The sequence below is a fragment of the Nicotiana tabacum genome, chromosome 20 (assembly GCF_000715075.1).
Source record: "Nicotiana tabacum cultivar K326 chromosome 20, ASM71507v2, whole genome shotgun sequence".
Lineage (NCBI taxonomy): Eukaryota > Viridiplantae > Streptophyta > Magnoliopsida > Solanales > Solanaceae > Nicotiana > Nicotiana tabacum.
Genome location: NC_134099.1, coordinates 143,087,183 through 143,159,271, shown reverse-complemented (window position 1 = coordinate 143,159,271; position 72,089 = coordinate 143,087,183). Strand labels below are relative to the sequence as shown.

Genomic DNA, 72,089 nt, shown 5'->3' with positions numbered 1-72,089 from the left:
AATGGCTATCTAAGTTAGGGCTGCTTATCGGGCGGATTGGGCAGTTATTTACTCTTAACGGTTTGGCTTATCGGTTATCGGCTTTTAAATGTATTAATCTGCTAGTCACCCGATAAGATATCGGGCGGATTGATATCGGTTTAGCTCTTATCGGGCGGTTTATCGGCCTAATTCAAACAAAATAAAATAAAATTTAGTCTCTGTATGTTTAATTAGGTGATCGACGTACTAAGATGGACGAAGCAGAGGAGACAGCGTGATGGGTAAATCATCTGTCTAAAATCTTATTTATGTTTATGCACATTGGCCTTAGTCCATGTGAAAGATTTCCAATTGACCGTTGTTAAAACAAATGTTCGTCATGCTTAGAATTCTATGATGCTTAAAACCCAAGCAAAGTTGATGAAGCAGTGATGTAACTGTTGTTGTTATCTTGTTTCAGAGAGCAAATTTTGTCTTTTGTTACAGTTAGATGACTCCTTTTATTTGGCTTTCTTTTATTCTAATTCACTCTGATAGACTGGAAGTGGAAGAATGATTTTTGATTATTTAATATATATATATATATATATATATATATATATATATATATATATATATCTTAAGATGTATATATAGTATATCTTAAGATGTATACTTCCCCCAAACCGATAAGTCGTTAATAAAAAAAATTAATCCATTCTCCGTCCGTTACATCGTTAACTCGATACCAATAAGCCATTAAGCTTCTGTTTCGGTTTGGTTTTTAACACCCCTAATCTGAGCACTTGCCCCACTATAATACAAATAACAGTTATAATTTAAAAAAAATTGAGATAAGTTATCTAAAAGGCATATATAAAAGAAAATCTAATTTTCTAATATATATATATATATATGCTACGATACAGTTTTATAGTTACAGATTTTTTATTGGTTAGCTTTTTATCCTGATTTTCTAACATTTTTATTCTTCGTCTCTCACATATTAATCCATAGTATTTCTTTTAACAATTACTAGTGTTAGTACCCGCGTGATGCGCGGACACAACCCATGTCGGATTGTGATTTCGATTATTTGAATTATGTATAAATAACTTTAAAATATAAACTTTCCGGATAAAATTTATAGATAATCATTAAATATTAATTAAGAAAAAAGACATGAAACCATTTTGCAAATCTCATAGTGGATAACCTGTTTTCTTTTTCTATGTTTATATAATCCAACCGGTTAATTTTAGTACTTGAATTCCGTTTCGTTATTAATATTTAAAAAAATACTAAATATGTCATGTGGTGATTTGTCTCGTTTCAACATATTAGATCATATTATTTTAATAAAATTCTTAGTATCATTTTATTTTTTATCTCAAGCTTAAATAAGTCTTATTCTTTTAAATCTTACACAATTTTTTTTGTTCTTTGCTTATAATTATTATATTATTTATTATTTAATATTATTATACTTTCATAAGATTTTTTGGCTTACTAATTGGCTTAATATCTTACTTATTATCCTTTTAATAATTAGCGATAAATATTATTTTTTTATTCTTAAAATTTAATAAATTTTACTCTTTTATCCTCTTACACGAAACTATTTTACTATTTAATCTATCAATAATATTTTTGAATATTATTCAACTATTTACTTTATTTTTTAAAATTAATTTAAAGTATAAATATCCTCACTCTATCTCTATTTTTTCTTTATACAGTCTTCCCTACTATGAAATTTTTAATTAATCTTTTATATTAATATTTTACCTGTAATCAAAATAATATCTTATTTTACTTTAAATTATAACTTTGATTAGTCTAAAATATTAATATATAAGTTCTTTGATTAGTATATTCCAAATCTATTGAGTTTTCTTATATTTATTTTTTGTATTACATGCAATAAATTTTCTTTCTCTTTAGTTTCAAGATACAAATTTGACGTTTAATTTTCGTTCATAAAATTACTTATATTAGATATTTATTTTATATTTTTTAAATTTTAATTCTATATCTAGTAAGACTTTAATTTTTGGTGGTCCTATCCATAGTTTGAGCATTCTCATCATAATTTTAAGAACTTTCTAACATTAGGTAAAATAGTTATAATGACCCGACCGATCGTTTTGAGCTCTAGCGCGTCGTTCGACAGTTTAAGTCCATGAACAGCTTCACTTAAGGTATTATGACTTGTACGCATGGTCGAAATTGAATTCCGGGAAGTTCAGAGTTTATTTGGAAAGAGAATTCTCATTTCGGAAGCTTTAAGTTGAAAGAACTGACTAAGACTGAATTTTTGAGTAAACGGCCTCGAAATCGGGATTTGGAGGTTCCAGCAGGTTCTTATGATGATTTCAAACTTGGGCATATGTCCGAATCGGGTTTTGAAAGTCCGGAAATGTTTCGGCACCTATTGTGGAGAGCACTTTAGGGAGAATTTCATAAGTTTAAGTTGAAGTGCATTTCCATGTTATCGATGTCCGTTTGGGATTTCGAGATTGTGAATAGCTCCGTATGGTGATTCTGGTATTGGGAGCGCGATCGGAAGTGAATTTGGAGGCCCGTAGGTCATTTTGGAGTCATTTGGCTAAAATAGAAATTTGAAGATTTTTGAGAAGTTTGACTAGAGGTGGACCTTTTGATATCGAGGTCGGATTCTAATTCCAGAAGTTGGAGTAGGTCTGTAATGTCGAATATGACTAGTGTGCAAAATTTGAGGTCAATCGGAGGTGATTTGATAGGTTCCGACATCAAATGCAGAAGTTTGAAGTTTTAAAGTTCATAAAGCTCTAATTGGGGTGTGATTCATGATTGCAGTGTTGTTTGATGTGATTTGAGGCCTCGAGCAGGTCCGCATTATGGTTTGGGACTAGTTGGTATGATTAGTCGGGGTCCCGGGGGCCTCGAGTGGATTCCCGGCGGTTAACGGATCAAATTGGAGTTGGGAGGAAGAGCTGAAGCCTGTTATCACCTAGTGTAACCGCACTCGCCGCAGGTGCGGAGCCGCAGAAGCGGCCTGGGTGCCGCAGAAGCGAGAGTGGCTGGGCTAGGCTGGGACCGCAGATGCGATCATCTTGCCGCAGAAGGGGACCGCACCTGTAGAAGGAAGGGCGCAGATGCAGAAGTCGGGGGCCTGGAGGAGAGTCGCAGAAGCAAATTGTGGGTCGCACCTGTGGAACCGCAGAAGCGGTCAAGTGACCGCACTTGCGGAAATGCTGTAGGCAGTGAGGTTCTTTTAAATCGGGGGTTGGGTTCATTTCAACCTCATTTCTTCTTTTGGAGCCGATTTTAGAGCAACTTTGAGGTGCCATTTTCACCACCAAGCATGAGGTAAGTAGTTTATGCTAGTTTTGAGTTAAATACATGATTGTATATGGATTTGAGTAGCAAAATTTTTGGAAAACTTGGGGTTTGAGGGAAAACCTAGAAAATTAGTATTCTTGGATTTTGACCACGATTTTGGGCATGAGATTAAGAGTAAATTACATATTTGAGTTCGTGAGGTTATAAGTAAACTTTATCTTTGAAAATTTTTGGAATCCGAGCACGTGGCCCCGAGGGCAATTTTGTCAACCTTTTGATCGGGGTTTGAAATTGTTATAAATTGGATTGTTATGAGTAATTGAACATGTATTAATGGGTTTATATAATTATTGGCTAGTTTTGTAATATTGTGCATCAATTTGAGTCTTCAGAAGGGCGTGGAATGTCGGTGATGGAACTTCGGAGCGAGGTGAGTCTCTTTTCTAACCTTGTAAAAGGGAATTGTCCCCATAGGTAAATTAATTGGATTTGTGCTTCTATTTGTAACGACCCAACCGGTCGTTTTGAGCTCTAGCGCGTCGTTCAGCAGTTTGAGGCCATGAGCAGCTTCACTTCAGGTATTATGACTTTTACGCGTAGTTGGAATTGAATTCCGGGAAGTTAGAGTTGATTTGGAAAGAGAATTCCCATTTCGAAAGCTTTAAGTTGGAAGAATTGACTAAGATTGAATTTTTGAGTAAACGACCTCGGAATCGAGATTTGAAGGTTCTAACATGTTTGTATGATGATTTTGGACTTGGCAGTATATCCGGATCGGGTTTTGGAAGACCCGGGAAAGTTTCGGCACCTATTGTGGAAGTTGGCATTTTTGAAAGAATTTCATAAGTTTGGGAGGAAGTGCATTTCTGTGTTATCGATGTCCGTTTAGGATTTCGAGTCTAGGAAAAGCTCCGTATGGTGATTCTGGTATTGGGAGCACTATCGGAAGTGAATTCGGAGGTCCGTGGGTCATTTTGGAGTCATTTGATTAAAGATAGAAATTTGAAGGTTTTTGAGGAGTTTGACCAGAAGTGGACTTTTTGATATCGGGGTCGGATTCTGATTTTGGAAGTTGGAGTAGGTCCGTAATGTCGAATATGACTTGTGTGCGAAATTTAAGGTCAATCGGACGTGATTTGATAGGTTTCATCATCGAATATATATGTTTGAAATTTTAAAGTTCATTAAACTTGGGTTGGAGTGTGATTCATGGTTTTAGCGTTGTTTGATGTGATTTGAGGCCTCGAGCATGTCCGTGTTATGTTATGGAAATTGTTGGTATGTTTGGACGGGGCCCTAGGGGCCTCGAGTGTGTTTCGGGGTAGTTTCGAATCATTTCGGGCTGTTTTTTAATGGCTGATGCTGGTGTCTGGTGTTGTTCTTCGCATCCGCGAGGGTCCTCTCGCATTCGCGAAGAAGAAGAATTTTTGTTGCGCAGGTCTTACTTCGTATGCTCATATCTCACAATCTACAAGGAATTTGGAGATGATTCAAAAACAAAAGTTGTATTTCTTTGTGTCTAATTTTCAGAAAGAAAAATTAATTAGTATTTGGATTTGTGTACGAAAAGTTATGGCTAATATACTATAGGCTGTCCGGGAAGATGAAGAAGAAATTTGTGTTGCACAGGGCTGACTTTGGCAGCTTATATCTCAATATCTATAAGAGACTGGGAGATAACCAAAACATAAAAGTTGTAGTTCTTGGTGTCTAGTTTTCAAAACATTAAACCATTTGTCATTTGGAGTTTTATAAGAAAAGTTATGGCCATTATACTAGAGGCTGTCTGAGAAGAGTTTGGAAAATGGTTTTTCGTCATATCCTTACTACCCAATTCCCTCCCCTTGGTCATAGCCTAAAGAGTTCTAGCAACCTTAAAAGATATCCTATGCGTGCACTACCCGTTCCTTCCTTGTGGCCCGGAGGTATTTAGGACCTCTAGTTTGGGTAGTTTTAGACCATCCTAAAGTATTTAAAGGAGAAAAATCTAGGCAACAATCAAAATAATTAAGATTGAACTAAAGGAGAACAATTAAAGGATCAAGTTTTACCTCCACAAACAGAGCAAGCAAGTGCACGTCTTAAACACAGTTTCAAATATTTAAGAGAGGCCCTAGAATAGGATATCTAGGTGAGCAGAGAATATGCAATACTGAATTTGGACCAAAGTGTCAAAGACCTATTCAGCTTGCCTACTGATTTTAGACCTGTTGAATATGAGCAGTCACAGATACAGAGCATAGTTTTATGGTTGCAGGATTTTTAATCACCCTGTAGGCTTGCCTGGGCGTATAATAGTGATGTCCTATGAGCATGGTATCTATTATTGATTAGGAATGTAGTAAAATAGTAAACAATTCTTAACGGGCAATTTGGATCCTATAGGCATGCTTTCTAGTAATATTAATTAACGCAATGTTGAGGGCTATTAAAGAAACGATCAGGTTAGTTAATCTGATTCAGAACTTATAGGCGTGAGTCAAAGTTAAACTGATTTTAGATCTAACTAAACTGATTTTAGATCCTATAGGCATGATTTCTATAAACTGATTTTAGACCTTATAGGCATGATTTCTACAATTAAGCTAATTTTAGACCATGTAGGCATGACTTCTAATCATGTAAAAAAAATAAAGTAATCAGAACTTATTTAAACCAAAGCAGATCTACAAGTATATTACCATGTAGGCATAATATAGACATGTTATCTACCCAATTTTACCCACAGTATACAACTACCCTCCCTTTTTACTAGTCACCCCAATATCTGTTTACAATTAATTATTACAGACCAATGATTAAATAAAAAATTACATAAATAGAACAAAAAATAAGCTATAGGAAGCCTAAAGTAGGCCAAAGTGATTTCCGAGCCTTCAGTAGTCTCAAATGCCCAAAGTTCCATAGCCAATTTCATGTCTAGGTGTGTCAGAGTTCCCTAAGGACCTCAAGGATCCCGGGCAGTGCTCACACCCAGACCTTTCTCAAATAATGACTGATTTATGTGCAGTGTTGAAGTGCCAACCCTGATATGCCAGAGTTCAAGGAGGCCTCAGGGATCTCCAAGCAGTACACATACTAGAGGGGTAGGACTTAATGAACTAAGAGTAAGTGAGAGTGCATAATTTTAACAGTGTAGAGAAGGGTCTTAGGGGGGAGAAGATTTTTGAAAACCAGTACTAATTTGAGTAAAACAATAGTTGGAAAAGCATGAAAAAGAACATCTTGAAATCAGAAAACCAGTGCCAGAACAGCTTCAGAAAACACTTTGGCAAACAAACTTCACACAAGGAGAAAATGGTAGGGGACACCTCAATGTTAGCAAACAAATACACAGATTCCTCAAGAAGTTGTGGAATTGACAAGTTAGTTACAAAAATATGTTGAGAGCACATAGGTCTTAGACATGACCAACACACACAACTAGATTACCTTTGAAAGGGCTAGATGTCTTAACAGGATCTCATTAGTAAAGTAGAGTAGGTAAGACTTAGATGAACAAATTAGACAAGCACTTCATGAAGCATTCAAAGTCTTTTAGAAATACTAATCACATATAGAACAAGGAGAATTTGGACATGCTGGGTGAGATAGTAAACAAACAATGCAGCTTGGACATACTAGTGAACAACTAGGATTCATGCAATTATCTAAAACAGGATTAGGCCTGCTAAACAGTAATTAGGCAGTGTAATCTAAGCATGTTGGTTACACATTGAGCATATGACAGTAGAATAGCAAGTAGAACTGGAAAACACAACGAATGAACTACAACAACAAAGAAAATACATAGTTTTGGAATGTGAATTGAATCAGGACATACCAGTTAAGGAGAGACTACAGAGTATAGAGCAGAGATGGTGCAAATAGCCAGCCTTGGCTTACAGCCGGCTGGATTAGTAAAAATTACAAGTAACAGAAGAGAATAGAGAGCTTTGAGAGTGAGAGTGTAGATGAACTAGTGTTCGTGCCTAGAGGTTAAAATAAATGGAGTTTATATAGCAACACAAGAGTAGAGAAAATATGGTAAAGCAATCAACAATCAGTAATTAAGGAATTTCAGAATCAAGTACACGAAGATTCAGCATAGTTTTCTCCCCTAATTAAGGAAAATCAACCAACGGTAATGACATGAACTAATTAAGGCAACAAGTTCAATCAGACCGAGTGAAGAAGTAAGAATCAGAGATCTTATTAAGAAAAGGAGTTCAAATTAAAACAAAGAACTTCAGAATAGAGAGTCAAGGGTTTAATTAAGGAAAGAATCATGCAAAGAGTCAGCAAGTATCGCAGACAATTTTCAAATAAGGCAAGAAGGGAATAGTCAGGAAACAGATTGATAAATCAAGAATTCAAATCAACACTGATTAAAGGGTGAAAATATAGGTCTACTATGAATAGGCAAAATAAATAAATATAGACACATAGAATCAGTAAAAAGTCGAACCAAGAACCTTAGTAGAGGCACATTAGGATAAAAATCACAAGACATCGAATCAGGCTGAAGAACAATCACAGGAACCCTAGCATACGACAAAGCCAGTACACAAGTAAACCGGACAAACTCATAATCCAAACAAAATGTCAAAAAATTTAGGGTTTTTAGCATAAACTAGTTGGGGTTAAAGAAAATCTTACAAAATTGGTTAAAACACATAAGAAATAGAAGATTAAACACTCAAAATTATTAAACATTTTGGAGAAAGAAATTTTCGGGAAACCCTAATTTAGAAAAATGGAAAACCATTCAAAAATCAGAAGGTTCTTGTAAAACTCATATGAAATAGGCTCGATCCATCTAAGATCTTGTACATATCTGAGAAGTTCAAACGGTAAAAGTTAGGGTTTCGAGAAGAACAACACAGAGGTGAAGAAGCAGGCTTAGAAATCCATAGACATAGGAAGATCTTACTCAAATCGAACCGGAACAACCTGAAACAGACGAGCAAAGACCAAAGGTGTAAGCAGACTAACCCTGGTCCCTTGAGGACCCTAGAGATGATGATACCAGCATAGGAGAGGCCATTAGAGGCTTGGGTGTGGTGAGCAACCACCATGAATGGCCATAGATGAGTGCCGGCGAGGGTGGATTAGGGTTTAGACTTGAGAACATTTGAGAGAAGAGGGGATTAGGTGACGGCGGGGGAGGGTGTTAGAATGATTAGGGTTTGGGGGGTATAGGTTGGTCTATTTTAGAAAGGGGAATCTGGACCGTTGATCAAAATGATCAACGGCTAGGATTTGACAAGAAGTGGGTCGGGTAGATGTTGGGTTCGGGCTAGGTATATTTGGGTTAAAATTGGGCTAGTTAATTGGGTTGGTTTCAAATGAAAAAGGGGCTATTTATTAAATACGTAATTAATTGCTAAAACAATTTTAAAAATGGTTAATAAATTATAAAAAATTACTTTCATGCATGGAAATATTTTAAAGTAATTACTTAATATTTTAAAAATATAAAAGGCTATTTGTTTATAAAAAATAATGTAATAATGCATGCATAGGCTATGATTGCAAAGTAATTGCAATTGCATCCTAAAAATACAAATGTGGCTATTTGTGCAACAATTGAAACTTAATACAAAATACAAAATGATAAAATTAAGCCATAAAAATTATTATAAAACTATTTTGTGATGCAATCAGTGACTGTTTTATAAAAACAAATGCTGGGATAAATTAATTAAAATATTTTAAAGATGCAGAAATTGTATGAAGAAATACTGGTTGATGCCAAAGCATAGTTTTGAAAATATTATAGGAAAAATTGGGTATCAACAACTAGTAAGTATCGAAGTCGACCTCTCGTCTCTACTTCTTCGAGATTAGACGGGATACTCACTAGGTACACGTTGTTTTCGTACTCATGCTACACTTGCTGTGCATTTTTGTTGCACAAGTACATATACGTCTAGTGGCCCCATTGGGCGCAGCGGCATGGTTGACACAGAGACTTAAGTGAGCTGCATCTCTCGAGACGATTTGCAGCCAGTAGAGTCTCTTTTAGAGTATAGTAGTTCTCTTCTGTCCAATTGAATTCCGGACAGTTATCATATTATACTTTATTTTCTAGAAATTGCTCATGCACTTATGACACTGGATTCTGGGATGATTATGGGGTATTTTATATTAACTTCTAAATATATTTTCTTTATTTATTTTGTAAAGATTACCTTTTTCTAGTAAAATTGAAGGAAAATCATAGCTTTCAAAATTATTAAATCGAGAATTTAATTAAGTATTTATGATTGGCTTGCCTGACAGTGGTGTCCGGCGCCATCATGATCCTTAGTGGATTTCGGATTGTGACACTAATTGTGGGTGCTACTTACGCACGAGGTCACTAGATTCCGTGCGTAACTACTGTTATGTTTAAGTCCGGGTAGTCTAGGACCCAAAAACATGTTATACCTGAAATATTTGTAATCTTATTGACAATTTAAATTGCTTAAATCTTATCAAATTAGTAAATGAATTTTCTAAAAGGTTTAACCTCATTTTCTTGACTGATAAAAGAGAAATTTCCATTTCCTTGGATAATTATTCTCTGATGACTTCTTGATTGATTGTCTGTATATGTTTAATTTTGGAACGGGCCGAACGCCTCGGCAGATTATATAGATGCATCTATGGTTCGCGCCATTCGACCCTCTGGCAGTGCACAGTTTAAATATTTGTTGTTTCTGGCCGTATGACCTCGGCATGATTTGCGCATGCTTGTAATGTCTGCTTGAGATTTATAAATTGATATTGCCTCCCTGGTCTGAGATAAATTGATAAATAATAGATTATGAATTTGGAGACTTCTAAATATAAGAAGGAATTCTTACCTGTTCGTGACTTATTTGAAATTACTGTCGGTCTTAATAAATCCATGATTATTCGCATTAATAATATATCATTATTGGACTACTAGTAAGTGTCGAAGTCGACCTCTCGTCTCTACTTCTTCGAGATTAGACGGGATACTTACTGAGTACACGTTGTTTTTGTACTCATGCTACACTTGCTGTGCATTTTTGTTGCACATGCACATGCATCTCTAGTGGTGTAGTGGGCGTAGAAGCATGGTTGATACAGAGACTTAGATGAGCTACACTTCTCGAGACGACCCACAGCCAACAGAGTCTCTTTCAGATTACTATATTTACTTTCTGTCCAATCTGTATTCCGAACGGTTATTGTATTACATTGTTTCCTAGAGATACTCATGCACTTGTGACACCGAGTTCTGGCATGATTATGGGATTATTCAATATTAAGTTTGTTAAAGACTTCATGTTTATTTCTGTGGATTTCATTATTTATTGTTTAATGTATAAAGAACATAATTTCAACAAATACAAAAATGGGAATTTAATAACTTCTTGGTGTTGGCTTGCCTGACAGTATGTCCGACGCCATCACGACCCTTAGTGGATTTTGGGTCGTGACAACATGGTATCAGAGCACTAGGTTCCCTTAGGTCTCACAAGTCATGAGCAAGTCTAGTAGAGTCTTGCGGATCGGTACAGAGACGTCTGTACTTATCTTCGAGAGGCTACATGGCTGTTAGGAGAACTTCCCTTCTTGATTCCTCATCATGCGATTTGATTCCTTTGAGGCTTATGCCCTTGTTTCCTTCCTACTCAATCTTATGCGATGCGAAGTGCTTATTATAAATCGAGAATTGAGGAATTGTGATGGTACTACAGATGTGGTGCAGGATGTTTCTCCCGACATAGTTGGTTGGGCTATTGTCATTGCCTTGCGGAAAGATATTCTGTCATTTCAGCTCGGTAGCTGCACTTCTAAGAGCTTTGAGGCTATGCGCAGGTTGCTATGATGCTCGTGAACAGTTATTGCACAGTATTGGCGTGATGGTAATGTGCTTGCCTATGTGTTGGGGCAGTGACTGACTTGAAAGGAGGTCTACTCAGTGCATGATTCTGAGATTCGGTATTTCATTTCCATCAGAGAAAAGCAATTGACCTATGAATGTCCTGATTTGGATAGATGGAGTAACGAGACTTGGTGTTTTCAAGTGTGGTGGAATTTTCATCTGCGACGCGATGTCGTCGTCCTCAATAGAATATGTTAAGTTTGTTGGTTTTATGATTTTCTTCAATTCGCCTTTGGGGAAGGGTATTGTGAAATGATATTAGAGAAGCGATTGTCAGAGATCGCGGTGTGCGGTGGTTCAGGATTGAATCGGTGTTTCTAATGTTGGCAGCTCGAGAAGGATGACCTTCGAAAAAGGTTTAAAGTTAGTGACGATCTATTGGTTCAAATGTACAGAGATAGATATTAATTTAAGGCAACAACTGGGCAACAAGGGATGATGAATGACATGTGGGAGGTGTCAGGCAGTGGTTAAAATTTCTAGAAGGCCAGGTGTAAGGAGCGAAGGTCGAGTAGTTGCTTAAAGGAGTAAGTTTGGCCAAAGTGGAAAAGTGGCAGAACATCACGTGGATTCGGTGGCAGGATAACTACACCCTTGAGGAACGTTTAAAGTGATTTGGGAATTTTAGTGGATAGTGATTGGGTCTACGAGCTTAATTTGAAATGTTAGCTAGCATACGGTGGGAGATTTGATATGACGGAAAGGAGCTGCTTGATATGAAGAAGGATACAACATAACCTTAAATTGGAGGATATTGTCACACATTTAGTTGATGTCCACAAAGAGTGAATGGACTTGTGCAGCTGGCGGATGAGCACGGGCTCAAGTGGATTATCTCCTGTGAGCAGGTCAGCGGTTGCGTGGTTGGCAAAGTTTCTGCGAAGGATTTTACTGGCCATCTGGTAAGAGGTCAAATATGTGAATATTGATAGAGATTCAGTGTGTTCATGAAATGCTAACAGAAGGATTTCGAGGAATCTAGCGGTTTGATTGCGCAAGGTCATGTCGATAAGAGATAAAGAATCTTGGTGGATTCCAGAGTTATGTAATAGTGGTTTCAAGCTAAGTGGGAGAGTCCCACCTCCTACGGTTGGATTGCGTGGTCGTCTATTTGTGAGATTTTTGGTTATTAGCATATTTATGGGTTATTTCAGCTAAGAGAAAGGGACGTAAGGGGTGATTTGAGTAAGGGAATTGTTAAAGGTGTGCCATAGTTGGCCTTACTGTCTCATGTTCAGACTTGGGGAATGATTCAGGATTTATGCCTTGTATAGAGGCGGGTTTCAAGGAAAGTGATTTGGCAGGGTACTTCGTTGAGAGGGTGTTCATGTGCTAGAAGATTCTTGGAGTTGATTATATTCGAGACCATGTCAGAGTGGGTGGCTCTCAATAACAATCCTAGTAGACTCAAAGGTTAAAGTGACCAGTCTAAGGATTTCGAGTCCATAAGTATGGTTAAGAATCGAGCTTTTGCAGCGGATTATGAAAGGAGGCTTGGATTGTTCTACGATATCTTCGGCTTGCAGTATAACATTTAGGGGAAAGAGAGAAAATGACTTCAGATTCGTAGGAGAGTTATCAGAATGGGCGTATCAGTTGAGGATGCGAATATGCGCGCAAGGAAGGTATGAAATGGTTCGTGGAATTAGAGATAGCATGGTCTCGTGTTGCAAGGCCACTCGCGATGAGTGCGGGTTGAGTGTGTTATGTGTTGAATGGAGTTATTATTATCTCTAAGGCAATTAAGGATAAATTGGAAGAGGTTGGATTGGTTAGCCATGGTTGAATTGGCATAAGTGGTCGCAATGATCAGCTCCTTCAGCGTGATTAAGTTATGCATGTGACTTGTGATGGTACGTGTGAGGCTTGACGACCGCCGTGATTGATTTTATTGGAAGTATTCAAGTATTATGACCTGTTATGGGTAGGCGGATCCCGGAAGGATTATGGTGGTTTAGACCACTACTTGAAGATTTGCATGTTCTACAGTTATGAGGATTCACTCACGTGTTGCTATAGTTCCCCTGAAATGAGTTAAGTGAAAAGTTTCTACATGGTAAAGTATTAACCTATTAGTGGTCCAGGAGTTAAGACGAAATTCTGGTGATATTGCATATTAGCATGTTAGGTGCAGTGAGTGGTATGGAATTTGAAAGTGAGGATCAAGGTTGTGGTTCGATGTTGGCAATGATGTCATGAGCTCGGATGAGCAAGAAAGGAGTTTGGATGTTTAAAGTAGGTTGGCATTATCCTCAGTGTCACCTGAGATTAGTGCCTCGTGCAAGAGGCTTCGTGTATTGGTTTGCGGATTCATGATTTGCTTTACAGCATTAGTGCGGCCGGTGGTATGGATGTGCAAACTTGTTATCAGGTGCGGAAGGTCGTAGTCACTTGATTGATTGGAAATTTAAACCAAGTATGAAGACTTTGGTAATATCACTAATTTGACAATTCCTGCCTAGAGGGCAACCAGTTTATTGGGTTGTGGACTGTGGAGGATTGCTCCGGCTATGATGGTTGTTCTTGTATGTTATGAGAAAAGGGGGTTATTATGGACCCAGGGAAGGTTATTAGCCTATTTCGGTACGATCATAATTGACTTGAGGTCTGTGGATGGATTTAAATATGAAGGTGGGCTCTACATCAGGCGGATGTGTTCATTTCAGCAATGCGCTCCTTATGGAGGAGTATTCGGATGTTGGGTGTTATTTCGTCGTCAGCTATTTCATGTAATGCCATATTGTTCTGTGTGAGTTGTGAAACGGCTAGATAAATTTCTTATGTGTTGAGGTTCTGCGTAGCGATGGTGTTATGTGAGTAGGATGGCTCTTGAGATTCAGATCATATATCGCACCTCAGTTGTGCTTGAGTTTTTATAGCTTATGGCGCTATCTGTCTCCCTAGGGATGGTATTGTGCACTTAGCGTGCTTGTGACCGAAATTCGGTATTTTGTAGTAATTAGCAATTTAGCTCGGTGTGTATCTCCATATGTGAATTTTATGTGTGGATCGAGTGGCACGCCGCCATGGGTATGTTGTTTGGATCGGGTTGCATGCTGCAACGATGTGATGTTGAATACAGTTTTATTATTTTATCTTTTGTGTGTTTTGTTTCCCCATTTTCTGAGGAAAGCTCATATTAGTTGCGTGAGTTGAGTAGTCCATTCCAAAGTTCGTTTTCTTCATGTATCACATTCGAGTTTGTAGCCTATTGGCACTTTGTGGCATCATATGGGACTTTTCATCATGTCCAGGGTGGCTTATTGCATGAGCAGTTCGTACTAGGTAAGACGAGGTTATTGGATCTAGGATCGGTGTAATCGGGTTATATGAAGTATATTAAAGAGCAAAGATCATTATTTGATTCAGATTGAGGTAATGATTCTTGTTAGGAGTATAGACTCAAGGATTTGTTGACTCGGTAGTTGGTTATGAAATTCTACACATCTCTTCCGTCGTGGCGGGCATGCAAAAGTCGGGACAAGAGGTATATAGGTCATGAGATGCATTGGGAGCATCACATTCGTGGAATTTTGGCTATTATAATTAGAGAATGTTATTGTGGTTCTGTCAATAGAGTGGTGCAAGGTGTGAACTCAACAAAGGTATGCAGTCATGTTCTGGTACCTCGTGTAGTGATTGATGTGGTGTTCATATATTGGAAACAAGCCTAGCAGAGAATTTTGGATGTTCGGAACTGGGTTCTAAGGCTCATTTGCCTAAATAAAAGAGGATATCTTCAGATTTGCTCAAGCCAATGTGCTCAGGTGAGTTTTGGTAGCACAAGTAGGTGCGCGAGGTGTTAAATAATGATTTCGGGCAACTCCAGTGCAGTTCTTAGCACGTTCGAGGACGAACGTATGTTTAAGTGGGAGAGAATGTAACAACCCGACCAGTCGTTTTGAACTCTAGCGCGTCATTCGGCAGTTTGAGGCCACGAGCAACTTCACTTCAGGTATTATGACTTGTACGCATGGTTGGAATTGAATTCTGGGAAGTTCGGAGTTGATTTGGAAAGAGAATTCTCATTTCGGAATCTTTAAGTTGAAAGAATTGACTACAACTGTATTTTTGAGTAAATGGCCTCAGAATCGGGATTTGGAGGTTCCAGTAGGTTCATATGATGATTTCGGACTTGGGCGTATGTCCAGATCGGATTTTGGAAGACCCCAGGAATGTTTCGGCACCTATTGTGGAGGTTAGCACTTTTTGGGAGAATTTCGTAAATTTGGGTTGAAGTGCATTTCAATGCTATCGATATCCGTTTGCGATTCCGAGACTGTGAATAGCTCCGTATGGTGATTCTAGTATTGGGAGCACGATCGGAAGTGAATTTGGAGGCCCGTAGGTCATTTTGGAGTCATTCGGCTAAAGTTAGAAATTTGAAGGTTTTGAGAAGTTTGATCGGAAGTGGACTTTTTGATATCAGGGTCGGATTCCTATTTTGGAAGTTGGAGTAGGTCCGTAATGTCGAATATGACTTGTGTGCAAAATTTGAGGTCAATCGGAGGCGATTTGATAGGTTCTGACATCAAATGTAGAAGTTTGAAGTTCTAAAGTTCATAAAGATCGAATTGGGGTGTAATTCATGATTTCAGCATTGTTTTATGTGATTTGAGGCCTCGAGCAGGTCCGCATTATGGTTTGGGACTGGTTGGTATGATTGGTCGGGGTCCCAGGGGCCTCGGGTGGATTCTAGGCGGTTAACAGATGAATTGGAGTTGGGAGGAAGAGCTGAATCCTGCTGTCACCTGGTGTAACCGCACCTGCGAGGTCTTGGCCGCAGGTGCGAAGCCGCAGAAGCGGCCTGGGTGCCGCAAAAGCGAGAGAGGCTGGGCTAGGCTGGGACCGCAGATGCAGTCATCTTGCCGCAGAAGCGGGACCGCACCTGCGGAAGGAAGGGCGCAGATGCGGAAGTTAAGGGCCTGGAGGAGGCCCGCAGAGGTAGATTGTGGGTCGCACCTGCGGAACTGCAGAAGCGGTCAAGTGACCGCAGGTGCGGAAATGCTGGAGGCAGTGAGGTTCTTTTAAATTGGGGGTTGGGGTTCATTTCAACCACATTTCTTCCATTGGAGCTGATTTTGGAGCAACTTTGAGGTGCCATTTTCACCACCAAGCATGAGGTAAGTGGTTTATGCTAGTTTTGTGTTAAATACATGATTGTATATGGATTTGAGCTTGAAATGTTTTGAAAAACTTGGGGTTTGAGGGAAAACCTAGAAAATTGATTGTATATCGGGGTTTGAAATTGTTATAAATTGGATTATTATGAGTAATTGAACATGTATTAATGGATTTATATAATTATTGGCTAGTTTTGGAACGTTGTGCATCAATTTGAGTCTTCGGAAGGGCATGGAATGCCAGTGATGGAACTTCGGAGCAAGGTGAGTCTCTTTTCTAACCTTGTAAGAGGGAATTGTCCCCATAAGTGAATTAATTGGATTTGTGCTTCTATTTGTGGGGGCTACGTAAGCACGAGGTGACGAGAGTCCGTGCGTAGCTACTGTTATGTTTAAGTCCGGGCAGTCTAGGACCCAAAAGCATGCTATACTTTGACATATTTGTAATGTTATTGTCAATTTAAATTGCTTAAATCATATCGAATTAGTAAATGAATTTTCTAAAAGTTTTAACCTCATTTTCTTAACTGATGAAGGAGAAATTTCCATTTCCTTGGATAATTGTTCCCTGATGACTTCTTGATTGACTGTCTTTGTGTGTTTAATTTTGGAACGGACTGAACGCCTCGGAAAATTAAATAGATGCATCTATGGTTCGTGCCATTCGACCCTCTGGTAGTGCACATTTTAAATATTTGTTGGATCGGGCCGTACGACCTTGGCATGATTTGCGCATGCTTGTAATGCTTGCTTGAGATTTATAAATGGATATTGTCTCCCTGGTCTGAGATAAATTGATAAATAAAAGATTATGAATTTAGAGACTTCTAAATATAAAAAGGAATGTTTACTTGTTTCTTGACTTACTTGAGTTTACTGCCATTTTTAATAAATCCATGATTAGTCGTATTATTATTGGACCCTAGTAAGTGTCGAAGTCGATCTCTCATCTCTACTTCTTCGAGATTAGATGGGATACTCACTGGATACACGTTGTTTTCGTACTCATACCACACTTGTTGTGCATTTTTGTTGCACAAGAGCATGCAAGTCTTGTGGCCTAGTTGGGTATGGTTGATACGAGGACTTAGGCAAGCTGCACCTCTGGAGACGATCAGCAGCCAATAGAGTCTCTTTCAGAGTATTGTACTGTATTTTCTTTCTGTCCAATTGTATTCCGAACAGTTGTTGTATTATATTGTTTCCTAGAAATTGCTCATGCACTTGTGACACCGGGTTTTAGGATGATTATGGGGTATTCTATATTAACTTCTAAACATTCTTTTATTTATTTTGTAAAGATTATCTTTTACTAGCCAAATTGAAGGAAAAATCATAGTTTTCACAATTATTTAAACGAGGATTTAATTAAGTATTTATGGTTGGCTTACCTGACAGCGATGTCAGGCGCCATCACGACCCTTAGTGGATTTTGGGTCATGACAACATGGTATCAGAGCACTAGGTTCCCTTAGGTCTCACAAGTCATGAGCGAGTCTAGTAGAGTCTTGCGGATTGGTACGGAGATGTCTGTATAATCTTTGAGAGGCTACAGGGCTGTTAGGAGCACTTCCCTTCTTGATTCCTCATTGTGCGGTTTGATTCCTTTGAGGCTTATGCCCTTGTTTCCTTCCTACTCAATCTTATGCGACGCGAAGCGCTTGTTATAAATCAAGAATTGAGAAATTGTAATAGTACTACAGATGTGGCACGGGATGTTTCTCCTAGAATAGTTGGTTGGCCTATTGTCGTCGCCTGGCGGAAGGATATTCTGTCATTTTAGCTCGGTAGTTGCACTTCTGAGAGCTTGAGGCTATGCGCGGATTGCTATGATTGCTGATCAGTTATCGCACAGTATTGATGTGATGGTAGGATACTTGCCTATGTGTTGGGGCAGTGAATGACTTGAAAGGAGGTCTACTAAGTGCATGATTTAGAGGTTCGGTATTTCATTTCCGGTGGAGAAAAGCAGTTGGCCTATGAATATCCAGATTTGGATCGATGGAGTAACGAGACTTGATGTTTTCAAGTGTGGTGGAATTTTCATCTGTGACGTGGTGTCATCGTCCTCATCCTCGATGGAATATGTTAAGTTTGCCGGTGTTATAGTTTACTTCAATTCGCCTTTGGGGCAGGGTATTGTGAAATGATATTGGAGAAGCGACTATCAGAGATCACGGTGTGCGGTGGTTTAGGATTGAGTCGGTGCTTCTAATGTTGACGGCTCGAGAAGGAAGACCTTCGGAAAAGGTTTAAAGTTAGTGACGAGCTATTAGTACAAATGTACAGAGATGGATATTAATTTAAGGCAACAACTGGGCAACAAGGGATGCAGAATGACATGTGGGAGGTGTCAGGCAGTGGTTAAATTCCTAGAAGGCCAGGTATAAAGAGTGAAGGTCAAGTAGTTGCTTAAAGGAGTAAGTTTGGCCAAAGTGGAAGAGTGGCAAAGCAACACGTGGATCCAGTGGCAGGATAACTACGCCCTTGAGGAAAGTTTGGAGTGATTTGGGAATTTTAGTGGACGGTGATTGGGTCTACGAGCTTAATTTGAAATATTGGCTAGCATATGGAGGGAGATTTGATATGACGGAAATGAGCTGCTTGATATGAAGAAGGATACAACATAACTTTAAATTGGAAGATATTGTTGCACATTTAGTTGATGTCCACGAGGAGTGAATGGACTTGTGCAGCTGGCGGATGAACACGGGCTCAAGTGGGTTATCTCCTGTGAGTAGGTCAGCAGTTGCGTGGTTGGCGAAGCTTCTACGAAGGATTTTTACTGGCTATCCAATAAGTGGTCAAATGCGTGAATGTTGCTAGAGATTCAGAGTGTTCATGAAATGCTAACAGAAGGATTTCCAGGAATCTGGCATTTTGATTGAGTAAGGTCATGTCAATAAGAGATAAAAGACTCTTGGTAGGTTCCAGAATTGTGTAATAGTGGATTCAAGCTAAGTGGGATTGCATGGTCATCTATTTGTGAGATTTCTGGTTATTATCATATTGATGTGTTACAACCCATATCCACATGTGTTAGTTCATGCCATATATTAGTTAACATAAATCCAAGAAGGAATTATCTTTGAGATGATAAGAAGTCAATCCTATTGGTCTTAAGTGATACAAGAGTGTATAAGGGTGATTAACCAGTATTAGAAGTTAAACGAATCAAGGATGTTGTAACTCGTATTTTCAGGTAATCTAGCGGTGCTTAATACACTCAAGAGGTCATTTATTAAGGTATTTTAATCATATAATATCCGTATCATAAGTCTTGAAGTCAAACGAGTTATGAAACAAAAGTCGACAAAAGTTGTCGCAACTTAGGTTCATAATTTTACTTAAACATTAGGTCAAATGTTTCTAATCTTTTCTCATAATTTACAAGGAATTACGGGGTGATCTACCAACCAAATTAAAGATCTATGAGTCTAGTTTCCAACGCATTAAATCGTTTATCGATACGATGTCGAAGTAGAGAGATATTCGCATTTTCGCGAGACTGCGCCAAATACCTCTCTATGGGGCCCACTAAGGCGGTTTAAGATATTTGGACCTATATAGGATGCCTCCAACCCGTTTTAAGTCATTTCTTCTCACTATTTTCAGACCTTAGAACCCTAGGAACATCCTCTCAAGGTTCTCTCAAGATTCAAGACCCAAAAAAAGGGCAAACAACACAAATCAAGTGTCGGGAATTCCGTGGCGCTAGTAAGTCTCTTGTTCTTCTTGTTGTTGCTCATTTTTGTGTCGTTCCAGCTCGTGTGGGAGGTTTTTTTAAAGGGTTTATGTTCTGTAAATACTCCCTCATGTTCTTAATATCAATCCTAGGTGATTTCAAGCCTTCTAAAGTGATTCTAGTGCCGAAAAACACTAATTGATCGCTAGTTTCGCTTTTTGTTGTTGTGGCAGCATTGGAGGGATATTTCATGGAAATTTAAGGTCAAATTGGAGTTGTTCTTTCTGTATAAAGGTAAGGAACCTCTTAATCTATATGTATTTAAGATTATCCAAGTTGCAGCTAAGCCATTGAAGCTAGAACTTGTGAAATATATATCGAAAGGCTTGGAAGTAATGTTATTGTTTTGTGGACTGTTTTGCGTTGTTGTTGGGCTGCGTATTTTACTACTATATTGTGGAGTTTTGGAGGAGTAAGGGTGTGGAGAAACACCATATATATATGTAGGGTTATGGGCTGATAGTTATTCGTAACATTTCCAGGTTGTTTGACACGACTACGGTGGTCGTCGTATGTATGGAGTGATTAGGCTGTGTGTGGACTATTTTGGGAGGCTCAATATGTTTATTATTGATGTTGTTTGGGCTGTTTGGTGACTGTTTTGAATGGTGTGAGGTCATATATATAGGGGAGGTGCTGTCCGTTTCATCGTAAAATAGGTTGTGGTCGATACATAATAGTTATGACGCTTAAATGATAACGATAGTATCGTTTCTCTTATTGTAGACTAAGGAGTTTTGACAATTGCATAGCTTGAGATTGGGGTAGTATATACAAGGTATGTGAGGCTATCCCTTTCCTTCTTTTGCACGACTCCGATTGTACATAATGTAATGAACGATCTTCCAAGATACTCTACTCTTAGAAGCTAGCAGTACTTACATTGTTTTCCCTCTTATGGAACGATTGATGTTAATGTTGCTTCTCTTAGTCTTATGTTATCAATGTTGTTGGTACTTCCTGATTCTTATAAGGTTCATAGTGAAGAGTTAATCCTAATAACGTGTACAGAGGATACCGACCTTACGTCACTCCGAAAGGTTTAGAATGTGATTCCATGAGTCGAGCATGCATTATATATATGTATCTATTTTACTCTACCGAGCCACGCTATAGTTGGCCGGGTACGACACCTATTGTGCAACCACTGATCAGTTGGGTTTTACCGAGCTCCACGTGGCCGGGTACGATTCTACCGAGCCTATTATGGCCGGGTACAATATGATGATGATGATGCCCATAGAGGCGAATGCTTTAAAGGTTTATGTATTTATACATATGTATCATGTATTTCATGTAAGTAGCCCTCAGAGGTACTAAGATGTTACAGGTTGTATATTCTCTATCCTTGCTTACATTACTGATCGTATTTATGGTTCCTTGCCTTACATACTCAGTACTTTATTCGTACTGACGTCCTTTTATTTGTGGACACTGCATGTCGTGCTGTAGGTCCTGATAGACAGGTAGGTGCAGCTCCCCCACCACAGTAGACTGTCCAGTTCAGCGGTGATTGGCGAGATCCCTTCTCCGGACTTGCCTTGGTCTTGGTATGCAATTTTTGTTATAGACATTATGGGTATGTCGGGGTCCTGTTCCGGCTATGTTGCAACACTTATGTTCTTTTAGAGGCTCATAGATAGGTGTCGGCTCATGTATAGTTTGGTATGCCTTGTCGGCTAGTTTTTGTTGTATAGTCTTTCATAGTAGCGTGGTAGCTCATACCTTATATGTAGTTTCTTGATTGTCTGGTCATCCCCTGCTATGTATGTTCATGCCGTCATATTTTATTGCTGGTTGTCTATGATCTAGGTCTACCATTTATATTGATCTCGTCAGCCCTAAAAGATAATAATGAAGGTTAGATGAAATGTGCATTGGTGCTCGGCAAGTGTGGTCGGGTGCTAGTCATGGCCACCCTTCAGTTTGGGTCGTGACAAACTTGGTATCAGAGCAAGTCTGTCCTAGGGGTTGTCTATGAGCCGTGTCTAGTAGAGTCTTGATTATGGATGTGTAGCGCGCCACATTTATAATCAGGAGGCTACATGACATCTAGGGTTGTTACCTTCTTCCTGAATCTAGACCGTGCGTAGAGTTGAGTCGTAAGTGTTCGTCTCTAATATTCACCTTGTTTTTTTTCCAGTGATGCCTTCGACTAGGAAGCAAACGATTAGTAGACGGCTTGATACAGTAGCGGGAGAGGGTACCAGTCAGGTGCCCCAAGTTAGAGCAGGACAAAGTGAGGCTCAAAGTGAGATGCCCTCTCATACCTCATATACTCCATCTCCTCCAGAGGATATTAGAAGGCACCCAGCACCTCCAGTTCCTCCGTCTGGCACTCCAGACCAGGATATGCGGAGTGCTTTGCAGTTATTGACTAGCTTGGTAGCTGCTCAGGCTCAGAGGCAGAATACAGGTGCTGCTGAGAAACCAGTTAGTACAAGAGTTCGTGATTTTATTAATTTAGACCCTCCAGTGTTTACCGGATCAGACCCCAAGGAGGACCCACAGACTTTTATTGACCAGGTTCATCGTACACTTCGGGTTATGCATGTTAGTGATACAGAGGCAGTAGAGTTGGCTTCTTATCGGCTACGGGATTTAGCAGTTCTCTGGTATGATAGCTGGGAGAGATCCAGGGGTCTGAACCCTCCTCCAGCTGTGTGGAAGGAATTTTTTGAGGCCTTTCTTCGTCACTACTTGCCAGTTGAGATACGACGAGCTAGAGCTGATAAGTTCTTGAACCTTAGACAAGGTAATATGAGTGTGCGAGAGTACAGTATGCAGTTTGATTCTTTGGCAAGGTATGCTCCCCATATGGTGGCCGAGATGAGTGATAGGGTGCATATGTTCGTGAATGGGTTGGGACCACATCTGATAAATGAGTGTACGACAGCCTCCTTGGTGGAGGGCATGGATATTTCCCGTATTCAAGCTTATGCCCAGACCCTAGAGGATCGTAAGCGCCAGCAGAGGGCAGTTAGGGAGCAGGATAGGGGCCAGCATAAGAGGGCGAGATTTGCAGGGTATTCTGATGACTTCAGAGGCCGCATCAGGCCACAGTTTTCGAGGAGTTCGGCGCCACCTGTAGCTAGTGCTCCTCCACAGTTTCAGAGGCCTCGATATGATCGATCCTATTCTGGTCCAGGTCAGAGTTCGCGGGCATCTGGCTCGTAACATCAAAGGGATACTAGTCAGATGAGACCCCCAACACCACATTGTGATCAGTGTGGCAAGGCCCACTTTGGACTGTGTCGTCGAGGTTCTGATGCATGCTATTCGTGCGGGCAGCCTGGCCATATGATGCGGGATTGTCCTAATAGAGGAGGTGATGGTATGGCTTATCCAACTGGATCTGTGTCTGGTTCTTCCTCATCAGTTCGACCTCCAGCACGGGGTTTTCAGCAGTCGACAGGTCGTGGTAGGGGTAGAGGTGCAGTGCCGAGTTCGAGTGGTGCTCAAAATCGAACCTATGCTCTAGTAGGTCGACAGGATCTCGAGTCGTCTCCAGATGTTGTTACAGGTATTATATCTGTGTTTTCTTATGATGTATATGCGCTGATTGATCCGGGATCTACATTATCATATGTTACACCCTTTGTGGCTAATAAGTTTGGCATTGAACCTGAATTGATAAGTAAACCCCTCGCGGTATCTACTCCGATAGGAGATTCTGTGATTGCTAGAAGGGTATATAGAGGTTGCACTGTGATGATTTGTAGTCGTCAAACCTCGGCAAATTTATTTGAGTTAGAAATGGTTGATTTTGATGTGATAATGGGAATGGACTGGTTGGCCTCATGCTATGCAAATGTTGACTGTCGTACGAAGATGGTTAGGTTCCAATTTCCGGGTGAACCCGTCATTGAATGGAAAGGGAACATTGCTACACCGAAAGGTAGGTTTATTTCCTATCTTAAGGCAAGGAAAATGATCTCAAAAGGTTACATTTATCATCTCGTTCGTGTTAGGGATGCGGAGGCGAAACCGCCTACTTTACAATCAATCCCTGTGGTCAACGAATTCCCAGATGTTTTCCCAGATGAACTCCCAAGCCTTCCTCCTGAAAGGGAGATTGAGTTTAGCATTGATGTGTTGCCTGACACTCAACCGATCGCTATTCCTCCATACAGAATGGCCCCGGCAGAGTTGCGAGAGTTGAAGGTGCAGTTGAAGGACTTGCTGGATAAGGGCTTTATTAGGCCTAGCACTTCACCTTGGGGTGCACCAGTCCTATTCGTGCGGAAGAAAACGGGTCGTTACGGATGTGTATCGACTATCGACAGTTGAATAAGTCTACTATAAAGAACAAGTATCCACTTCCAAGAATTGATGACCTGTTTGACCAACTCCAGGGTGCCAAGTATTTCTCTAAGATTGATTTACGTTCAGGGTATCATCAGGTGAGGGTTAGGGAGAAGGATATTCCAAAGACGGCCTTCCGGACAAGATATGGGCACTTTGAGTTCTTGGTGATGTCGTTCGGGCTAACAAATGCCCCAGCAGCTTTTATGGATCTCATGAATACTATATTCAGGCCCTATCTTAATGTGTTCGTGATTGTATTCATTGATGACATTCTAGTGTATTCTCGTTCGGAGGCGGAACATGCGGGCCACTTGCGGATAGTATTACAGACGCTTCAGGATCGTAAGTTATATGCTAAGCTCTCCAAATGTGAATTCTGGCTGAACTCAGTAGCATTCCTTGGCCATGTGATATCTGATGAGGGTATTAGTGTCGACACTCAGAAGATCGATGCAGTAAAGAATTGGCTGAGACCTACAACACCATCAGAAGTCCGCAGCTTCCTAGGGCTAGCAGGATATTATAGGCGGTTTGTAGAAGGATTTTCCTCTATATCATCACCATTGACTAAGTTAACACAAAAAGCTACCAAATTCCAGTGGTCTGACACTTGTGAACGTAGTTTTCAGGAGCTGAAGAATCGATTGACATCTGCACCAGTGCTCACTCTTCCTGAAGGAACAGAAGGTTATGTGGTATATTGTGATGCCTCAGGTATAGGTTTGGGGTGCGTATTGATGCAGCGTGGGAATGTGATTGCTTATGCATCAAGACAATTGAAGAAGCATGAAAAGAATTATCCAACCCATGATTTGGAATTGGCTGCAGTAATATATGCTTTGAAGATATGGCGGCACTACTTATACGGCGTCCATGTTGACATCTACACAGATCACAAGAGTTTACAATACATCTTCAAGCAGAAAGAGTTGAATTTGAGGCAGCGTAGGTGGCTTGAATTATTGAAAGACTACGACGTCGAGATATTGTATCATCTCGGTAAAGCCAATGTTGTGGCAGACGCTCTCAGCCGTAAATCAATGGGAAGCTTAGTACATATTGAGGCAGGTAGATGGGGGTTGATTAAAGAGCTTCATCAGCTAGCCAATATGAGAATCAGATTGTTAGACTCTGATGATGGAGGTGTTACTGTACAAAATACATCAGAATCATCTTTGGTAGCCGAGGTAAAAGCACGACAATATGAAGATCCTATCTTAGTACGATTAAGAGAAAGCATTCAACTGTGTAAAAGTATGGCTTTTGGGATCGGAAAAGACGGGGCACTGAGATACCAAAGCCGATTGTGTGTGCCTAATGTGGCAGGGTTGCGAGAGAAGATTATGAATGAGATTCATCAATCCCGATATTCCATCCATCCCGGCTCGACAAAGATGTATCATGATGTCAAGGAGCAGTATTGGTGGGATAATATGAAGAAGTCTATTGCAGAATTTGTAGCCCAGTGTCCCAATTGTCAACAAGTAAAGATAGAACATCAGAAACCCGGTGGATTGCTTCAAAATATAGAGATTCCGACCTGGAAGTGGGAGGTGATTAATATGGACTTCATTATTGGATTACCTCGCTCTTATCATAAGTTTGACTCCATCTGGGTAATAATTGATCGACTTACAAAATGTGCCCATTTTCTGCCAGTGAAGACAACTTACACGGCTGAAGATTATGCAAAGTTGTATATCAAGGAGATTGTTAGGCTTCATGGTGTGCCCATATCTATTATATCAGACCGAGGAGCTCAATTTACGGCTAACTTTTGGAGGTCTTTCCAGAAGGGTTTAGGCACACAGGTAAATCTCAGCACTGCATTTCATCCGCAGACTGACGGACAGGCTGAACATACCATTCAGACACTGGAAGATATGCTACGAGCATGTGTTCTAGATTTTAAGGGGAATTGGGATGATCATCTTCCACTCATAGAATTCACCTATAACAATAGCTACCATTCCAGTATTAAAATGGCCCCATACGAGGCACTATACGGGAGGAGATGTAGATCACCAGTTGGATGGTTCGAAGTCGGTGAAACAGAATTATATGGGCCAGATTTGATTCACCAAGCTATTGAGAAGGTGAAAGTGATACAGGAGCGATTGAGGACGGCACAAAGCAGGCAAAAATCTTATTCTGATGTCCGACGTCGTGATCTAGAGTTTGAGGTTGATGATTGGGTTTTCCTAAGGATCTCACCAATGAAGGGTATTATGCGTTTTGGGAAGAAAGGTAAGCTGAGTCCAAGGTATATCGGGCCGTATAAAATTCTTCGACGGATTGGACAGGTTGCTTATGAGTTAGAATTGCCATCCGAATTGGAATTTGTCCACCCGGTATTCCATGTATCTATGTTGAGAAAATATATTGGAGACCCTTCTCGAGTCGTCCCTATCAAAGATGTACAAGTTACAGAGGACCTATCATATGAAGAAGTGCCAGTGGCGATATTAGATCGGCAAGTCCGCAAGCTGAGAACAAAAGATGTAGCTTCCGTCAAAGTATTGTGGAGGAACAAAAATATGGAAGAAATGACATGGGAAGCAGAAGAGGAGATGAAGTCTAAATACCCTTACTTATTCCAGAATGAAGATAACAAGGATGCTGGTGGAAGACAGGATATATTGGAGGGTGAAACGGCTCTATGAGGTAAGCAATAATTTGAGAATACTCCTCCTTAATACGAAATGGTGATATGTAGATAATGTAAATACGCATAATGCTTTGTGTAGCCTTGTGAAGCCATATGTTGGGCTTAATTACTTGCAAGTTTTGCTAGTGACCATTTTATAGGGGAAAATTGATTGGAAATTTTCATTGGAATCCACAATGATTTAAACTCACCATAAACCCTTACATTCGAGGACGAATGTTCCTAAGGGGGAGGGTGTTACAACCCATATCCACATGTGTTAGTTCATGCCATATATTAGTTAACATAAATCCAAGAAGGAATTATCTTTGAGATGATAAGAAGTCAATCCTATTGGTCTTAAGTGATACAAGAGTGTATAAGGGTGATTAACCAGTATTAGAAGTTAAACGAATCAAGGATGTTGTAACTCGTATTTTCAGGTAATCTAGCGGTGCTTAATACACTCAAGAGGTCATTTATTAAGGTATTTTAATCATATAATATCCGTATCATAAGTCTTGAAGTCAAACGAGTTATGAAACAAAAGTCGACAAAAGTTGTCGCAACTTAGGTTCATAATTTTACTTAAACATTAGGTCAAATGTTTCTAATCTTTTCTCATAATTTACAAGGAATTACGGGGTTATCTACCAACCAAATTAAAGATCTATGAGTCTAGTTTCCAACGCATTAAACCGTTCATCGATACGATGTCGGAGTAGAGAGATATTCGCGTTTTCGCGAGACTGCGCCAAGCACCTCTCTATGGGGCCCACTAAGGCGGTTTAAGATATTTGGACCTATATAGGATGCCTCCAACCCGTTTTAAGTCATTTCTTCTCACTATTTTCAGACCTTAGAACCCTAGGAACATCCTCTCAAGGTTCTCTCAAGATTCAAGACCCAAACAAAGGGCAAACAACACAAATCAAGTGTCGGGAATTCCGTGGCGCTAGTAAGTCTCTTGTTCTTCTTGTTGTTGCTCATTTTTGTGTCGTTCCAGCTCGTGTGGGAGGTTTTTTTAAAGGGTTTATGTTCTGTAAATACTCCCTCATGTTCTTAATATCAATCCTAGGTGATTTCAAGCCTTCTAAAGTGATTCTAGTGCCGAAAAACACTAATTGATCGCTAGTTTCGCTTTTTGTTGTTGTGGCAGCATTGGAGGGATATTTCATGGAAATTTAAGGTCAAATTGGAGTTTTTCTTTCTGTATAAAGGTAAGGAACCTCTTAATCTATATGTATTTAAGATTATCCAAGTTGCAGCTAAGCCATTGAAGCTAGAACTTGTGAAATATATATCGAAAGGCTTGGAAGTAATGTTATTGTTTTGTGGACTGTTTTGCGTTGTTGTTGGGCTACGTATTTTACTACTATATTGTGGAGTTTTGGAGGAGTAAGGGTTTGGAGAAACACCATATATATGTAGGGTTATGGGCTGATAGTTATTCGTAACATTTCCAGGTTGTTTGACACGACTACGGTGGTCGTCGTATGTATGGAGTGATTAGGCTGTGTGTGGACTATTTTGGGAGGCTCAATATGTTTATTATTGATGTTGTTTGGGCTGTTTGGTGACTGTTTTGAATGGTGTGAGGTCATATATATAGGGGAGGTGCTGTCCGTTTCATCGTAAAATAGGTTGTGGTCGATACATAATAGTTATGACGCTTAAATGATAACGATAATATCGTTTCTCTTATTGTAGACTAAGGAGTTTTGACAATTGCATAGCTTGAGATTGGGGTAGTATATACAAGGTAGCCCTTTCCTTCTTTTGCACGACTCCGATTGTACATAATGTAATGAACGATCTTCCAAGATACTCTACTCTTAGAAGCTAGCAGTACTTACATTGTTTTCCCTCTTATGGAACGATTGATGTTAATGTTGCTTCTAAGGTCTTATGTTACCAATACTTCCTGATTCTTATAAGGTTCATAGTGAAGAGTTAGTCCTAATAACGTGTACAGAGGATACTGACCTTACGTCACTCCGAAAGGTTTAGAATGTGATTCCATGAGTCGAGCATGCATTATATATATGTATCTATTTTACTCTACCGAGCCATGCTATAGTTGGCCGGGTACGACACCTATTGTGCAACCGCTGATCAGTTGGGTTTTACCGAGCTCCACGTGGCCGGGTACGATTCTACCGAGCCTATTATGGCCGGGTACGATATGATGATGATGATGCCCATAGAGGCGAATGCTTTAAAGGTTTATGTATTTATACATATGTATCATGCATTTCATGTAAGTAGCCCTCAGAGGTACTAAGATGTTACAGGTTGTATATTCTCTATCCTTGCTTACATTACTGATCGTATTTATGGTTCCTTGCCTTACATACTCAGTACTTTATTCGTACTGACGTCCTTTTATTTGTGGACACTGCATGTCGTGCTGTAGGTCCTGATAGACAGGTAGGTGCAGCTCCCCCACCACAGTAGACTGTCCAGTTCAGCGGTGATTGGCGAGATCCCTTCTCCGGACTTGCCTTGGTCTTGGTATGCAATTTTTGTTATAGACATTATGGGTATGTCGGGGTCCTGTTCCGGCTATGTTGCAACACTTATGTTCTTTTAGAGGCTCATAGACAGGTGTCGGCTCATGTATAGTTTGGTATGCCTTGTCGGCTAGTTTTTGTTGTATAGTCTTTCATAGTAGCGTGGTAGCTCATACCTTATATGTAGTTTCTTGATTGTCTGGTCATCCCCTGCTATATATGGTCATGCCGTCATATTTTATTGCTGGTTGTCTATGATCTAGGTCTACCATTTATATTGATCTCGTCAGCCCTAAAAGATAATAATGAAGGTTAGATGAAATGTGCATTGGTGCTCGGCAAGTGTGGTCGGGTGCTAGTCATGGCCCTTCAGTTTGGGTCGTGACATGATGGGTTATTTTAGCTAAGGGAAAGGGACATAACAAGTAATTTGAGCAAGGGAAATGTTAAAAGTGTGCCATAATTGGCCTTATTGACTCATGTTCAGACTTGGGAAATGCTTTAGGATTTATGCCTTGTATAGAGGCGGGTTTCAAGGAAAGTGATTCGGTAGGGTGTGTCACGACCCAAAATTCCTCCGAAGGAGTCGTGATGGCACCTAGTCTCTAAACTAGGTAAGCCTAATATTTACTGACTTCAAATTAAATAACTCTCAATAAATCACAATTCCCACAACCGATGGTACAAGGCATAAGCCTTTCAAAGAGTAGTTATACAAAATAAATACAACACTATTCCAGAACGAGAAGGAATCAATGGAACGTAAATACAAACGAAGGTGACACCGAGGCCTGCGAATGTAGCAATACCGCGAGTCTCCACTGCGACGACCCGCACAACTATTATCGATTAATACCTGGATCTGTACTCAAAAAAATGTACAGAAGTGTAATATGAGCACACCACGACGGTGCCTAGTAAGTATCAAGACTAACCTCGGTGGGGTAGTGACGAGGAACAGTCAAGACACCTACTGGTCAAATGAAATGAACATGATATGATAATAAAATATCGAGATAAAGATAACGAGGTAATATCAACATCGGAAAGAAATAAAGTGGAACAATAAAGGGAGAACACGGGTAGTAACAAACGATAACCAAGTAAATCAGATAACCAAGTAAATAAGATAACCAAGTAAATCAAATAACCAAGTAAATCAACACTGACATAACAGGAACAGAGACAAGTAAGAATGTATTTAAATAAAGAAGGCAATGCCCACTTAATCAATCACATCATGTCTAATACACAATTCCGACCATCTCAATCCTCGATTTCTCATATCATAATCTCTAATTCCGAACCTTCAGCACACATGGAACCTTGTGCCCCCATATTTTCCATCTCACTTTTAACAACAAAATCCACATGCTATACAATACATAATGTCCATTCAAATGCCCTTAAGATGTTAAAGAAGTCTCATTTACCTAATATAAGTAAATTACAATTTCTAAACTAATTAGGAAAGCCAGCGAGAAAAGATGAAATTGTTTCTTTTGAAATCATTTGAGTAAAGAAAGTACCCCTTTTCAATTAAAATACAACATCGAATGGATTATTACCTTTAACAAGGGAGTTAATAACTTAAAACTTGGTAGAAATTCCCTTTTAAGTAAAATTCAACCTCAGACGGTTTAAGGGGATATCATTGAGAAACTAATTGAATTAAAGATGTCACAATTATTGAAGTTTGAAGTATTGGAATGTATATATGTAAATACAGCGAGGTGTTGAAAACACTGTAGGTTCCAACACAAAGGATCACACCAATAAAGGAATTTAAACAGTTAAAACACTTGAATTGATAACAACAAATAAACACAGCAGCAGAAAGTGCACGGCATCACCATTAGTGCTTTAACTCTCAATCCTCACCGTGCAATCAATATTCACTTTTATTCTTTCTTGTTGTGGCGTGCAACCCGATTCCAATCATATAATACTGTTGCGGCATGCAACCCGATCCCAACCATATAATGATGTTGCGGCGTGCGACCCGATCCCAATCACATAATACTTTTGCGGCGTGCAGCCCGAACCCAATCATATAATGATGTTGCGGCGTGCAGCCCGAACCCAATCATATAATGATGTTGCGGCGTGCAACCCGATCCCAATCATATAATACTGTTGCAGTGTGCAACCCAATCCCAATCCTATAATGATGTTGCGGCGTGCAACCCAATCCCAATATACAAATCAACACCAATCACAAAAGAATCCCGACAAGGGAATAATAGTATAACAACAATATCCCGGCTAGGGAAACAATATCATAAGCAATAACATCCCGGCAAGGGAACAATAGTATAATAACAATATCCTGGCAAGGGAAACAATATCATAAGCAATAACATCTCGGCAAGGGAATTAACAAGTACATAAGGTCACGGAAAAACCAAGAAGCACGATAACCTTAACAAAACAACAAGACAAAATAAGCACGTGATAACTATACCGGTAACCACAATAATTGGACATGTAACCTATTTGCACGAAGTCATGGAAGAACTCACAATCAAGAAGTATCAATACAATAAGGAAGGCAATCACTTCAATTAAGGCAATTAAGGGTCAATGTAACGCGTAAGAATTAGAGAAAAGCTAAAAACATCAAATGGAGCATATAGAGGCAATTTAAGAAATTATTAGACCCAATCATAACAGGATACTTTCCACATAATGAACATAAGGACCTAAGAACCCTAGAGCAAATTTCCCACAAATAAGTCTGAGCACACACCCGTCACCTTGCATGCACGGACTACAATTAGTATAGGAGACTCAAATCCTAAGGGGAAGTCCTCCACACTAGGTTAGGCAAGATACTTACCTCAAAGACGACAACCCGGTACTCTAATATGCACTTCTCGGGTGAAAAGACCTCCAGACGGCTCAAATCTAACCAAATTAACTTCAAAGCACAAATAAAACACATAAGAAACTACTCCGGACCATAAAGTCTCAATCTTTAACAAAATCCAAAAAATTGGTCCAAAAGTCGACCCCAGGCCCGCGCCTCGGAACCCGACAAATTTTACAAAAACCGAATATCCTTTCCAACATGAGTTCAACCATACAAAATTTATTAAATTCCCATACCATTTAACCCCTCAAATCATGATTTTTCATTTTAGAAATTTTCTTCAAAAACCAACATTTTCCTCAATCCAAATCACAAATTAAATGATAAAAATGAAGACAAATTCATGGAATATAATCAATTCTAGGTGAAGAACACTTACCCAATCATTTTGCTTGAAAAACCAACAAGGAATCGCCCAAAACCGAGCTCTAGAACTCAAAAAATGGTAAAAATGGCAAACCCTCGGATAAAGTACTTTTTATGTTGCCCAGGTCCTAAAGCATCGTGAACAAGGAGGAATTATCGCGTTCGCGAAGAAGAAAAAAGGAAGGTGCCTTGGTTACTCATCGCGAATGCGACAATACATCCGCGAACGCGAAGAAGAAAAATATTATGGCCCAGAGAATGCTCTTCGCGAAAGCATGGATAAGTACACGAACACGAAGAGTGGAACAACATAACTATGCGAACGCGTGAGGGGAACACGAATGCGATGAAGGAGAAGGCGGAGCTTCGCGAATGCGAGGTGTTAAACACGAACGCGAAAAGGATTTCTAGGTGGTCAGCAACAAAGCTTCGCGAATGCGAAAGGCGGTTCGTGATCGCGAAAGAGGATATCAGAAGCAGAAAACAACAGTTCAAAAACAAGGGAAAATGACCCGTAGCCCACCCGGAACACACCTGAGACCCCGTCCAAACACACAAACAAGTCATATAACCTAACACGGACTCGCTCAAGGTCACAAATCACATCAAACAACGCCGTAACGACGAATCACACGAAGAATCGAACTTAGGAACTTTCAAACCTTCCAATTTCCAAAACTCGTGCCGAAACCTATCAAATCAACCCGGAGTGACACCAAATTTTGCAGACAAGTCCAAAATGACATAACAGAGTTGTTCCAACTCTCAGAATTGCATTCTGACCCCGATATCATGAAAGTCAATTATGAGTCAAACCTCTCCATTTTCCAAACTTCATGTTTTCCAACTTTCGCTAAAACACCTCAAATTACCCTATGGACCTCCAAATCCTAATCCGGACGCGCGCCTAAGTCCAAAATCACCATATGAAGCTGTTGAGATCACCCATGACCCATTCTGGGGCCGTTTACTCAAAAGTCCAATTCCGGTCAAATTCTCACCGTTTAAACTTCCAAAACTAGTTTCCTTTTTCCAATTTGACTCTGAATCATCCGTTAACTGAATTCAACCATGCACGCAAGTCGATACACATATTATGAAGTTGCTCGAGACTTCAAACTACCGAACCGACATAATTGCTCAAAATGACCAGTTGGGTCATTACATCATCCTCCACTTAAACTTACGTTCGTCCTCGAACGTGCCCGGAGTCGTTCCAAAGTCATCGAACCACTACATGAGCTCACCATACATACACCCGGGGGTGATTCCCCATCACCCAACCTAATCATAACTGATAATGCAACTTAACTGAAGATCTCATCTCCTCCTTAGCCCATAACCTTAGAACAGAACCCTAACCTCAGCATCTGAAATTCATCTTCGGATCCGAATTCCACGTCATCACACTGCATGAGCCTTAACAAGCTAAATAGAGGCAAATTCCAATGCAGAATACAATCACACGCTACTCCACACAACTCAAATGCCCGAAGAAATAACCTCTAACCACTATAGCTGCTAAGATAACATCCTGGATGTCGACAACACACCTCACATTGAATATAACCTAATTCCGGACCTCCACATCGCTGTTCATGATAAAGAAACATGCGGGAACTCATAGCCGCCCATGAAGACAACAAGTCAAGAAGCTCTCTCGCCCGCCAAGGGCCATCACCCAAATCTTAGCAGAAACGCCCTCATACTTCCAAACGCTCCTCACCCCCGATACCATAGTACTAATCTCAGGTCTAAGAACCTCATCTCAGCCAATACAAGCAACACAACTAACAACTCATCGCGGAACCACACGGATTCTCACATTACACAATTCGTACACCAAGCCAACAATAACTCAATTATGCAGCACAAGTAACAAAAAGCAAAGTATAAGAATTATCTAACGAGTACAACACGTGTAACAACAAAAGTATAGTTCTTCATCAAATCGTCCCACAGAGGGAAAACACAACACCAAATAAACACAAGGAAAGGGTACCCCACATAACATCCGCTGCGGCGTGCAGCCCACTCCCAAATACTCATCAAGCCAAAATGTTCGGGCTCACTGAACATATGAATACTGATATCAAGTACAACAGAGTGCACAAATAAAACTATGGGAAAATGAATGAAAGTGCTAAAGCATGAGAGAAGCAAGAACAACTAAAGTGCAATGAGCAAATCAACATCACGAGGGCTATCTCGCCCGCATTTCCATAAGGCATGAGCAGAATTACAACATGCGTAGGGAATAATCTAGCCTCACCACCTAACACAACATAAAAGAGTAGCACATATCATAGGCTAGGGGCAGAAATAATATCCATTCTGCCTGATAACATAACCATAATGACGATCTCACAGGAGCACACAAACTGGACTTGATACAAGATACATATTCTCACTGAGCTTTCAAATAGCCTCCAAACCAAATCCTGATTATTTCCAAATAGGTAATTATCCTTCCCAAAAATTCCCAGCGACCTATCAATCATGCATGCTATTAATTACCTCATCCTTATTGTTCTTTCATAATCCGCAAGCAGGAAATGATCCACATACGAGGGCATTTAGCCCAATAACCTCGGGGATACCAAAATCTCCACTCTCATACTCAATTACGCAAATCAAATGGCTGATATATCACTTACACACTATCATTCTCCTGAAGCACTCATATAGCGTTTCTGGCCACGTAACAAAACATGAACCTCGAAAGCCTCAAAACCCCTTAACCACCATGCTACTAGTCACGCTCCCGCAAACCAAAACTCAAGATCCTTTCCAAAAATGCACACTCTTCACATATAACAGTCAACAATGCCAACACCCTATTAATTTCTGATACCTATTTAGAAGAAATCCACAATGTGATTCCTTATGCCTGTAGCAGCCAGCAGAATCAAGCCGTTACTCAAACCATCAAGAACTCCCCGAGATCCACCCGCACATAACTATGCCATTGGGACCGTATCTCCCCAAATCAACCGAGTCATACAAACCTTCCAATACCAGAGTGCTGCCACAAATGCTAGTAGAGAATTCCCATTCAAAAGGACCAATTACTTCCATTACTATGCTGACCCAACACTACTGAGCTGACCCATTTCTTCAGATAGTCGACATGCAATAATCCCAATCAAAGTCCCAAATACAGATGATCCTAACATGAACCACGTAACCAAAAGCTCATAAACCACTGCATTTCCTCTGAAGCACTGCGTTCTGCCGCAACCACGATACCCACGCTGAATAGACCTCCTGTGAATCTGAAGTTGTTCCTTCGACTCCCCTTTATGCTGATATGTAGATCCATTATTAACATAGAAATACTGTAAGCCCCAACATCATCTCGTGCAAGATCTCAGACCCTGGTCATACCCCAAATCTGGGAACCTACCAATACCACATACACCTCAGGCTAAAACTGATATAAATCTGACTCTACAATCTGAATGGCGCTATTAGACTCCTCCACTTGGTGCAAAGCCATAGAAAACATCGTCTGATGATCCGCAAAACTAACCTTCACGGCTCGCACAACACAAATCACAAGGTACTTCAATACCACCAACTATTCCCAATCAACACCCACCTCGTGACCTTGCCACAATCGCAACGACTAGTCAACCATTTAAACCTTTCCAAGCTCGCACTCATCAACCAGAGGCCGGAAACCGCTGCGCCTCCATATGAACAATTGAATAGCCTCTCAATATCTCTATATTTTCAGTCTGGACAGCACGTTGAGACAATGCCTGAGCATCCCTGACTCCTTCCTAGACCGTCTGTAGCATCACGGACCACTGGCGCATATCGGACGCTGAGAGCGTAATATTATACATGAGTGGATGTAAAGGGACATAAGTCATATACTTCAAGCTGAATCAATATTGTACGATAAGGAATGAAAGAAGTGGAATTTCCTAACAGTTCTATAGCCTCTCGAAGATAAGTACAGACGTCTCCGTACCGATTTGCAAGACTCTACTAAACCTGCTTATGCCTTGTAGCACATATGAACCTAGAGCTCTAATACCAACTTGCCACGACCCAAAATCCCTCCGAAGGAGTCGTGATGACACCTACTCTCTAAACTAGGTAAGCCTAACATTTACTGACTTCAAATAAAATAACTCTCAATAAATCACAATTCCCAAAATCAGTGGTACAAGTCATAAGCCTTTCTAAGAGTAGTTATACAAAATAAATACAACACTATTCCAAAACGAGAAGGAATCAATGGAACGTAAATACAAATAAAGGTGACTCCGAGGTATGCGAATGTAGCAACAGGTTATCGTGAGTCTCCACCGTGACGACCCGCACAACTACTATCGATCAATACCTGGATCTGTACATAGAAAAAATGTACAAAAGTGTAGTATGAGCACACCACAGCGGTGCCCGGTAAGCATCAAGACTAACCTCGGTGGGGGTAGTGACGAGGAACAGTCAAGACACCTACTGGTCAAATGAAATGAACAGGATATGATAATAAAATATCGAGATAAAGATAACGAGGTAATATCAACATCAGAAAGAAATAAAAATACAAACAGTGGAACAATAAAGGGAGAACACGGGTAGCAACAAACGATAATCAAGTAAATCAGATAACCAAGTAAATCAACACTGACATAACAGGAGCAGAGACAAGTAAGAATGTATTTAAATAAAGAAGGCAATGCCCACTCAATCAATCACATCATGTCTAATACACAATCCCGACCATCTCAATCCTCGGTTTCTCATATTATAATCTCAAATTTCGAACCTTCAGCATACATGGAACCTTGTGCCCCCATATTTTCCATCTCACTTTTAACAACAAAATCCACATGCTATACATAATGTCCGTACAAATGCCCTTAAGATGTTAAAGAAGTCTCATTTACCTAATATAAGTAAATTACAATTTCTAAACTAATTAGGAAAGCCAGCGAGAAAAGATGAAATTGTTTCTTTTGAAATCATTTGAGTAAAGAAAGTACCCCTTTTCAATTAAAATACAACATCGAATGGATTATTACCTTTAACAAGGGAGTTAATAACTTAAAACTTGGTAGAAATTCCCTTTTAAGTAAAATTCAACCTCAGACGGTTTAAGGGGATATCATTGAGAAACTAATTGAATTAAAGATGTCACAATTATTGAAGTTTGAAGTATTGGAATGTATATATGTAAATACAGCGAGGTGTTGAAAACACTGTAGGTTCCAACACAAAGGATCACACCAATAAAGGAATTTAAACAGTTAAAACACTTGAATTGATAACAACAAATAAACACAGCAGCAGAAAGTGCACGGCATCACCATTAGTGCTTTAACTCTCAATCCTCACCGTGCAATCAATATTCACTTTTATTCTTTCTTGTTGTGGCGTGCAACCCGATTCCAATCATATAATACTGTTGCGGCATGCAACCCGATCCCAATCATATAATGATGTTGCGGCGTGCGACCCGATCCCAATCACATAATACTTTTGCGGCGTGCAACCCGATCCCAATCATATAATGATGTTGTGGCGTGCAACCCGATCCCAATCATATATTGATGTTGAGGCATGCAACCCGATCCCAATCATATAATACTGTTGCGGTGTGCAACCCGATCCCAATCATATAATGATGTTATGGTGTGCAACCCGATCCCAATATAAAAGAATCCCGGCAAGGGAACAATAGTATAATAATAATATCTGATAGCATCCTAGGAAGCTCAACTCTATTCAAGGACATGGATGAAGCTTTTGAATCTCAAAGATGGCCTTTAATAAGAGTTCAAGCTAAAAAATTACAAAACAAGATCATTAGACTTCAAGTGCAAATGAAGAAGTTATTAATTGGGAGGAAGAGCTCAAGGATAAAGGATGTGAATTGGCTAGGTGATAGCATCAAGGACAAGGATAGAGTTTTGGAAGCTCCAAGGCCATATACAAGATCTCAAGCTAAAGAGTTGCAAACTAAGGTTGCTAGACTTCAATGGCAAATAAAGAAGCTTTCAATTGTAGAGGAAGAGCTCAAGACCAAAGGAAATAAATTGTCCAAATTTTATAATTATATGGTGGTCCAAATTAAAGTCCAAGAGGAGGAAGATTGGGTCACCAAATTAGCCCTTGAAGTCCATCAAAAAGGGCTCAAAATAAGTTTAAAAGAGGTCCAAAAGGGGGTGTTTCAAAAGGAGCCCAATTGGAGTCCAAACCAATGGCCCAAACTAGTTGTTTTAAGGCCCAAATCTGCCCCAAAGGGTCTTGGCCGCCCTCACCTAATTTTAATGACTTTTCTTACTCTTTAGCAACCATTCTACCTAATTGTAATGACTTTGTATGCCTTAGCATCCACCCTACCTAATTTTAAGGACTTTTATGACTTAGTACTCCTATAAATAGGGAGTTCTTCTCATTCATAAGATACAACATTTATTGATTAAGTATATCATACTTTGAGAGTTCTTTTGAACCTTTGTTACTTGTGCTTTGAGATTTATCTTTCAACCTTTACTAGTTCTTAGTTCAAGGTAGTAAGATTACTTCTCTTTTATGATATCTTTGATTCCTTTGTGGTATTCTTAGAAGGCGATTAATACTAGTTATTAATTGTTGTCTCAAGTTACTCGTAAAGTGGTCAAGATCCGAATCTATTGTTTTGATTTGCTTTTTAAGTAAAGGCGTTTGATTTCTTCCATAAATCAAGACGTTGTTACTTTGATCTTGTCAAGGCTATAGAACTTACGTTCTTGGAAGTTCTTGGAATTCTTTCCTTGAATTCGTCCCATATCCTTTATTTTCATCTCTTTAATTCTAGTTGTTCAATTCCTTATTGTTATTGTTTCCGCATTTACTTCTCAAATTCTTACTCTAATTTGGATTCCCGACCAAGTTGTTATCAAGTGGTATCAGAGCTGTTTTTATCAAGATTTCATTCTTGGTAAGTCTTGGGATTTCTTGAATACTAAGAGCAAAGAAAAGAAAAGAAAAAAAAATTAAAAAAAAAAGAAAAAAAGAAGCGAAAATCAGTTTTTAGAACAAAAAAAATAGAATTGAGTGCTCTCCGGGATATTTTTTTTGTATCTAATTTGTTACCAAAAATTAACAAAGGAAACAAGAAGAGGGGATCCTAGATTTTCTTACTCTTTCGAATCTAAACATATAATCCTTTCCTTTTTGTTCGCGTCATGTTTCAACCGAGCCTAATAGTTCTAGGATTTGGTTTTTCTTTCATTAGTTCCCCAAAAATCTGAATTTTACTACTAAGAACTTCATACGAGTTGGTTTAACTATAAATCTACAAAGTATTTTGTTCAAAGGTCATTTCGAGAGAAAAAAAAGGATAAAGTGTGTGAGAGAACAATTGAAAAAAAAACAAAGAAGCCAAATTTGAGAGATTCATATTTCCTTTAATCTATGTCAAGATATCTCAAATAGGTAGTTGCAGTGGAAGGAGTAGATCTATGACTCTTGAAAGGTCGATATTACAATATATCGAATGGAAAGAAGACAATGGTAAAGTTATTTTTCAAACAAGAGCTAAAGTGATGTCTACAATTTATACCCTTAGAATTGACAAAGCATTTAACTATAACTTAATTAGCACTTATATGGTTGAGAAATTGAACTTGCCTTGTGTTGAACATATTGATCCCTACATGTTGAAAGGAGTAAAGGTAGATAAAAGAGTGTTATTACCATTCTCTATTGGAAGGTATGAGGATGTGATCTGGTGTGATGTCATTCCCATGAATCGTTTTCATATCTTGTTGGGAAGGCCATGGAATATCTATAGAAGTGCTTCATATAGTATCAAAAAAAATAGATACTCTTTTGAGGTTAATGGGAAGAAACTCAGTCTTGGACCTTTGACTCCCTCACAAATTTGTGCAGATGAAAAGATTGTTAAAAAGAATATGGAAAATACGAGAGAGAAAAGAATGAGAAGAGTAAGGGAGTGCATGTTGACATTCCAAGAGAGGAAAAAGGAGAGGTTGTCTTGAGTAAAAAGAGTGGGATGTCAAATGAGGTAAACAATGATCTTGAGAAAAAAGAAAAGAGAGAAAGCAATAAGAGAAACAAAGTTTGTAAGGTAGAGAGAGAGAAACAAGAGAGATTGAGTGAAGGAAAAGAACTCTTTAGTGAGAGAAAAGAGGCTAAGGGTGAGGAAAACATTAGTCTTGCGATAAAAGCCAAAGAGAGTGTAAGCAAGAAAAAGGTTTTTTACTTCCTAACCCATTAACTCTTTCTTGTTTTAGTTCTTGTGATTTTGTGCAGCCACGTGATAAAATACCTTTTGAAAGGAGTGGTGAGGCGCAAGAGATGGTGGCAAAAGATCCAATTGGATTCCAACATAAATTCGGCAATATCAATTCTTGTTGGATGGTGGAAGACAAAAGCTTGATTAAATTCTTTGTTATTAAACCTTTTGACTATTTCGATTCTTATTTACAGGGTTATGACATGGAGTTGCCTAAAAGCATTGCTAAGGTGGAGCCATTGCATAAAAGAATACAAGGTGATGATGTTCCATTGGTAAATAAGTCCAAGTATGGTATGTATAATTGGTTTATTTGCATTCTTGGTCTTTCTAGAACACCTAAGGTATTTTTGGAGGTAATGAATTACACTCTTATTTCTTATATTGGTGACTTTATAATTTTTGCAGATGATGATATTTTGATGCACATCAAGTCATTAACTATAATATCTAAGTTAATGTGTAAGAGTAATTCGCTTCCTTTTGAAATTGTGTATGACATAGATGATTACTTATTCCAACTTGGTGGAAAGAGGCATGGAATTTCTGTGAAGAGGCTTGCAAATAAGTTAAATATTTCTTCTTATCTTATTCAAGTGGCTAATGAGTTTTCATGTGCTAAAGAATGTGATCTTTGTTATGTGATGGGGAGTCATTCTTCAAGTCATGTTCATTGTAAGATTGTAAAAGTATTTGTTTCTAGTAAAGAGGATATGCATGATTGTTGTAATACTGGTGATCAAATACTCTTTCATGTAGAGGAATCCATGAGATTTGTAATTGTAGTTAGTAGTCTATATCATGAATGTATCTTGTTTGTTAAATGTGGTAAAGGTACTTATATTAAATGGATGTGTAGTTACTCTCTTATAATTTCTTTATCATGTATACTCATGGACTGCCGTACCGACAAGATCGAATTGCAAGTTCCATTGCATGGTGCATCTAAGAGAGGTTTTTATTGTATTAATCTAGTTAGACATAAATTTTATTGGGATGATGATGTCCATATTCTTTATAAGGGAGCATTTATACCTATTAGGATTGATTGGGTTAAATGGACACATTGTCACTATCTTATTTTATTCCTACTATTTTTTCAGATTAGTGGATACCATTTACTAGTGCGTGTTTTCTTTTTCTTGCAAGGTCAAAATTCGAGGACGAATTTTCTTCAAGAAGAGGGGAATGATAGCATCCTAGGAAGCTCAACTCTATTCAAGGACATGGATGAAGCTTTTGAATCTCAAAGATGGCCTTTAATAAGAGTTCAAGCTAAAGAATTACGAAATAAGATCATTAGACTTCAAGTGCAAATGAAGAAGTTATTAATTGGGAGGAAGAGCTCAAGGATAAAGGATGTGAATTGGCTAGGTGATAGCATCAAGGACAAGGATAGAGTTTTGGAAGCTCCAAGGCCATATACAAGATCTCAAGCTAAAAAGTTGCAAACTAAGGTTGCTAGACTTCAATGGCAAATAAAGAAGCTTTCAATTGTAGAGGAAGAGCTCAAGACCAAAGGAAATAAATTGTCCAAATTTTACAATTATATGGTGGTCCAAATTGAAGTCCAAGAGGAGGAAGATTGGGTCACCAAATTAGCCCTTGAAATCCATCAAAAAGGGCTCAAAATAAGTTTAAAAGAGGTCCAAAAGGGGGTGTTTCAAAAGGAGCCCAATTGGAGTCCAAACCAATGGCCCAAACTAGTTGTTTTAAGGCCCAAATCTGCCCCAAAGGGTCTTGGCCGCCCTCACCTAATTTTAATGACTTTTCTTACTCTTTAGCAACCACCCTACCTAATTGTAATGACTTTGTATGCCTTAGCAACCACCCTACCTAATTTTAAGGACTTTTATGACTTAGTACTCCTATAAATAGGGAGTTCTTCTCATTCATAAGATATAACATTTATTGATTAAGTATATCATACTTTGAGAGTTCTTTTGAACCTTTGTTACTTGTGCTTTGAGATTTATCTTTCAACCTTTACTAGTTCTTAGTTCAAGGTAGTAAGATTACTTCTCTTTTATGATATCTTTGATTCCTTTGTGTTATTCTTAGAAGGCGATTAATACTAGTTATTAATTGTTGTCTCAAGTTACTCGTAAAGTGGTCAAGATCCGAATCTATTGTTTTGATTTGCTTTTTAAGTAAAGGCGTTTGATTTCTTCCATAAATCAAGACGTTGTTACTTTGATCTTGTCAAGGCTATAGAACTTACGTTCTTGGAATTCTTTCCTTGAATTCGTCCCATATCCTTTATTTTCATCTCTTTAATTCTAGTTGTTCAATTCCTTGTTGTTATTGTTTCCGCATTTACTTCTCAAATTCTTACTCTAATTTGGATTCCCGACCTAGTTGTTATCAAGTGGTATCAGAGCGGTTTTTATCAAGATTTCATTCTTGGTAAGTCTTGGGATTTCTTGAATACTAAGAGCAAAGAAAAGAAAAGAAAAAAAAATTAAACAAAAAAGAAAAAAAAGAAGCGAAAAACAGTTTTTAGAACAAAAAAAATAGAATTGAGTGCTCTCCGGGATATTTTTTTTGTATCTAATTTGTTACCAAAAATTAACAAAGTAAACAAGAAGAGGGGATCCTAGATTTTCTTACTCTTTCGAATCTAAACATATAATCCTTTCCTTTTTGTTCGCGTCATGTTTCAACCGAGCCTAATAGTTCTAGGATTTGGTTTTTCTTTCATTAGTTCCCCAAAAATCTGAATTTTACTACTAAGAACTTCATACGAGTTGGTTTAACTATAAATCTACAAAGTATTTTGTTCAAAGGTCATTTCGAGAGAAAAAAAAGGATAAAGTGTGTGAGAGAACAATTGAAAAAAAAACAAAGAAGCCAAATTTGAGAGATTCATATTTCCTTTAATCTATGTCAAGATATCTCAAATAGGTAGTTGCAGTGGAAGGAGTAGATCTATGACTCTTGAAAGGTCGATATTACAATATATCGAATGGAAAGAAGACAATGGTAAAGTTATTTTTCAAACAAGAGCTAAAGTGATGTCTACAATTTATACCCTTAGAATTGACAAAGCATTTAACTATAACTTAATTAGCACTTATATGGTTGAGAAATTGAACTTGCCTTGTGTTGAACATATTGATCCCTACATGTTGAAAGGAGTAAAGGTAGATAAAAGAGTGTTATTACCATTCTCTATTGGAAGGTATGAGGATGTGATCTGGTGTGATGTCATTCCCATGAATCGTTTTCATATCTTGTTGGGAAGGCCATGGAATATCTATAGAAGTGCTTCATATAGTATCGAAAAAAATAGATACTCTTTTGAGGTTAATGGGAAGAAACTCAGTCTTGGACCTTTGGCTCCCTCACAAATTTGTGCAGATGAAAAGATTGTTAAAAAGAATATGGAAAAATACGAGAGAGAAAAGAATGAGAAGAGTAAGGGAGTGCATGTTGACATTCCAAGAGAGGAAAAAGGAGAGGTTGTGTTGAGTAAAAAGAGTGGGATGTCAAGTGAGGTAAACAATGATCTTGAGAAAAAAGAAAAGAGAGAAAGCAATAAGAGAAACAAAGTTTGTAAGGTAGAGAGAGAGAAACAAGAGAGATTGAGTGAAAGAAAAGAACTCTTTAGTGAGAGAAAAGAGGCTAAGGGTGAGGAAAACATTAGTCTTGCGATAAAAGCCAAAGAGAGTGTAAGCAAGAAAAACGTTTCTTTACTTCCTAACCCATTAACTCTTTCTTGTTTTAGTTCTTGTGATTTTGTGCAGCCACGTGATGAAATACCTTTTGAAAGGAGTGGTGAGGCGCAAGAGATGGTGGCAAAAGATCCAATTGGATTCCAACATAAATTCGGCAATATCAATTCTTGTTGGATGGTGGAAGACAAAAGCTTGATTAAATTCTTTGTTATTAAACCTTTTGACTATTTCGATTATTATTTACAGGGTTATGACATGGAGTTGCCTAAAAGCATTGCTAAGGTGGAGCCATTGCATAAAAGAATACAAGGTGATGATGTTCCATTGGTAGATAAGTCCAAGTATGGTATGTATAATTGGTTTATTTGCATTCTTGGTCTTTCTAGAACACCTAAGGTATTTTTGGAGGTAATGAATTACACTCTTATTTCTTATATTGGTGACTTTATAATTTTTGCAGATGATGATATTTTGATGCACATCAAGTCATTAACTATAATATCTAAGTTAATGTGTAAGAGTAATTCGCTTCCTTTTGAAATTGTGTATGACATAGATGATTACTTATTCCAACTTGGTGGAAAGAGGCATGGAATTTCTGTGAAGAGGCTTGCAAATAAGTTAAATATTTCTTCTTATCTTATTCAAGTGGCTAATGAGTTTTCATGTGCTAAAGAATGTGATCTTTGTTATGTGATGGGGAGTCATTCTTCAAGTCATGTTCATTGTAAGATTGTAAAAGTATTTGTTTCTAGTAAAGAGGATATGCATGATTGTTGTAATACTGGTGATCAAATACTCTTTCATGTAGAGGAATCCATGAGATTTGTAATTGTAGTTAGTAGTCTATATCATGAATGTATCTTGTTTGTTAAATGTGGTAAAGGTACTTATATTAAATGGATGTGTAGTTACTCTCTTATAATTTCTTTATCATGTATACTCATGGACTGCCGTACCGACAAGATCGAATTGCAAGTTCCATTGCATGGTGCATCTAAGAGAGGTTTTTATTGTATTAATCTAGTTAGACATAAATTTTATTGGGATGATGATGTCCATATTCTTTATAAGGGAGCATTTATACCTATTAGGATTGATTGGGTTAAATGGACACATTGTCACTATCTTATTTTATTCCTACTATTTTTTCAGATTAGTGGATACCATTTACTAGTGCGTGTTTTCTTTTTCTTGCAAGGTCAAAATTCGAGGACGAATTTTCTTCAAGAAGAGGGAAATGATAGCATCCTAGGAAGCTCAACTCTATTCAAGGACATGGATGAAGCTTTTGAATCTCAAAGATGGCCTTTAATAAGAGTTCAAGCTAAAGAATTACAAAACAAGATCATTAGACTTCAAGTGCAAATGAAGAAGTTATTAATTGGGAGGAAGAGCTCAAGGATAAAGGATGTGAATTGGCTAGGTGATAGCATCAAGGACAAGGATAGAGTTTTGGAAGCTCCAAGGCCATATACAAGATCTCAAGCTAAAGAGTTGCAAACTAAGGTTGCTAGACTTCAATGGCAAATAAAGAAGCTTTCAATTGTAGAGGAAGAGCTCAAGACCAAAGGAAATAAATTGTCCAAATTTTACAATTATATGGTGGTCCAAATTGAAGTCCAAGAGGAGGAAGATTGGGTCACCAAATTAGCCCTTGAAGTCCATCAAAAAGGGCTCAAAATAAGTTTAAAAGAGGTCCAAAAGGGGGTGTTTCAAAAGGAGCCCAATTGGAGTCCAAACCAATGGCCCAAACTAGTTGTTTTAAGGCCCAAATCTGCCCCAAAGGGTCTTGGCCGCCCTCACCTAATTTTAATGACTTTTCTTACTCTTTAGCAACCATCCTACCTAATTGTAATGACTTTGTATGCCTTAGCAACCACCCTACCTAATTTTAAGGACTTTTATGACTTAGTACTCCTATAAATAGGGAGTTCTTCTCATTCATAAGATACAACATTTATTGATTAAGTATATCATACTTTGAGAGTTCTTTTGAACCTTTGTTACTTGTGCTTTGAGATTTATCTTTCAACCTTTACTAGTTCTTAGTTCAAGGTAGTAAGATTACTTCTCTTTTATGATATCTTTGATTCCTTTGTGGTATTCTTAGAAGGCGATTAATACTAGTTATTAATTGTTGTCTCAAGTTACTCGTAAAGTGGTCAAGATCCGAATCTATTGTTTTGATTTGCTTTTTAAGTAAAGGCGTTTGATTTCTTCCATAAATCAAGACGTTGTTACTTTGATCTTGTCAAGGCTATAGAACTTACGTTCTTGGAATTCTTTCCTTGAATTCGTCCCATATCCTTTATTTTCATCTCTTTAATTCTAGTTGTTCAATTCCTTGTTGTTATTGTTTCCGCATTTACTTCTCAAATTCTTACTCTAATTTGGATTCCCGACCTAGTTGTTATCAAGTGGTATCAGAGCGACACAATATCATAAGCAATAACATCCCGGCACGGGAACAATAGTATAACAACAATATCCTGGCAAGGGAAATAATATCATAAGCAATAACATCCCGGCAAGGGAATCAACAAGTACATAATAAGGGTCACGGAAAAACCAAGAAGCACGAACCTCAACAAAACAACAAGACATAATAAGCACGTGATAACTACACCGGTAACCACAACAATTGGACATGTAACCTATTTGCACGAAGTCATGGAGGAATTCACAATCAAGAAGTATCAAAACAATAAGGAAGGCAATCACTTCAATTAAGGCAATTAAGGGTCAATGTAACATGTAAGAATTTGACAAAAGCTAACAACATCATATGGAACATATAAAGGCAATTTAAGCAATTATTAGACCCAATCATAATAACGGGATACTTTCCCCATAATGAACATAAGGACCTAAGAACCCTAGAGCAAATTTCCACAAATAAGTCTGAGCACACACCCGTCACCTCGCATGCACGGACTACAGTTAGCATAGAAGACTCAAATCCTAAGGGGAAGTCCTCCACACTAGGTTAGGCAAGACACTTACCTCAAAAACGACAAACCGATACTCTAATATGCACTTCTCGGGTAAAAAGACCTTTGGACGGCTCAAATCTAACCAAATTAACTTCAAAGCGCAAATAAAACACATAAGAAACTTTTCCGGACCATAAAGTCTCAATCTTTAACAAAATCCAAAAATCGGTCCAAAAGTCGACCCCCAGGCCCGCGCCTCGGAGCCCGACAAATTTTACAAAAACCGAATATCCATTCCAACATGAGTTCAACCATAAAATTAAATTTTCTTCAAAATTTAACCCCTCAAATCATGATTTTTCATTTTAGAAATTTTCTTCAAAAACCAACATTTTCCTCAACCCAAATCACAAATTAAATGATAAAAATGAAGACAAATTCATGGAATATAATCAATTCTAGGTGAAGAACACTTACCCAATCGTTTTGCTTGAAAAACCAACAAGGAATCGCCCAAAACCGAGCTCTAGAACTCCAAAAATGGTAAAAATGGCAAACCCTCAGATAAAGTACTTTTTATGCTGCCTAGGTCCTAAAGCATCGCGAACACGGAGGAAGTATCGCGTTCGCGAAGAAGAAAAAAAGGAAGGTGCCCAGGTTACTCATCGCGAACGCGACAATACGTCAGCGAACGGGAAGAAGAAAAATTATTATGGCCCAGAGAATGCTCTTTGCTAACGCGTGGATAAGTACGCGAACACGAAGAGTGGAACAACGTAACTACGTGAACGCGTGAGGGGAACACGAACGCGATGAAGGAGAAGGCGGAGCTTCGCGAATGCGAGGTGTTAAACGCGAACGCGAAGAAGGATTTCTAGGTGGTCAGCAACAACGCTTTGCGAACGCCAGCAACAAAGCTTTGCGAACGCGAAAGGCGGTTCGCGATCGCGAAAGAGGATATCAGAAGCAGAAAACAGCAGTTCAAAAACAAGGGAAAATGACCCGTAGCCCACCCGGAACACACCCGAGGCCCCCGAGATCCCATCAAAACACACAAACAAGTCATATAACCTAACACAGACTCGCTCGAGGTCACAAATCACATCAAACAACACCGAAACGACGAATCACACCAAGAATCGAACTTAGGAACTTTCAAACCTTCCAACTTCCAAAACTCGTGCCGAAACCTATCAAATCAACCCGGAGTGACGCCAAATTTTGCAGACAAGTCCAAAATGACATAACAGCGCTGCTCCAACTCTCAAAATTGCATTCCGACCCCAATATCATGAAAGTCAACTATGAGTCAAACCTCTCCATTTTCCAGACTTCAAATTTTCCAACTTTCGCCAAAACACCTCAATTTACCCTATGGACCTCCAAATCCTAATCCGGATGCGCGCCTAAGTCCAAAATCACCATACGAAGCTGTTGAGATAACCCATGACCCATTCCGGGGCCATTTACTCAAAAGTCCAATTCCAGTCAAATTCTCACCGTTTAAACTTCCAAAACTAGTTTCCTTCCTCCAATTTGACTCTAAATCATTCGTTAACTGAATTCAACTATGCACGCAAGTCGATACACATATTATGAAGCTGTTCGAAACCTCAAACTGCCGAACCAGGCACAATTTCTTAAAACGACCAATCGGGTCGTTACATCCTCCTCCACTTAAACATGCGTTCGTCCTCGAACGTGCCCGTAGTCATTCCAAAGTCATCGAACCACTGCTTGAGCTCACCATACATACACCCGGGGGTGATTCCCCATCACCCAACCTAAGCATAACTGACAATGCAACTTAACTGAAGATCTCATCTCTTCCTTAGCCCATAACCTTTGAACAGAATCCAAACCTCAACATCTAAAATTCATCTTCGGATCCAAATTCCATGTCATCACACTGCATGTGCCTTAACAAGTTAAATCGAGCCAAATTCCAATCTAGAATACAATCACACGCTGCTCCACACAACTCAAATGCCCGAAGCAATAACCTCTGACCACCATAGCTGCTCAAATAACATCTTGGATGCCGACAACACACCTCACATTGAATATAACCTTATTCCGGACCTCCACGCTATTCATGATAAAGAAATATGCGGGAACTCATAGCCGCCCATGAAGACAACAAGTCAAGAAGCTCTCTCGCCCGCCAAGGGCCATCACCCAAATCTTAGCAGAAACACCCTCATATTTCCAAACGCTCCTCACCCCCATACCGTAGTACTAATCTCAGGTCTAAGAACATCATCTTAGCCAATACAAGCAACACAACTAACAGCTCATCACGAAACCACACGGATTCTCACATTACATAATTCGTACACCAAACCAACAATAACTCAATTATGCAGCACAAGTAAAGAAAAGCAAAGTATAAGAATTATCTAACGAGTACAACACGTGTAACAACAAAAGTGTAGTTCTTCATCAAATCGTCCCACAGAGGGAAAACACAACACCAAATAAACACAAGGAAAGGGTACCCCACATAACATCCGCTGCGGCGTGCAGCCCACTCCCAAATACTCATCAAGCCAAAATGCTCGGGCTCACTGAACATATGAATACTGATATCAAGTACAACAGAGTGCACAAATAAAACTATGGGAAAATGAATGAAAGTGCTAAAGCACGAGAGAAGCAAGAACAACTAAAGTGCAATGAGCAAATCAACATCACGAGGGCTATCTCGCCCGCATTTCCATAAGGCCTAAGCAGAATTACAACATACGTAGGGAATAATCTAGCCTCACCACCTAACACAACATAAAAGAGTAGCACATATCATAGGCTAGGGGCAGAAATAATATCCATTCTGCCTGATAACATAACCATAATGACAATCTCACAGGAGCACACAAACTGGACTTGATACAAGATACATATTCTCACTGAGCTTTCAAATAGCCTCCAACCCATATCCTGATTATTTCCAAATAGGTAATTATCCTTCACAAAAATCCCCAGCGAACTATCAATCATGCATGCTAATAATTACCCCATCCTTATTGTTCTTTCATAATCCGCAAGCAGGAAATGATCCACATACGAGGGCATTTAGCCCAATAACCTCGGGGATACCAAAATCTCCACTCTCATACTCAATTACGCAAATCAAATGGCTGATATATCACTTACACACTATCATTCTCCTGAAGCACTCATATAGAGTTTCTGGCCACGTAACAAAACATGAACCTCGAAAGCCTCACAACCCCGTAACCACCATGCTACTAGTCACGCTCCCGCAAACCAAAACTCAAGATCCTTTCCAAAAATGCACACTCTTCACATATAACAGTCAACAATACCAACACTCTATTAATTTCTGATACCTATTTAGAAGAAATCCACAATGTGATTCCTTATGCCCGTAGCAGCCACCAGAATCAAGCCTTTACTCAAACCATCAAGAACTCCCCGAGATCCACCCGCACATAACTATGCCATTGGGACCGTTTCTCCCCAAATCAATCGAGTCACACAAACCTTCCAATACCAGAGTGCTGCCACAAAAGCTAGTAGAGAATTCCCATTCAAAACTACTGAGCTGACCCATTTCTTTGGATAGTCGATATGCAATAATCCCAATCAAAGTCCCAAATACAGATGAGCCTAAAACGAATCACATAGCTAGAAGCTCATAAACCACTGCATTTCCTCTGAAGCACCCCGTTCTACAGCAACCACGATACCCATGCTGAATAGACCTCCTGTGAATCTGATGTTGTTCCTCCGACTCCCCTTGATGTTGATATGTGGATCTATTATTGACGTAAAAATTCTGTTAGCCCCAACATCATCTCGTGCAAGATCTCAAACCCTGGTCATACCCCAAATACGGGAACCTACCAATACCACATATACACATACCTCAGGCTAAAATTGATATAAATCTGACTCTGCAATCTGAATGCCACTATTGGACTCCTCCACTTGGTGCAAAGCCATAGAAAACAACGTCTGATGATCCACAAAACTAACCTTCACGGCTCGCACAACACAAATCACAAGGTAATCAAATAACACCAACTATTCCCAATCAACACCCACCTCATGACCTTGCCACAATCGCGACATCTAGTCAACAAATTAAACCTTTCCAAGCTCGCACTCATCAACCAGATGCCGTAAACCGCTACGCCTCCATATATGAACAATTGAATAGCCTCTCAATACCTCTATATCTTCAGTCTAGACAACACGTTGAGACAATGACTGAGCATCCCTGACTCCTTCATAGACCGTCTGTAGCATCACGGACCACTGGCGCATAGCGGATGCTGAGAGTGTAATATTATACACGAGTGGATGTAAAGGGACATAAGTCATATACTTCGAGCTGAATCAATATTGCATGATAAGGAATGAAAGAAGTAGAATTTCCTAACAGTTCGGTAGCCTCTCGAAGATAAGTATAGACGTCTCTGTACCGATCCGCAAGACTCTACTAAACCTGCTTATGCCTCGTAGCACCTATGAACCTAGAGCTCTAATACCAACTTGTCACGACCCAAAATCCTTGAATGAGTCGTGATGGCACCTAGTCTCTAAACTAGGTAAGCCTAACATTTACTGAAATAACACTAGCATTTACTAACTTCAAATTAAATAACTCTCAATAAATCACAATTCCCAAAACCGGTGGTACAAGTCATAAGCCTTTCTAAGAGTAGTTATAGAAAATAAATACAACACTATTCCAGAACGAGAAGGAATCAATAGAACGTAAATACAAATGAAGGTGACTCCGAGGCCTGTGAGCGCAACAACAGGTTACCGTGAGTCTCCACCACGACGACCCGCACAACTATTATCGATCAATACCTGGATCTGTCCACAAAAAATGTATAGAAGTGTAGTATGAGCACACCACGGCGGTGCCCAGTAAGTATCAAGACTAACCTCGGTGGGGTAGTGACGAGGAACAGTCAAGACACCTACTGGTCAAATGAAGTGAGCAGGATATGATAATAAAATATCGAGATAAAGATAACGAGGTAATATCAACAGCGGAAAGAAATCAAAATACAAATAGTGGAACAATAAAGGGAGAACACGGGTAGTAACGAACGATAACCAAGTAAATTAGATAACCAAGTAAATAAGATAACCAAGTAAATAAGATATCCAAGTAAATTAGATAACCAAGTAAATCAATACGGACATAATCGGAACAAAGACAAGTAAGAATGTATTCAAATAAAGAAGGCAATGCCCACTCAATCAATCACATCATGTCTAATACACAATCCTGACCATCTCAATCCTTGGTTTCTCATATCATAATCTCAACTTCCGAACCTTCAGCACACATGGCACCTTGTGCCACCATATTTTCCATCTCACTTCTAACAACAAAATCCACATGCTATACAATACATAATGTCCGTACAAATGCCCTCAAGATGTTCAAGAAGTCTCATTTACCTAATATAAGTAAATTATAATTTCTAAACTAATTAGGAAAGCCATCGAGAAAAGATGAAATTGTTTCTTTTGAAATCATTTGAGTAAATAAAGTACCCCTTTTCAATTAAAATACAACATAGAATGGATTATTACCTTTAACAAGGGAGTTAATAACTTAAAACATAGTAGAAATTCCTTTTTAAGTAAAATACAACCTCAGACGGTTTAAGGGGATATCATTGAGAAACTAATTGAATTAAAGATGTAACAATTATTGAAGTTTGAAGTATTGGAATGTATATATATAAATACAGCGAGGTGTTGAAAACACTGTAGGTTCCAACACAAAGGATCACACTAATAAAGGAATTTAAACAGTTAAATTACTTGAATTGATAACAACAAATAAACACAGCAACAGAAAGTTCATGGCATAGCCCTTCATGCTTTAACTCTCAGTCCTCACTATGCAATCAATATTCAATTTTATTATTTCTTATTGCGGCGTGCAACCCGATCCCAATCGTATAATACTGTTGCGGTGTGCAACCAGATCCCAATCATATAATGATGTTGCGGCATGCAACCCGATCCCAATCATATAATACTGTTGCGGCGTGCAACCCGATCCCAATCATATAATACTGTTGCGGCGTGCAACCCGATCCCAATCATATAATACTGTTGCGGCGTGTAGCCCGATTCCAATCATATAATGATGTTGCAGCATGCAATCCGATCCCAATCATATAATGTTGTTGCGACGTGCAACCCGATCCCAATCATATAATACTGTTGCGGCGTGCAACTCGATCCCAATCATATAATGATGTTGCGGCGTGCAACGCAATCCCAATATACAGATCAACACCAATCACAAAAGAATTCCGGCAAGGGAACAATAGTATAACAACAATATCCCAACAAGGGAAACAATATCATAAGCAATAAAATCCCGGCAAGGGAACAATAGTATAACAACAATATCCCGACAAGGGAAACAATATCATAAGCAATAACATCCCGACAAAGGAATCAACAAGTACATAATAAGGGTCACGAAAAAACCAAGCTCGATAACCTCAACAAAACAACAAGACATAATAAGCACGTGATAACTACACTGGTAACCCCAACAATTGGACATGTAACCTATTTGCACGAAGTCATGGAGGAACTCACAATCAAGAAGTATCAAAACAATAAGAAAGACAATCACTTCAATTAAGGCAATTAAGGGTCAATGTAACACGCAAGAATTAGAGAAAAGCTAACAACATCATATGGAGCATATAGAGGCAATTTAAGCAATTATTAGACCCAATCATAACGGGATACTTTCCACGTAATGAACATAAGTACCTAAGAACCCTAGAGCAAATTTCCAACAAATAAGTCCGAGCACACACCCGTCACCTCGCATGCACGGACAACAATTAGCATAGAAGACTCAAATCCTAAGGGAAAGTCCCCCACACTAGGTTAGGCAAGATACTTGCCTCAAAGATGACAAACTGATACTCTAATATGCACTTCTTGGGTGAAAAGACCTCCGGACGGCGCAAATCTAACCAAATTAACCTCAACACACAAATAAAACACATAAGAAACTATTCCGGACCATAAAGTCTTAATCTTTAACAAAATCCAAAAATCGGTCCAAAAGTCGACCCCCGGGCCTGCACCTCGGAACCCGACAAATTTTACAAAAATTGAATCTCCATTCCAACAGTTCAACCATACAAAATTTATTAAATTCCGATACCATTTGGCCCCTCAAATCATGATTTTTCATTTTGGGAATTTTCTTCAAAAACCAACATTTTCCTCAACCCAAATCACAAATTAAATGATAAAAATGAAGACAAATTCATGAAATATAATCAATTCTAGGTGAAGAACACTTACCTAATCGTTTTGCTTAAAAAACCCACAAGGAATCGCCCAAAACCGAGCTCTAGAACTCCAAAAATGTTGAAAACGGTAAACCCTCGGAATAAAGTAATTTTTATTCTGCCCAGGTCCTAAAGCATCGCGAACGCGGAGGAAGTATCGCATTCGCGAAGAAGAAAAAAGGAAGGTGTGTAGGTTACTCATCGCGAAGACGCGAACGCGACAATACATCCGCAAATGCGAAGAAGAAAAATATTATGGCCAAGAGACTGCTCTTCGCGGATGCGTAAACTAGTACGCGAACACGAAGAGTGGAACAACATAACTATGCGAACGCGTGAGAGGAACACAAATGCGATGAAGGAGAAGGCGGAGCTTTGTGAACGCGAGGTGTTAAACACAAACGCGAAGAAGGATTTGTAGGTGGTCAGCAACAAATCTTCGCGAACGCGAAAGGCGCTTTACGACCGCGAAAGAGGATATCAAAAGCAGAAAATAGCAGTTCGAAAAACAAGGGAAAATGACCCGTAGCCCAACCGGAACACACCCAAGGCCCCTTCCAAATACACAAACAAATCATATAACCTAATATGGACTCGCTCGAGGTCACAAATCACATCAAACAATTCCGAAAAGATGAATCACACCAAGAATCAAACTTAGGAACTTTCAAACCTTCCAACTTCCAAAACTCGTGCCGAAACCTATCAAATCAACCCGGAGTGACGCCAAATTTTTTAGACAAGTCCAAAATGACATAACGGAGCTGTTCCAACTCTCAGAATTACATTCCGAACCCGATATCTTGAAAGTCAATTATGAGTCAAACCTCTCCATTTTTCAAACATCAACTTTTCAAACTTTCACTCAAACACCTCAAATTACCCTACGGACCTCCAAATCCGAATCCGGACGCGTGACTAAGTCCAAAATCACCATACGAAGCTGTTGAGATCACCCATGATCCATTCCGGGTTCGTTTACTCAAAAGTCCAATCCCGGTCAAATTCTCGCCGTTTAAACTTCCAAAACTAGTTTCTTCTTCCAATTTGACTCTAAATCATCCGTTAACTGAATTTAACCATGCACGCAAGTCGATACACATATTATGAAGTTTCTCGAGACCTCAAACTACTGAACCGGGCACAATTACTCAAAATGACCAGTCGAATCGTTATATTCTCCTCCACTTAAACATACGTTCGTCCTCAAATGTGCCCGGAGTCGTTCCAAAGTCATCGAACCACTGCTTGAGCTCACCATACATACACCCGGGGGTGATTCCCCATCACCCAACCTAAGCATAACTGACAATGCAACTTAACTGAAGATCTCATCTCCTCCTTAGCCCATAACCTTTGAACAGAATCCAAACCTCAACATCTAAAATTCATCTTCGGATCCGAATTCCATGTCATCACACTGCATGAGCCTTAACAAGCTAAATCGAGCCAAATTCCAATCCAGAATACAATCACACGCTGCTCCACACAACTCAAATGCCCGAAGCAATAACCTCTGACCACCATAGCTGCTCAAATAACATCTTGGATGCCGACAACACACCTCACATTGAATATAACCTTATTCCGGACCTCCACATCGCTGTTCATGATAAAGAAATATGCGGGAACTCATAGCCGCCCATGAAGACAACAAGTCAAGAAGCTCTCTCGCCCGCCAAGGGCCATCACCCAAATCTTAGCAGAAACACCCTCATATTTCCAAACGCTCCTCGCCCCCATACCGTAGTACTAATCTCAGGTCTAAGAACCTCATCTTAGCCAATACAAGCAACACAACTACCAACTCATCACGAAACCACACGGATTCTCACATTACATAATTCGTACATCAAACCAACAATAACTCAATTATGCAGCACAAGTAAAGAAAAGCAAAGTATAAGAATTATCTAACGAGTACAACACGTGTAACAACAAAAGTGTAGTTCTTCATCAAATCGTCCCACAGAGGGAAAACACAACACCAAATAAACACAAGGAAAGGGTACCCCACACAACATCCGCTGCGGCGTGCAACCCACTCCCAAATACTCATCAAGCCAAAATGCTTGGGCTCACTGAACATATGAATACTGATATCAAGTACAACAGAGTGCACAAATAAAACTATGGGAAAATGAATGAAAGTGCTAAAGCATGAGAGAAGCAAGAACAACTAAAGTGCAATGAGCAAATCAACATCACGAGGGCTATCTCGCCCGCATTTCCATAAGGCCTGAGCAGAATTACAACATGCGTAGGGAATAATCTAGCCTCACCACCTAACACAACATAAAAGGGTAGCACATATCATAGGCTAGGGGCAGAAATAATATCCATTCTGCCTGATAACCTAACCATAATAACGATCTCACAGGAGCACACAAACTGGACCTGATACAAGATACATATTCTCACTGAGCTTTCAAATAGCCTCCAACCCATATCCTGATTATTTCCAAATAGGTAATTATCCTTCACAAAAATCCCCAGCGAACTATCAATCATGCATGCTATTAATTACCTCATCCTCAATGTTCCTTCATAATCCGTAAGCAGGAAATGATCCACATACGAGGGCATCTAGCCCCATAACCTCGGGGATACCAAAATCTCCATGCTCATACTCAATTACGCAAATCAAATGGCTGATATATCACTTACACCCTATCATTTTGCTGAAGCACTCATATAGAGTTTCTGGCCACGTAACAAAACATGAACCTCGAAAGCCTCAAAACCCCGTAACCACCATGCTACTAGTCACGCTCCCGCAAACCATAACTCAAGATCCTTTCCAAAAATGCACACTCTTCACATATAACAGTTAACAATGCCAACACCCTATTAATTTCTGATACCTATTTAGAAGAAATCCACAATGTGCAACATATTCCTTATGCCCGTAGCAGCCAGCAGAATCAAGTCGTTGCCCAAACCATCAAGAACTCCCCGAGATCCACCCACACATAACTAAGCCATTAGAACTGTATATTCACTTCTCGGGTAAAAAGACCTCCGGACGGCTCAAATCTAACCAAATTAACTTCAAAGACAAATAAAACACATAAGAAACTATTCCGGACCATAAAATTTCATTCTTCAACAAAATCCAAAAATCGGTCCAAAAGTCGACCCTCGAGCCCGCTCCTCGGAACCCGACAAATTTTACAAAACCGAATATCCATTCCAACATGAGTTCAACCATACAAAATTTATTAAATTCCGATACCATTTGGCCCATCAAATTATGATTTTTCATTTTAGGAATTTTCTTTAAAACCAACATTTTCCTCAACCCAAATCACAAGTTAAATGATAAAAATGAAGACAAATTCATGGAATATAATCAATTCTAGGTGAAGAACACTTACCCAAGTCATTTTGCTTGAAAAACCCACATGGAATCGCCCAAAACCGAGCTCTAGAACTCCAAAAATGGTGAAAATGGGAAACCCTCGGAACAGAGTACTTTTTATTCTGCCCAGGTCTTAAAGCAACGGGAACGCGGAGGAAGTATTGCGTTCGTGAAGAAGAAAAAAGGAAGGTGCCTAGGTTACTCATCGCGAATGCGACAATACATCCGCGAACGCGAAGAAGAAAAATATTATGGCCCAGAGACTGCTCTTCGCGAACGCGAAGAGTGGAACAACATAACTACACAAATGCATGAGGGGAACATGAACACGATGAAGGAGAAGGCGGAGCTTCGCGAATGCGAACACGAAGAAGGATTTCTAGGTGGTCAGCAACAAATCTTCGCGTACGCGAAAGGCGGTTTGCGACCGCGAAAGAGGATAACAGAAGCAGAAAACAGCAGTTCAAAAAATAAGGGAAAATGACCCGTAGCCCAACCGGAATAACCCGATGCCCCCAAGACCCTGTCCAAAAAAACAAACAAGTCATATAACCTTACACGGACTCGCTCGAGGTCACAAATCACATCAAATAATGTCAAAAAGATGAATCACACCAAGAATCAAACTTAGGAACTTTCAAACCTTCCAACTTCCAAAACTCATACCGAAACCTATAAAATGAACCCGGAGTGACGCCAAATTTTTGAGACAAGTCCAAAATAACATAACGGAGCTGTTCCAACTCTCGGAATTGCATTCCGACCCTGATATCATGAAAGTCAACTATTAGTCAAACCTCTCCATTTTCCAAACATCAACTTTTCCAACTTTCGCCGAAACACCTCAAATTACCCTACGGACCTCCAAATCCGAATCCCGACGTGCGACTTAGTCCAAAATCACCATACGAAGCTGTTGAGATCATCCATGATCCATTCCGGGTCCATTTACTCAAAAGTCCAATTTCGGTCAAATTCTCACCATTTAAACTTCCAAAACTAGTTTCTTTCTTCCAATTTGACTCTGAATCATCCGTTAACTGAATTCAACCATGCACACAAGTCGATACATATATTAGGAGAGCTGCTCGAGACCTCAAATGATAGCATCAAGAACAAGGATATAGTTAAGGACAATGATAGAGATGATAGAGTTTTGGAAGCTCCAAGGCCATTTACAAGATCTCAAGCTAAAGAGTTGCAAGCTAAGGTTGCTAGACTTCAATGGCAAATAAATTAGCTTTTAATTGTAGAGGAAGAGCTCAAGCCCAAAGGAGATGAATTGTCCAAGTTTTACAATTATTTGGTAGTCCAAATTGAAGTCCAAGAGGAGGAAGATTGGGTTACCAAATCAGCCCTTGAAGTCCACCAATAAGGCTCAAAATGACCTTAAAAGAGGTCCAAAAGGGGGTGTTTCAAAAGGAGCCCAATTGGAGTCCAAACCAATGGCCCAAACTAATAGTTTTAAGGCCCAAATCTGCCCCAAAAGGATTTGGCTGCCCCCCACTTAATTTTGATGGCTTTTGTTACCCCTTAGGAGACACCTACCTAAGTTTGATGACTATTGTGACCACTAGCAGCCCCCTACCTAATTTAGATGACTTTTTAGCAACCCCCTACATTATTTTAAGTGCTTTTAACTCCTATAAATAAGGAGTTCTTCTCATTCATAAGACACAACATTTATTGATTAAGTATATCATACTTTGAGAGTTCTTTTGAACCTTTGTTACTTGTGCTTTGAGATTTATCTTTCAACCTTTACTAGTTCTTAGTTCAAGGTAGTAAGATTACTTCTCTTTTATGATATCTTTGATTCCTTTGTGGTATTCTTAGAAGGCGATTAATACTAGTTATTAATTGTTGTCTCAAGTTACTCGTAAGGTGGTCAAGATCCGAATCTATTGTTTTGATTTGCTTTTTAAGTAAAGGCGTTTGATTTCTTCCATAAATCAAGACGTTGTTACTTTGATCTTGTCAAGGCTATAGAACTTACGTTCTTGGAAGTTCTTGGAATTCTTTCCTTGAATTCGTCCCATATCCTTTATTTTCGTCTCTTTAATTCTAGTTGTTCAATTCCTTGTTATTATTGCTTCCGCATTTACTTCTCAAATTCTTACTCTAATTTGGATTCCCGACCTAGTTGTTATCAAGTGGTATCAGAGCGGTTTTTATCAAGATTTCGTTCTTGGTAAGTCTTGGAATTTCTTGAATACTAAGAGCAAAGAAAAGAAAAGAAAAAAAATTAAAAAAAAAACGAAAATCAGTTTTTAGAACAAAAAATAGAATTGCGTGTTCTCCGGGATATTTCTTTTGTATCTAATTTGTTACCAAAAATTAACAAAGGAAACAAGAAGAGGGGATCCTAGATTTCTTACTCTTTCTAATCTAAACATATAATCCTTTCCTTTTTGTTCGCGTCATGTTTCAACCGAGCCTAATAGTTCTAGGATTTGGTTTTTCTTTCATTAGTTCCCCAAAAATCTGAATTTTACTACTAAGAATTTCATACGAGTTGGGTTTAATTATAAATCTACAAAGTATTTTGTTCAAAGGTATTCCGAGAAAAAAAAAAGAGAGCTAAGTTTTGTGATACAGTTTACACTTTTTTTTTTAATGATGTCGCGTACAGGTAGTGATGATGAACGAAGGGTTCTCCAAGAAGCTGAAATCAAAGCAAGAAATGATTTTACCTTGCAAGCTATACATCAACAATTTGAAAGGTTGAATTTGCAACTCCAAGAGATGAGGGATATCATTGCTGATCAAAATGATACAATAGCTGAACTTAGGAGGGAAAATAATGTTAGACCCAAAGCTAGGAGAAATGTACCCCATGCTCCCATTGTAAATCAAGAAAACCCTATAGATGATTTTAATGATATTGTTTTGATAGGGTGGGAAGAGATAGGAGATGATAATATAAGTAGTATAAAGATGAAGATGCCACCATTCAAGGGAGCAAGGGACCCAGACTTGTACCTTGATTGGGAGAGAAAGGTTGAAACCATCTTTGATTGTCATAACTACTCTGAGGGTAAGAAAGTTAAACTTGTTGTTGTTGAGTTTTCTGACTATGCTGCTATTTGGTGGAAAAAGCTTGCTAGGGACAGATTGCAAGAAGGACAAGCACCAGTTGCTACTTGGGCTGAGATGAAGAGGGTGATGAGGAAGAGATTCGTGCCATCACACTTTCAACGAGAGCTACAACAACGTCTTCAAACATTGAAGCAAGGGTCCATGTCTGTGGATGAGTACTTTAAGGCTATGGATATGGCTATGATCCAAGCTAATTGTACAGAGGAAGAAGAGGCTACAATGGCTAGGTTTTTAAATGGTTTAAATAAGGAAATAGGTGATGTAGTAGAATTACAATAATATGTAACAATAGATGAGTTAGTTGATTTGTCTATAAAGATAGAAAATCAAAATAAAAGAAAGCAGACTAGCTCGTGGAAAGGTCGGACAAGCACCATCTCCAAGAAGCCATGGCCATATAATGAAATGAAGAGTTCTTCTAGACCTCAAGAAGACAAGGGTAAAGGTAAATTTGAGAACAAAGAGGGAGGTAAAACCTTTAACCCTAAACCTTTTACACCTTCTAGTTCTATTCAATGTCATAAATGTAAAGGAAGGGGACATATGATGCATGAATGTCCAAGTAGAAGAAACATCATTCTTAGAGAAGATGGAGGATATGAGAGTGAAAAAGGTGAGGGAGAAGAAGAGGGAGATGTGAGTGATGAAGATGATGTAGAACTACCTAATGAGGGCATGATTGGGGTAGTTAGAAGGATTATGACTATCAATTTGGCAAGCAATAGTGAAGAACAAAGGGAGAATATATTCCATACTAGGTGTGGGATAAAGGGAAAAACTTGCTCTATGATCATTGATAGTGGTAGTTGTGCTAATGTGGTGAGTTCATACTTTGTGGAAAAATTGGGACTTGCATGCATGAAACACCCTACTCCATATAGACTCCAATGGTTAAATGATAGTGGTGAACTAAAGGTAAACAAACAGTGCATGATTTCATTTAATGTTGGTAGATATAAGGATGATATTCTTTGTGACATAATACCTATGCAAGCTTGTCATATCTTACTGGGTCGTCCTTGGCAGTATGACAGGAATGTTTTTCATGATGGAAGAAAGAATAGATATTCTCTTGAACTAAATGGCAGGAAATTTACTCTTGCACCTTTATCTCCTTCTCAAGTGTTTGAAGATCAAAAGAGATTAAGAGAAACAATGGGAAAACCAAGGGGAGAGATAAAAAGTGAGCTTGAGGAAAAAGAAAAGAAAGAAGGTCAAGAATTAGAAAAAAGAGAGATGGCCGAGAGAAAGAGAGAGAGGGCAGCAATTTGAGAGAAGAGATAAAAAAGGGTTTGAATGAAAAAATAGACAGTCTTGGTGAGAGGAAAGAGGTTAAGGAAAGAAAAAAGAGAGTTTTTATATAAAAACCAAAGAGTGTTTAAATGCAAGAAAAGAGGGGCTGCCCATAATACTACTTACTTACAAAGAGACTTTGATTAATTCTGAGTTGCTAACTTCTTCTTTGCCAAGTAGTATTTCTTCTCTTTTGCAGGATTTTGAAGATGTCTTTCCAGAAGATATTCCTAATAGATTGCCACCTTTACGTGGCATTGAGCATCAAATTGATTTTGTACCTGGATCACAAATCCCAAATAGGCCAGCCTATAGGAGTAATCCAGAAGAGACAAAAGAACTTCAAAGGCAAGTTGAGGAGTTGCTTGAGAAAGGTTTTGTGAGAGAGAGCATGAGCCCTTGCTCGGTTCCCGTCCTATTGGTACCAAAAAAGGATGGAACTTGGAGGATGTGCGTGGATTGTAGAGCAATCAACAAGATTACGGTAAAGTATCGCCACCCTATTCCTCGTCTTGATGACATGTTGGATTAATTACATGGATCCAAAATTTTTTCTAAAATTGATCTAAAAAGTGATTACCATCAGATTCGAATGAATCCTGGAGATGAATGGAAAACTGCTTTTAAGACCAAATATGGGCTTTATGAGTGGTTAGTTATGCCTTTCGGCTTGACTAATGCACCTAGTACTTTCATGAGATTAATGAATCATGTTTTTAAGGATTTTCATGAAAAATTTGTTGTGGTGTACTTCGATGATATCTTGGTCTTTTCTAACACTTTAGAAGAGCATGTAGAACACCTAAAACAAGTTTTTGAAGTTCTTAGAAAGCAATTTTTATTTGCTAATCTTAAAAAGTGTACTTTTTATGTGGATCGTGTGATTTTCTTGGGTTTTGTAGTTAGTTCTAAAGGGGTTGAGGTTGATGAAGAGAAAATCAAAGCAATAAAAGAATGGCCTAAACCTAAGAGTGTAACTGAAGTTAGGAGTTTTCATGGATTTGCTAGTTTTTATAGGAGGTTTGTGAGAGACTTTAGTACCATTGCTTCTCCTTTAACTGAAGTTATTAAAAAGGATAAGATTTTTAAATGGGGAAAAGAACAAGATGATGCTTTTAACTTGTTGAAAGAAAAGTTATGTTCTGCTCCATTGTTACAATTGCCTGAATTTTCTAAATCTTTTGAAATTGAATGTGATGCTTCGGGCAAAGGAATAGGTGCTGTTTTGATGCAAGATTCTAAACCTATTGCCTACTTTAGTGAAAAGTTAAGTGGAGCCACATTGAACTATTCCACTTATGACAAAGAGCTATATGCTTTGGTAAGGGCTTTAGCCACATGGCAACATTACTTGTGGCCAAGAGAGTTTGTCATTAAAACTGATCATGAATCCTTGAAATACTTGAAGAGTCAAGGTAAGCTTAGTAGAAGGCATGCTAAGTGGGTTGAATTCATTGAAACGTTTCCTTATGTAATTTCTTACAAACAAGGGAAAGAAAATGGTATTTCTGATGCACTTTCAAGGAGGTATGTCTTAGTTTCTACCCTGACTTCTAAATTAATGGGTTTTGATCAAGTCAAGGGACTTTATGCTAATGATGTTGATTTTGGCAAAATTTTTGCAGATTGTAAGTTGAGTCCTTTTGAGAGGTTTAACCTCCAAGATGACTTTCTCTTTAAGGAAAATAAGTTGTGTATTCCTAATTGCTCTTTACGTGAAGTATTTGTAAGGGAAGCACATTGTGGAGGGCTTATGGGACACTTTGTAGTCCCAAGGACACTAGACATACTGGCCGAAAATTTCTTTTGGCCTGGAATGAGAAAAGATGTTGAAAGAATGTGCGCACAGTGTTTGGAATGTAAACAAGCTAAATCTAAAGTGTTACCACATGGTCTTTACACGCCATTACCTGTTCCTACTTCGCCTTGGATTGATATTTCCATGGATTTTGTGTTAGGTTTGCCTAGAACAAGATATGGTAAGGATAGTATTTTTGTTGTGGTAGATAGGTTCTCCAAAATGGCTCACTTTATTCCTTGTTTAAAGACTAATGATGCCTCACATGTTGTTGGTCTTTTTGTAAAAGAGGTTGTCAAATTTCATGGTATACCTAGAACTATTGTTAGTGATAGGGATGCTAAGTTTTTGAGCCACTTTTGGCGTGTGTTTTGGGGGAAGTTAGGTACTAAATTGTTGTTTTCTACTTCTTGTCACCCACAAACTGATGGACAAACTGAAGTAGTTAATAGAACCTTATGAAACATGTTGAGGGCTGTTTTGAAAGGTAAATTAACTTCATGGGAAGATCACTTACCTGTGATTGAATTTGCTTACAATAGAACAATTCATTCTTCTACAGGTATGTCTCCTTTTGAGGTTGTTTATGATTTTAATCCCTTCACTCCCCTTGATTTATTACCATTACAAACTAATGATATTGCTAATCTTGATGGTAAGACAAAGGCTGAGATGATGAAAAAAATTCATGAACAAACAAGGCTTGCAATTGAGAAGAAAAATGAGCAAACTTCCTTGAGAAAGAATAAGGGACGAAAGCAAGTTATTTTTAAACCTGGAGATTTAGTTTGGGTTCACTTTAGAAAGGAGAGATTTCCTTCCAAAAGGAAGTCAAAGTTGCATCCTAGAGGAGATGGCCCATTTCAAGTCCTTGAAAGGATTGGAGACAATGCTTACAAGTTGGACCTTCCTGGTGAGTTCCAAGTAAGTGCCACATTTAATGTTGCTGACTTATCTTTGTTTGATGTAGGATCGAATTCGAGGATGAATTCTTTTCAAGAAGGGGGGAATGATAGCATCAAGAACAAGGATATAGTTAAGGACAATGATAGAGATGATAGAGTTTTGGAAGCTCCAAGGCCATTTACAAGATCTCAAGCTAAAGAGTTGCAAGCTAAGGTTGCAAGACTTCAATGACAAATAAAGAAGCTTTTAATTGTAGAGGAAGAGCTCAAGCCCAAAGGAGATGAATTGTCCAAGTTTTACAATTATTTGGTAGTCCAAATTGAAGTCCAAGAGGAGGAAGATTGGGTTACCAAATCAGCCCTTGAAATCCACCAATAAGGCTCAAAATGACCTTAAAAGAGGTCCAAAAGGGGGTGTTTCAAAAGGAGCCCAATTGGAGTCCAAACCAATGGCCCAAACTAATAGTTTTAAGGCCCAAATCTGCCCCAAAAGGATTTGGCCGCCCCCCACTTAATTTTGATGGCTTTTGTTACCCCTTAGGAGCCACCTACCTAAGTTTGATGACTATTGTGACCACTAGCCCCCTACCTAATTTAGATGACTTTTTAGCAACCCCCTACATTATTTTAAGTGCTTTTAACTCCTATAAATAAGGAGTTCTTCTCATTCATAAGACACAACATTTATTGATTAAGTATATCATACTTTGAGAGTTCTTTTGAACCTTTGTTACTTGTGCTTTGAGATTTATCTTTCAACCTTTACTAGTTCTTAGTTCAAGGTAGTAAGATTACTTCTCTTTTATGATATCTTTGATTCCTTTGTGGTATTCTTAGAAGGCGATTAATACTAGTTATTAATTGTTGTCTCAAGTTACTCGTAAAGTGGTCAAGATCCGAATCTATTGTTTTGATTTGCTTTTTAAGTAAAGGCGTTTGATTTCTTCCATAAATCAAGACGTTGTTACTTTGATCTTGTCAAGGCTATAGAACTTACGTTCTTGGAAGTTCTTGGAATTCTTTCCTTGAATTCGTCCCATATCCTTTATTTTCGTCTCTTTAATTCTAGTTGTTCAATTCCTTGTTGTTATTGCTTCCGCATTTACTTCTCAAATTCTTACTCTAATTTGGATTCCCGACCTAGTTGTTATCATCAAACTGCCGAACCGGGCGTAATTGCTCAAAACGACCAGCTGGGTCGTTACAAGGTGCTTCGTTGAGAAGGTGTTCATGTGCTAGAAGATTCACAGAGTTTATTATATTCGAGACTAAGTTAGAGTGGATGGCTCTCAACAACAGTCCTAGTGGATTCGAAAATTAAAGTGTGGTGCCTAATGATTTCGAGCCTATAAGTAAGGTTAAGAATCGAGCTTTTGCAATAGATTATGAAAAGAGGCTTGGAATGTTCTATGATATCTTCGGCTTGTAGTATAGATTTTGGGGGAATGAGAGAGAATGACTTTGGATTCGTAAAGGGACTTTCAGAACGGGTTTATCACATGAAGATGCGATGCGCACAAGGAAGGTATGAGACAGTCTATGGGATTTGAGACAACATGGTCTCGTGATACAAAGCCACTCGGGAGGAGTGTAGATTGAGTTCATTATGTGTTGAACAGAGTTATTATTATTTCTGAGGTGATTAAGGATAAATGAGAAGAATATGAGATTGGTTAGGCATGGTTGAATTTGGTATACTGGTGGTAGTGATCAGCTCTTTCAGCGTAATTAAATTATGCAAGTGATTTGTGACGGTACGTGCGAGGCTTGTCGACAGCCGTAATTGATTTTATTCGAAGTATTTTAGTGTTATGTGTAGGCGGATCCCGGAAGGGCTATGATGGCTTAGACCACTACTTGAAGATTTGCATATTCTACGGTTATGAGAATTCACTTGTGTGTTGCTATGGTTCTCCTAAAAGGAGTTAAGTGAAAAGTTTCTATATGATGAAGTATTAATCCATTAGTGGTTCTGGAGTTGTGATGAAAATCTTGTACTATCGCATATTAGCATGTTAGGTGCAGTGAGTGGTATGGAATTTGAAAGTGAGGATCAAGGTTGCAGTTCGATGTTGACAAGGATGTCACGAGCTCGAATGAGCATGAAAGGGATTTGAATGTTTAGAGTAAGCTGGCATTGTCTTCAGCGTCACCTGAGATTGGCGTTTTGTGAAAGAGGCTTTGCATTCTGGGTATGGATTCTTGATTGCTTTTCAGTGTTAGTGCGGCGGTGGTATGGATGTGCAAACTTGTTATCTGTTACGGAAGGTCGTGGGAGCGTACCCCACAAGAAGATTGTATAAGTGTGGCATATAGTCACTTGATTGATTGAAGGAGTAAACCAAGTATGCAAATTGTGGTGATATCGTTAATTTGAGAATTTATGCCTGGAGGGCACTCAGTTTATTGGGTTGTGGACTGTGGAAGATTGTTCCGGTTATGATGGTTGTGTGTGTTATGGGAAAATGGGGTTATTATGGACCCAGGAAAGATTATTCGGTACGATCTGAATCGACTTGATATCTGTGGATGGATTTAAATATAAATGTAGGCTCTGTATCAGGCCAGATGTGTTCATTTCAACAATGCGCTCCTTATGGAGGAGTATTCGGACGTTGGGTGTTATTTCGGCGTCAGCTATTCGTGTGATGCTATATTGTTCCGTGTGAGTTGCGAGATGGCTCAATAAATTCCTTTATGTTGAGGTTCCGCATAGCAATGGTGTTATGCGAGTAGGATAGCTCTTGAGATTCAAGTCATATAATGCACTTTAGTTATGCTTGAGTTTTGTAGCTTATGGCGCTATTTGTCTCCCCAGGGATGGTATTATGCACTTAGCGTGCTTGTGGCCGATATTCGGTATTTTGTAGTAATGACCAACTTAGCTCGGTGTGTATCTTCTTATGTGAATATTATGTGTGGATCGGGTGGCACGCCGCCACGAGTATGTTGTTTGGATCGAGTTGCATGCCGCAACAGTGTGATGCAGAGTACAGTTCCCTATATTTGTTTTATGTGTTTTGTTTCCCATTTTCTGAGGAAGGTTCATATTAGTTGCGTGAGTTGAGTAGTAAATTCCAAAGTTCGTTTTCCTTATGTATCACGTTCGAGCTTGTAGCCTGTTGGCACGTTGTGGCATCATATGAGACTTTTGATCATGACTGGGGTGGATTATTGGATCTAGGATCAGTGCGGTCGGATTATATGAAGTATATTAAAAGGCATAGATCATTATTTGGTTCAGAAGAGGTGATAGTTCCTGTCAAGGGTATAGACCCAATGATTTGTTGAATTCGGCAGTTGGTTATGAATTTCTACGCACATCTTCCGTCATGGTGGTATTGTAAGAGTTAGGGCAAGACCTATGTATGTCATGAGGTGCACTGGGAATATCGAAATCGTGGGAATGTCGGCTATTATGATCAGAGAGTGTTATTATGATCCTGTGAATTATGCGGTGCATGGTGTAAATTCAGCAAGGTATGCAGTCATGTTTGAGTACATCGTGTGGTGATTGATACGGCGTTCATATGTTGGAAACATGCCTGGAAGAGAATTTCGGATGTTGGAATTGGGCTCTAAGCTTATTTGCTTGAATGAAAGAGAATATCTTCATTTTGCTCGAGCTAATGTGCTCAACTGAGTTGTGGTAGCATGGGTAGGTGCTTGAGGTGTTAAATAGTGATTTCGGACAACTCCAGCGTAGTTCTTAGCACGTTCGAGGACAAACATATGTTTAAGTGGGAGAGAATGTAACGACCCGACCGATCGTTTTGAGCTCTAGCGCGTCGTTCGACAGTTTAAGACCATGAGCAGCTTCACTTCAATGTCCGTTTGGGATTCTGAGTCTGGGAATAGCTCCGTATGGTGATTCTAGTATTGGGAGCGTGATTAGTGGATTTGGAGGTCTGTAGGTCAATTTGGAGTCATTCGGCTAAAGTTAGAAATTTGAAGGTTTTCGAAAAGTTTGACCGAAAGTGGACTTTTTGATATCGGGGCCAAATTTTAATTCCGGAAATTGGGTAGGTCTGTGATAGCATCAAGAACAAGGATATAGTTAAGGACAATGATAGAGATGATAGAATTTTGGAAGCTCCAAGGCCATTTACAAGATCTCAAGCTAAAGAGTTGCAAGCTAAGGTTGCTAGACTTCAATGGCAAATAAAGAAGCTTTTAATTGTAGAGGAAGAACTCAAGCCCAAAGGAGATGAATTGTCCAAGTTTTACAACTATTTGGTAGTCCAAATTGAAGTCCAAGAGGAGGAAGATTGGGTTACCAAATCAGCCCTTGAAGTCCACCAATAGGGCTCAAAATGACCTTAAAAGAGGTCCAAAAGGGGGTGTTTCAAAAGGAGCCCAATTGGAGTCCAAACCAATGGCCCAAACTAATAGTTTTAAGGCCCAAATCTGCCCCAAAAGGATTTGGCCGCCCCCCACTTAATTTTGATGACTTTTGTTACCCCTTAGGAGCCACCTACCTAAGTTTGATGGCTATTGTGACCCCTAGCAGCCCCCTACCTAATTTAGATGACTTTTTAGCAACCCCCTACATTATTTTAAGTGCTTTTAACTCCTATAAATAAGGAGTTCTTCTCATTCATAAGACAACATTTATTGATTAAGTATATCATACTTTGAGAGTTCTTTTGAACCTTTGTTACTTGTGCTTTGAGATTTATCTTTCAACCTTTACTAGTTCTTAGTTTAAGGTAGTAAGATTACTTCTCTTTTATGATATCTTTGATTCCTTTGTGGTATTCTTAGAAGGCGATTAATACTAGTTATTAATTGTTGTCTCAAGTTACTCGTAAAGTGGTCAAGATCCGAATCTATTGTTTTGATTTGCTTTTTAAGTAAAGGCGTTTGTTTTGTTCCATAAATCAAGACGTTGTTACTTTGATCTTGTCAAGGCTATAGAACTTACGTTCTTGGAAGTTCTTGGAATTCTTTCCTTGAATTCTTCCCATATCCTTTATTTTCATCTCTTTAATTCTAGTTGTTTAATTCCTTGTTGTTATTGCTTCCGCATTTACTTCTCAAATTCTTACTCTAATTTGGATTCCCGACCTAGTTGTTATCAAGTGGTATATGAGCGGTTTTTATCAAGATTTCGTTCTTGGTAAGTCTTGGGATTTCTTGAATACTAAGAGCAAAGAAAAGAAAAGAAAAGAAAATTTAAAAAAAAAAAAAAGCGAAAATCAGTTTTTAGAACAAAAAAAATAGAATTGAGTGCTCTCCGGGATATTTCTTTTGTATCTAATTTGTTACCCAAAAATTAACAAAGGAAAACAAGAAGAGGGGATCCTAGATTTTCTTACTCTAAACATATAATCCTTTCCTTTTTGTTCGCGTCATGTTTCAACCGAGCCTAATAGTTCTAGGATTTGGTTTTTCTTTCATTAGTTCCCCAAAAATCTGAATTTTACTACTAAGAATTTCATACGAGTTGGGTTTAATTATAAATCTACAAAGTATTTTGTTCAAAGGTTATTCCGAGAAAAAAAAAGAGAGCTAATTTTTGTGATACAGTTTACACTTTTTTTTTAAAAGATGTCGCGTACAGGTAGTGATGATGAACGAAGGGTTCTCCAAGAAGCTGAAATCAAAGCAAGAAATGATTTTACCTTGCAAGCTATGCATCAACAATTTGAAAGGTTGAATTTGCAACTCCAAGAGATGAGGGATACCATTGCTGATCAAAATGATACAATAGCTGAACTTAGGAGGGAAAATAATGTTAGACCCCAAGCTAGGAGAAATGTACCCCATGCTCCCATTGTAAATCAAGAAAACCCTATAGATGATTTTAATGATATTGATTTTGATAGGGTGGGAAGAGATAGGAGGGGACAAAGAGGTAGAGTAGAAGATGACAATATAAGTAGTATAAAGATGAAGATGCCATCATTCAAGGGAGCAAGGGACCCAGACTTGTACCTTGATTGGGAGAGAAAGGTTGAAGCCATCTTTGATTGTCACAACTACTCTGAGGGTAAGAAAGTTAAACTTGTTGTTGTTGAGTTTTCTGACTATGCTGCTATTTGGTGGAAAAAGCTTGCTAGGGACAGATTGCAAGAAGGACAAGCACCAGTTGCTACTTGGGCTGAGATGAAGAGGGTGATGAGGAAGAGATTCGTGCCATCACACTTTCAAAGAGAGCTACAACAACGTCTTCAAACATTGAAGCAAGGGTCCATGTCTGTGGATGAGTACTTTAAGGCTATGGATATGGCTATGATCCAAGCTAATTGTACAGAGGAAGAAGAGGCTACAATGGCTAGGTTTTTAAATGGTTTAAATAAGGAAATAGCTGATGTAGTAGAATTACAACAATATGTAACAATAGATGAGTTAGTTTATTTGTCTGTAAAGATAGAAAATCAAAATAAAAGAAAGCAGACTAGCTCGTGGAAAGGTCGGACAAGCACCATCTCCAAGAATCCATGGCCATATCATGAGATGAAGAGTTCTTCTAGACCTCAAGAAGACAAGGGTAAAGGTAAATTTGAGAACAAAGAGGGAGGTAAAACCTTTAACCCTAAACCATTTACACCTTCTAGTTCTATTCAATGTCATAAATGTAAAGGAAGGGGACATATGATGCATGAATGTCCAAGTAGAAGAAACATCATTCTTAGAGAAGATGGAGGATATGAGAGTGAAAAAGGTGAGGGAGAAGAAGAGGGAGATGTGAGTG

The 72,089-nt window shown here is 38.9% G+C and overlaps 1 protein-coding gene across 1 annotated transcript; it reads left to right on the top strand.

Annotated features, from left to right (window-relative positions):
* Positions 1–42,978: 42,978 nt before the first annotated feature.
* LOC142174881 (uncharacterized) lies at positions 42,979–46,644 on the top strand. Its single transcript, XM_075241271.1, has 2 exons — positions 42,979–45,024; positions 45,139–46,644. The coding sequence occupies exons 1-2, from the start codon at positions 43,932–43,934 to the stop codon at positions 46,512–46,514; spliced, it is 2,469 nt and encodes an 822-aa protein (XP_075097372.1). The 5' UTR covers positions 42,979–43,931; the 3' UTR covers positions 46,515–46,644.
* The last annotated feature ends 25,445 nt before the right edge of the window (positions 46,645–72,089 follow it).

Bases quoted from the DNA above. Each gene is read 5' to 3' on its own strand.
- LOC142174881 (XM_075241271.1), top strand. From the start codon at position 43,932: ATGACTCTTGAAAGGTCGATATTACAATATATCGAATGGAAAGAAGAC. The intron at 45,025-45,138 runs GTATGTATAATT...TAATTTTTGCAG, and splicing joins GGTAGATAAGTCCAAGTATG to ATGATGATATTTTGATGCAC.